Here is a 72,089-nt window from a genome sequence, read left to right on the forward strand (position 1 = left end):
TATCTTCTCAGCAACAGCTTTCTCACTCTGGAGATATCCACACCTCTATGGTCTTCTCTCTCATCTTTCATCAATGAATCTCTGGTCAAGACCACTATTTCATGAGGTGCTCAGATGACCCTTCCTCATCTTTCTTTTAGCTATTGTTGACCAAGAGAATGTCAACACCGAATCTTTGGTGTTGACTAGGAGAATGTCTTCATTTGGAAGCTCTCGATGCAATTGTAATCTCAGGTTGAGTAAAAAACAAAAGAAAACAAAATGTTACTAAGCAAATTGAATAGTCTGGATCATCTGGATTTTCCCACCTCTTCCCAAGTAACCTTGCCTTCTCCCACATAGTTATTCTTCTCCTGCTCTTCTTTCCAGGTGTCTTTCATATGATGTCTTTCTCCATTAGAGTGTTAACACATTCAGGGTAGGGACTGTCTTTTTTATTTGTATTTCTTCCATTTGGTGCCTGACACATAAAAAGAGCTTAATAAATTATCTTTCTTTCTTTCTTTCTTTCTTTCTTTCTTTCTTTCTTTCTTTCTTTCTTTCTTTCTTTCTTTCTTTCTTTCTTTCTGTCTGTCTATCTATCTATCTATCTATCTATCTATCTATCTATCTATCTATCTATCTTTATCCATCTGTTGTGTCTTCTGGCTGACTAGTAAATTTAATCACATTAGAGAGAAGTTTGTGAACTAGGGTTTTGCTTAGATACTTTTTAAAAGAATACTCTTGAACGTGGGTTAGCTTTTCTAGAGGTCATATGCATAAGATAGGGATCCCCCTGGTACTAAAAGTAGGAAAGCAAAATTGTTATTAAGAACATATTTTCTTTAAAAAATGGAACTTTTACTGAACTGTAACAACACAATTAAAATTACATAGCTGAATATATTGAAAAGTCACTCATGCTAGACCTTATCATAATATTTAATTATAATTTATTGTAATAGATAGTGTTTTCCAAAAACAGGAACATTCTTGAACAGCTACAAAATGATGCTGAAGTTATCTAATGCTTACTAGTTCTCTCATCTAAAGACTGACATTACAGTGTCTGGGTTATCTAGACTCTTTGATCTTTGAGATTGCCAACCAAACTTCATTCATCTGCATTTATATTTGTTTTCTTTCTTTTATTTTTATATCATAATTATTTCTCCTTAAACTTGCTTTTCAGCTTCACTCCAATTAAGCCTTTCCTTGTAATAAAGAAAAATAATACTGGCATATGGTGATGTATATACCACACTCCATATCCTTAAAGGGAGGCAAATGTGTTTCCTTATATCATCTTTGGCTAAGATAGTTTATTATACTTTGCCAGAGTATGACAGCTTTCTAGTATTTAAAAAATACATTATTATAGTCATTTAAAATGCTTGTCTTCCTAATTCTACTTATTGATGTCTACATTGCTTTGTATAATCTGACTATATTTCTCTGAATTCGAATATTTGCCATTTCTTCTATGCTTTTTTCCTCACATCTGTGCCCCTTTTAATGAGTAATCTATCATGAATAATCAGAGTCAATGGATTTTAAAATCCATTAAGTCCATTAAAATCATTCAGATTTTAAAGGGATTGGAGACATTATTTAGACTCCTCACACTTTCAGAATTCTCTAGAGGCTTGTCTCTAGGTATTACTTCTTACAGGAAACCTTTCCAGATCTTCCCAATTACTAGTGCTTTCTGCCTCTTTAATTGATATTGCATTTTCTTATCTATGAAAATATAATATACTTCGATAGAGTATAAACTTGTTGAGGGCAATAGCTCCATGTATATGTGTGTGTGTGTTTGAATTCCCAGTACCTATCATAGTGCTGTGCATGTAGAAGGCTCGTGGTAAGTGCTGGTTAAATCTACTCAAACCTCCTCATTTTATAGTTTCAGGAAGCTCAGTCACGTGGAATGATGGAAGCAGCCTTAGGCTTAGGCTGAAAGGATCTAAGTTTGAATCCCATCTCTGCTGCTTACTCTTAGAAATATCTGGATGAATCACTTTATAATTCTGGGATCTAATTTCTTCATCTTTAAAATGAAGTTGGTCTAGGTCACTTCAGACTAATGTCTCTCACAACATCTAACTCTCTGATTCTTTATGTCCCAGAGAGGGTACCCAAGGTCACATGGTAGATTAGAACCCGGCCCTCTTTACTCTCAGCTCATTGATCTCTCTATAATATCCTGTTAACTCTCTTCTAAGCTGAGTTGGTTTTGCTGTAATGGGATGGATTTGTCAGAATCTTTTGTATTTCAACCAGTTCCCGTGGAGACCAGGTACTCACGTAAGGAACTTGAGTGTCCAGGATTAGTGTTTGGTTGCCATGGAGTGGCTTCTTCTCTTTGACAAAGTACTTGGTCAAAAAGCAGATCAAATCCAGGATTTTGTCCTTGGTGACACCAGGCTCTGACAAGGTGATGGACAGGAAATTGAGGATGATCAGGTTGGAATATTAATTAACACCTCCACCATGTGGTGGACAGGAGAATGGAGATCATAAAATTACAGTGCTTCTCAATCTGATGAGACTTTGGAAATCATCTAGAAACTGAGAAACTGAGGCAGAAAAAGGTTAAATGGGGCGTCCCAGGGTTATACAAACAGTAACATAGTCAGGTTTAGAACCTAGGTCTCCTCTGCCTCTCAACCAATCCAGTCTTCCTTCCATTGTATCCTCTTATCTGCTGTGCCAAGTTTCATTAAAAATAGCATTGAATACCACTTCAGACTGCAAAACTTGCTTAGTAATATTCTAAGCATAGGCGTGTTTCCAGTGAAGACACTCTTTATCAACACAAAGCATAGCCTTCTCTGAACCTCATGTTCTTAGAGAATTGCCTGGTAGGACTGGGTTGCCCAGAGATTCGTATTGGGCCACCCAGGCACCTCAAGTCAAAAGCACGACTTGGCCTTTTGTCCTTTTGATGCAGAGGCCAGCTGCTTGTGCAGTATATCAAGAGTATCAAACTCATGGGCCAAGGGTCTCTGCCAAACTCTAAATGGAATTGGAAAATGCTCAACAAGAAATAAAAATATAATCCAACATCAAGTTAATTTGTCATTTCCTAAGACATTATGCAGCCCACAAGGATCTATTTCTATTTGAGTTTGACATGAATGGATTACATCACATTGCCTCTTTTACTATATTTACTACTTGTTTTTTAAGTCATTTCAGTCACGTATGACTCTTCATGACCCCATTTGGAGTTTTCTTGGCAAAGATATAAGAGTTGTTTGCCATTTCCTTCTCCAACTCATTTCACAGATGATGAAACAGAGGTCATCAGGATTAAGTGACTTGTCCAAGGTCACCCAGCTAGTTAACTATCTGAGTCCAGATTTGAACTCATAAAGATACATCAGATTTGGCAGTCTATGCAATGTGCCATGCAGCTATTTACACCTAAGTAAATTAATTTTGATGGATAAACTATTTCAGCACTACTTTAGTTCTGATTTCTACATTTCCACTAGAACTCTATTTGCCTCATATTGTCATAGTCAGTGTGGGCTACGATCTTTTTATTTATTCATTTATCTGTTGTTTTTGTTATGTACTTCATAAAAAATTCCAGATTCTCTTGTTCTCCTCTCTTTTAGAAATTGCTTAGAGGACTGAGGGAAGGGATTTGCAGTTGTAGAGAAAATTGAAACCAATAGCACGATGAAGACAATAATTTCCTCTTTTTTCCCCAAGATCCTCTTTGTAGCCCCTTGATTAACCTGCCCTATTTCCAAACACTAATTTAAAAATACTTTTATCTTCCATCTTATAATCAATACTGGGTATTGGTTCTAAGGTAGAAGAGCAGTAAGGGCTCTGCAATGGGAGTTAAATGATTTGCCAAGGTTCATACATCTAGCAATTGTCTAAGGTCAAATTTGAACCCAGGACCTCCCATCTCTAGGCCTGGTTCTCAATTCACTGAGTCATCCAGCTGCCCCCTCCCCAAACACTATTTTAAAATTATCCATCTAGCTTGATTTTGTCCTTTACATTCAGAGAGGGTCTTCCTTACCATTCTTACAGGAATGGAGAGTTGTCTTTTTTCCTATCCTCTGCTCTCAATAGTTTCTACCCACAGGGCAGGCAAACTAGTGTTGTTTTGAAGCAGCACAACCCTCTGAGGGAGAGACTGGTGGGGACATGTGTCAGGTGAATAAACACACTGTTTACCTGGAATACCACTTCCATCAGATCTTGATGGAGATAGTCTGGGACCCAGAACCTATGAGCCATGGCACCATCAATGTCTCCCAGACACTAACGACTTCTTGTCTTACCCACAGCCATCAATGAGGGAAGGAATCCCTGTGGAGAAGGGGTCCATCTTCCTTGCTACCAACAACACCAACAAATGATGAACTGCCATGGCAGTGGCCACTCCCACCAGACCATCAGTATGCCCCAACCCATCCTTGAAGCCATCATCCAGGCTAGCAACTCCTGTGCAAATGTGGTCTGACAACAACATCTCTGGGTATTGCAGCCAGACCTACTGAATAATTGGAAAAGAAATATATTGCCATCAAAGTCCCTGGCACTGCCAAATGATTCAACATCTGAAAGGATGTGGTGGAAATCATCAGTGGAAATCTCATGAAAGAAAATGCATTAGCACCCGCTTTGTTGCTCTGTCCTAGGGACCATAGGACATTTCTTTCTGCCTTGTAGCTGAAAACTCCTCTTTGAGGTGTCTCTTCCTGTTTGAATTGTGTTCCCCAAGAGCTGTGACTGACTGTGCTTATGTACTTATTTCAAAGGCTTGGCACAGAGCTTTGCACATTGTAAACACTCGATAAATGTTTATTCATTCAATCCAATAAATAGTTGGGTTTTTTGCTGCAAATATGGATGGGGGAGGTTGTTGTGACAAGAATTTCTTTGTTTTTATTTATTTATTTTTAAAATTTTACTTAATGGATTAATTTAGAGCATTTTTCAAGGATTACAAAAATCATGTTCTTTCCCTCCCCTCCCTCAAGCCCCCTCCCATATCCAACACACAATTCCACTGGGTTTTTTTGGTTTTAAAAAAAGAAAAACATCTGAAGGTTCTCCCTGGTTGTTGGGACCATGTTGACTCCTAGTGGGAAGGACTTCACTACCAACTGCTGGCAGTTCTATGGTCCATATCCTGAGCCTCCCCATTCAGTGAAAAGCACCTGTGGCAGCACATGGAAAGAGCAGACATGCTGTAAGTTGGTCCCAGGCGTCTGTGGCGGGAACGATACTTTAGTCAACTCCCACATTCAAAGCAGGAATATGGCTCACTTTGTTCAACTTAATGGGCATTATAAGGGTCTTCTACGCATGTTCTCTGATATAACATGAGCTTCTTGAAGTCAGGGCTCATTTTAGTTTTATTCCTCATCACCCACTGCAATATCGAATGGCTCATAATCACATAATAAATGCGTGTCAATTGTACGATGGCCAACCTTTTCTTTTTTCAAGACTTTCTTCTCATATCAGCCTGGAGGGCAAGGTAAGGGCTTTTTATCCTACTAGTGACTGGTGCAGAAGCTTTGACTTGCTCTCTTCCAACCTTAGCCCGTTCCACTCTCCTTGGGAAAGAGGGTGGCCATCTCCTTCTGGAAGCTCGCCATATTTGTATCAGCCAGAGGGGATCAATTGTAGACCTACTTACTACAGCTCAGAACTGCTCAGCTCAAGGAATCCATGAGCCCCAGCTGCCCAAGTAGTAGGAATTCCAAGGGGGTGCCTTTGGGTCCAGCTGTTTGCCTTTGTACGAGATATCATGCTAGGTTGGAGAGGACCAATAATGAAAAAAAATAAAAGGAAATGTGGTCTCTGTCCTTCAGCATTTACGTTCTGCCTGGGGACACAGTGGTGGGAAAAGAGCTGAAAATACTTTTGAGAAAGGAGAGAGTAGTAACAATCTTCATTAAAAAGCAAGACTTCCTGAAGAAGACGGCTGAGGTTCAGAATTCTCCAAGACAGAGGGGATGATGGAGGCCGTTCTAAGGATAGGTCAGTCTACAAAACCCTCAGGGCCAGACATGGAATACCAAGTGTTGGCAATGTTGCTGAATTCACCCAGAAGGTGAATTCAAAAGGAACAGACTTTGTTTTCTACCTGACCTCCTCAGAACAGATTGCAGGGAACCCACTCTATGGGAGTTGAAACCATGTTTACCTGATGGGGCTCAAGCCTGAAAACCTCATCAGTGGCTCCCAGGCCTACCTGTCTGCCACTTGTGTAACCAAATGGTGAATGACCTATATTGTTATTTTCTGAACTTGTTGTTGTTTTTTAAATCAATGAAGTGGGGCTATAGAGGTACATGTAATATACCCCAGAGATGCTTTCAGGGGCTTCTACTTGCTCTCCATTCAAATATGTGATTATTTGCACATGTTTTGAAGTCAAGGGAAGGAGGAAAAAACAGGTGCAAAGAGGAGAAGCGTAGGTGGAGGAGGAAAAGCCAGAGAAGCAGAGGAGAACGCTTTTGTGCTGGCACTTGTCAGAGGGATGGCTAATTTATAACATCAGAGATATAAATGGCTTTCAATTAGGCCCTGTGTACATGTTGCAACTCCCAAATCCGTTTCTGTTTAATGAGAAAGCTTGCCATGCAAATAACCTCATTTTTATGACTACAGTGTAGATCCATGGCGCCTCGACTCCTAAGCACCTCAAACCACCTCCTAACGCAGCAGAATGGCGATTGTTTGACCTACACAAAGTAAAAAGAGGGCCATGCCAAAGCGTACTTGAACAATCAGTCTGTTCACCTTGAATCATGCTGATGGATGGAGACATTTACAGTGTAGGCTTCTGAGGATGGGGTCACCGCTGGCATAGTAAACCATGCTCAGGTGATGCAAAACATGGCTCTGCTCTGGCTACCTTCTTCTTGTCTTGCCTTCTCAACCCAGTTTGCTAATAAGAAAAACATTGAGATCAAGGAACTGTTTCCAGGTGGGAAATGACCCAGTAGCAGCTGGAAACTGCCCCTGTGGGAGATAAAAGGGATGTTGAGTCACAGGGCTATGTATGCCCCTGTCCTCTGTGACTGCTCTGTGAATAATTGATACTGAAGTGGATGGTGTCTGCTTTGTGACATGGAGCCTAAGCAGATGATGACAGGGAAATATTCAGCTCTGACAACTCCCCACAAAGGAAGGCGTTGAGGAGAGGTGGAGGCCTGCCTTTTTCTACTGGAGCTTTGATGAAGAGGGAACAAAGGGGTCCTTCAGAGAAAGGAGCCAGACCTCCGGCTTCTGCTAACACACTTTTTGTCATTGGGATTGTGGAAGTAGGTGAAGTGAAGCTCTCAGAAAAAGGGAGTAACATGATCTTTACTTTTCCTTTTTGGTAGCCAAATAGCTGAAAACTTTAAACCTTGAGGTCTTGGTATGACAGTAATGTTTGTCAGTGTGGGAAACCCCAAGCATGTGCATGCATTATCAACATGTTACTCTGTGCTCCTTGCCATTAACAAGACAGATGAATTTTCTGGCTTGTTATCAATCACTCTAGAGAAATCATTACCCTTCAATCAAGGCAAGGTCAAAGACAGAGTCCTGTTAAATTACAGCACAGCTTCAATCAATAGTAAGTTGAATAGGGAGCAAGTGGGTGGTTTAGTGGCTTGAGACAAAGAGGTCCTGGGTTCAAATCTGACCTCAGATCCTTCCTATCTGTGTGACGCTGGGCAAGCCACTTCACCCCCATTGCCTGGATCTTACTACTCTTCTGTCTTAGAACCAATACACAGTATTGATTCCAAGAGGGAAGGTCAAAGTTTAAAGAAAATAGGTTGAATATCAAAATGAACATCCTAATGCAGGTCTGATGCAGTCCTCTCTTATTCAATAAATGTCACTGACTCCTTATTGCCTCCAGGATCACACATATGTAAAAAATTGCTATTTGGCTTTTAAAGGACTTTGTAGTTTGGATCCTTCTTATACACCAATGCCCCACTAGCTTCCTTACTTTAGAAATTTCCCCCTAACAATGCACTCCATCTCCTGAATTCACTCATCTTCACTGTCTGTCCTCCATGTTTGGTCTTTCCTCCCTCTTCCTCTCAGGCTCCTGGCCTCCCTGACTTCCATCAACTCTCAGCTTCAGTCTCACCTTTTGTAAGTTTTCCCAATTCTCCTAAATGTTAATGCCTTCCTTCTGAGATAAGCTACAATTTATTTTCTTTCTCCAGCTCTATATTTATATATCCATATATATAAACATATATGTAGTATGTGTATATAGTCATTTACATATTTATCATCTCCTTTTATTAGATTATGAATGCCCCAAGGAAAGGAATATGTTTGTCTATTTGTATTTTCAGTGTTAAGCACAGAGCCTGGAAAATACTAGGAGTTTAATAAATGCCTGGTAATTCTGGTATAGTGGAACAGACTCAGGATTTGCCATCGGTGGAGCCTGATTGAAAACTGATACTCACTACTTATGGGAATTTAATTTCTTATATGCAGAATTAGAAGAATGGATTAGAAATAATATTCTGCTAGATGTAGACATGAATTGGCAAATTAACTGTGAATTTGTTAGTGTAATGAATTCTGGCAACATTGACCAAGAAACATACAAATAAAATGACTGGAATAGGGTTATCCAATCATTGTCAATGGAAAAGAAATTGCATCTTCCTGATTTCAAAGCCAAAACAGTATCTACTGTACCACTCTGACATTTAGGACCTATCAGAGTTTTATATCATAGTGACATGTCAAAGATATGATCCTTTTTGCACAGCAGATGAAAAAAAGCAGAGAATATCATTCCAGGTTGCTGATATACTTTGAAAATACATTTTTGATGTCTTTTAGTGGGTTTAGGTGCTAAAATTAGTTAATTTTATCCTTAGAAATACCCTGGGAAGTAGATGCTACTATTATACTCCTTTTACAGATGGTGAAACTAAGGCAAAAAGAGGTAACATGAATTTCCCAAGATGACATGACTAGTAAGTAGATGAGGCAGGATTTGAAGTCAGGTTTTCCTGATTCTGTATCTTGCACTCTGCCTACTGAATAATCTATCTCCCTCATAAATATAGGGCAATCTACACAATGAGTTAGACTTATCAGAATTGATGATATTCACTAGGGACATTAATATGACATGAAAAACTTGTGAAAGAGAGAGACCAAGGAGGAATGAAGGATAAGAGTCCCTGTAAAAGAAGACAATCATGTTCCAGAATCAAAGAATCTCTGAGTTGGAAGAGACCTCAGGAACCATTAAGTACTAGAATTTCCTCTATGACATCCCACTAAGTAGTCATCCAACCTTTGCTTTCATACTTGTGATGAGAATCCTCTCCTTGCTGGAGTAGTCTATAGACACAGAGTGTTCTATATGGATGATTTTTGAAGAGGCAGAACTAGAGACCAAATTTCCAACAACTGCTGGATTATGGAGAAAGCAAGGGTGTTCCATAAAACCATATACTTCTATTGCATTGATAATCCTAAAGCCTTTGAAGGTAAGGATGAAAATAAAATGTGGCAAGTCCTCAAAGTGAATAGAGTAACAAATCATCTCACTTGTCCACTGAGAAGCCCGTACGAGGAGCAAGAAGCAACAGTTAAAACTAAACATGAAATAGTTGATTGGTTTAAGGTTGAAAAATGAGGATGGCAAATTGTGTATATTATCAGTTTATTTAATTCATTTATACAAAGTTCATGATGCAAAAGGCCAGGTTGGACAAATCGAAAGCTCAGATTAAAGTTGGGAGAAATAGCAACATTCTCAGATATTATAAACTATCTCTCTAATGTCAGAAAATGAAAAAGAATTAAGAAGCCTTCTGATGAGAGTGAAAAAGGAGAGTATAAAAGCTGTCTTGAAGCTTAACAACAACAAAAAATGATCTTGGGAAATTGGTCTCATCATTTCCTAACAAATAGAGACAGAAGAAATAGAAGCAGTGTCAGATTTCATACTCCTGGATTGAAAGATCATTGTGTTCTGAAATTGCAGCCATAAAATTAAAAGATACTTGCTCCTTAGAAGGAAAGCTGTGGCAAATCTGGACAGCATACTAAAAACAAGAGACATTGAATAAGCAAATGAATTTAAATAGTATTATGACTTTATTATGTTGTCTTGCCTTATCTAGAAATGATTATTCTATTTCTAATTATTTAAGTCTTTTAAATTTCTATAAATAACTATTTGTAGTATATAAGATTTTTTTTTGTTCATCTGGGAAGGTAAACTACCAAGTATTTTAAACATTCTATAGAAGTTGTAAATGGAGCTTTTGTTGCTTCTTATTGGAAATTATTTGTATTTTTTAGAAATGCTGATTTGCCCTTCAAGTGGAGAATGGCTGAACAAATTGTGGTATATGTTGGCGATGGAATACTATTGTGATAAAAGGAATAATAAAGTGGAGGAATTCCATGGAGACTGGAACAACCTCCAGGAAGTGATGCAAAGTGAAAGGAGCAGAACCAGGAGAACATTATAAACAGAGACTGATACACTGTGGTACAATTGAAGGTAATGGACTTCTTCATTAGTGTCAATGCAACGTCCCTGAACAATCTGGAGGGATCTAGGAGAAAAACACTATCCACAAGCAGAGGACAAACTGTGGGAGTAAAAACACCGAGGAAAAGCAACTGCTTGACTACAGTGGTTGAGGGGACATGACAGAGGAGAGACTCTAAATGAACACTCTAATGGAAATACCAACAACATGGAAATGGGTTCAAATCAAGAACACATGTGAAACCCAGTGGAATCGTGTGTCGGCTATGGGGGGAGGAAAAGAAAATGATCTTTGTCTCCAATGAATAATGTTTTGAAATGACCAAATAAAATATTGTTTAAAAAAAAAGAAATGCTGATTTGTCTGGATTTATTTTATATTTAGTAAGCTTGGTGACCTTATTGTTTTAACTCATTTAATTTTTTAATTTTTATTTTTAAATATTTTTCCATGTTTATATGATTACTTTCTTTCCCTCCTTTCTTTCCTCCCCCTCTCCCAGAATCATTAAGCAATTCCACTGGGTTGTACAAATTCAACTAATTTTAATTAAGTCTTTAGTTCTCCAAGTATACCATCATATCATTTACAAAATGTGAGTTTTTTTAAAATTCTCTTTTCTTATCTTATTGCTATAGCCAGCATTTCTAGTAGTATTACATCAAATCAAAATGGTGACAATGGACATCCTTGTTTTATCCCAGATTTACTTATCTCTATTACAAATAAAAATAACTTTAGATTTTCAATATGTATTATTGATCAGTTAAAAATAATTGAAGGAATTTAATGAAATTATTAATTGGTTTCCTAATGTATTAAAAATGCAACTTACATTTTGTCAAAAGCTTTTTCTTCATCTAATAACATTTTTCTTGATTTTAAAATTGATCTGAAGTATATATATATACATATACTTTTTCTAATATATTAAAAATCCTGAATTCTCAGTAAAATGTCATATTATATGATCTTTACAATATGTTGTTTCAGTTGCTTTTCTAATATTTTGTTTAAATAACATGCCTCTACATTAATTAAGGTTATTTGTTTATTATTTTCTTTTTCTGTTTTGATTCATCTTGGATTATATATCAAGGATATATTTGTGTCATGGAAGTGTTTTTTAAGGATCCTTTTGCTATTTTTGCAAATAATTAATATAATTTTGAAATTAGTTGTTCTTTTTTGTTTGATAGAATTTGCTTTTGAATCCATCTAGTCCTGTAGTTTCTTTTTGGGAAATACATTCTCCCCTATTACCAATTGAGAATAATTCCATATAGTTAATATTTTGATCCTAGGTTTGAATCTATCTAAATATCTTTTCCCTCAAATGGGGTCACTAGTAGATACACAAAACTGCTGTCAATGTTATCTGTCAGACTGATTTAAATTTCTGAATTGTGAAATGTTGATGTCATCTACCAAGATATTTTTTCTACTATGCTTCCATCTAAATGTTCTCTAATTATCCAGTTCTAACTGAGCTCATTCCTCATTTAATTAAATCATGTACACTCATCATTACAGGGGAATAGTGACATCCCTTTTCAAAGATAGTTCCTGGCTAAAGGGATAGTTCAGCTCAGCTATTTTGTGAGTCAGACCCATAGCCACACACATTCAATGCAAAGAATTTCTCTCTGATAGTCTACCTCATAAAAATTCCTTTGTTTCCTCCTCATCCCTTCAGTATACTGACATGGCAATTCTTTCATTCCACATTGGCATATGGCTTGTAGTAAATAAATTCTATTCAAGTCTCATGGTGCCCTTGGCAGTTATCCTCCAGGTCCATGCAGATTATTCCAGAGCTACCTTTAGGAAGTGCGGATGAGGCAGGGAAAAGGGGAAATTTTTAACCTGATATTTTGTTTCTATATAAATCACTTCTCTCCCTAGCCCTAATTACATGTAAACTTTAAGCAGAAGTAAGATGATTTTCTTCTCAGCAACATATGTTATATTTGGATAACTACTACATTGAGGCTAAATGATGTCAAAACTGCAATGCTGCTAAAGAGTTATTTCTCAATATCATGAAAATATATGCCAGGAGAAAAACCAAATTGATCAATGACTCATTAAAAAATAAATAAGGAAAACAAAAAATACTTCTTTGAGTGAATTCATAATAGTGATTAAGACCCTCTACAATAATATAATATTGAGCTGAAGTTAGAAATTAGGCACAAGGTACTAGAAACTCCTGAGTTATTCCAAATGATTTCCTAATAACTTTTCTTCCACTACAATAGTAAATGTAAAATTGCCAGATATTATTTTGGAACATAGTTAATAATGATTCATCTAAGGCAATTACATTGTCCCCCCCAATCCATCCATCTAAAGTGATAAAAAATAATTAATATGACTTCCTGCACAAATTTCATTCTGAGAGTCTTCATTTTTCTGGAATGTAACAGAACTGGGACATCAACCCAAAGACTGACTCAATTCTAAGCTCATTTTTTTCCCCAGATAAATTAACTTTTCATTTATATCATTATTCATTTTTAAGTAAGTGAACAAAAATAGTCTTTATTTGGAGCAAAGTATTTGTAAGTATGAAATCGAAACTGGGTGATTATTTTTGGTTGTACCTCAGTACAAAGTAGAGTGCTTAATAAATGTATATTGATGTGACTGAAGGGAAAATGTGGACTTAGAAAACATGGGTTCAGAAACCAACTCAACTACTCACTATTTCACCTCTAGATCTGCATCCCTAATATCCTCTTAAGTATCTCAAATCGTATGTTCCATGAACATTCTAAATTTAATATTCTAAAACTGGACTTGTTTTTCTCCCAAAGAACTGGGATTTGAACAAATGTTCCTTACACTCCAAATTCAGGGTTCTTGCTGTAGATAGACTCAATGAGCCCAGCCTAACTTCACTGACTAATCTTTTATTTGTTTCATTGATTTACCTTACCAATTGATTTCCTTACCAGCTTATTCTTTCAAGTTATGCCCCTTCCTTAGTTTCCTCAACTTGCCAACTACTTTCCCCTTGTGTTTTCTCCAAAATTTACTCTTCAGTCCCTTGGTAGTTGAAGACTTTCTTCATCTCAGGTTGTTCATTTTCAGAGGCTTTAAGTTATTCTAAATATGTCCTCCCCAAAATTCCATTTCTGGCCTTTCTCACAAGCCAAAATCCTTCATTTTTTCTCTCCTTATCTAAAGCTAGTCTTTTTTTTTTCCTTTCCTGGTCCTTTCCCACCAATCTTCTCTCACAAAACTCAACTGTACAATCTCAATCTGGATGTTGTTTTCCTATGCTTTTTCTTTGATTTTGCCAAAATTACTCAGGCCCAAATACAATTTCTGATCTTTCTCATGAATCAAGATCTCTTGAAATAAACTTCACAGTTCCTTCTCCTTAATCTTCTCAAGACTTCTCTTGTTTCATCTACACCTTTCTCTCATGAAATCAGGATGTAGAAAGATGAATGTTCATGGATAAGAAAATATAGCAATATATAAAAATGAAGAATTAGGATGGAGAATACACCAGCAATGGGGGAAAGATGTTGGGTTAGGAAAGATATCATCTAGGAGATGAGCTGTATATTGAAGGAAATTGGGGGTGGGTAAGAGCCAGAGGTGATAATGTAAGGAATTTCAAACATGCAAATGTGGGGAGGTAGAAAAGAATATATCAATATTCAGGGGCAGCTGGCTATGCAATTGAACTGGAAGAGACAGCATGACAAAATGCATAATTACATATTTTTCACACATGACCAATGCCACAAGTTGTTATGCTGCACTATGCTTTCAAATCATGATGATTATTCTTTCAATTTTTCTTTTTTAAAATTTGGAGTAAGTGGGAGATGGAAATAACAAATATGTGGGAAAAAATCCAAAAATAAATTGGGTGATTTCCAGACTCTCTTACAGGAAAAAAGACAAATGAATGAGTTCAATTCTCTTGTAAATGACTTTTTTTACTAATCTTTTGCCATGTGAAATCCAGTGAATTTTTATGGTTTTGTTTCCCAATAATCTTTTTGCGGTTTTACATTTTTTGCCCTCTGATCTGAAATATTCCCTTGGAAACACTGTGGGCTCAAATACTGAAATGTCTTGTAAATCATTCTATTCTAATACAATTAGGTCTTATTGGAATCTTTGAGTTTCCTTTTTGCTAGAGGATATCTAAAAATGATTTATAATAATATTACACTGGGAAAACATTGAGTCTGTATGTATTCATAAAAATAAGTCTCATTCAAGTTTAATTTGTGAAAGAAAAAAAGGAAGACTGAAATATGAAGAGCTTAAAAATTGAATTAAAGGCATTTTACACTTAAATTTTTTAAGTAGGACATTTTCAAATAGCCTTTGAAACTTCAGTTAGCCGTGCATTTTAAATGAGTGATAGCTATGGAGATAAGATGACTATATTCTATTTACTTATTTAGATTTTATTAATGTATTTTATAAAATATCCTCTCAGATCTCAAAGTAAGTTGGGTGTTCTGAGGGGTGGTTGCTGCTATTCCCAGAGCTTGTGGGTAACCCTGAAGGTAAGTATCTGAAGCCCACAGAGGTTGAGTGACTTGTTCAAGGTCACAGGGTTATTAGGTTCCAGAACTTAGAGGTTATGAGCTAGCATTTAGGAATGTAACCAACATTTTTTACAATTGTTTTAATAACACTCACAGCTTCAAAATACTCTTCCCAACACCCATTTCCTTTCTAGAGCACCATACTTTGTAACAAAGAATAAAAAATGTGGAGAGAAAATGGTTTAGAAAACTAATCAATTTCTATATGTAATATTCCATATCCATAATCCCCCCAACTATGGAGAAGGGAGAGTGGTCCATTTTCTTATTTCTTCCTCAAGAATGAATCTTAAACATTATTTTATTTTATGGAGTTCCCTTTTACTTTTTCTTTATTTCTTTATATTTGTGTTTTTATAGTCATTGTGCATACCATTTTCTTGGATCTACTTACTTGACATGGCATCAGTTTGTATAATTTTTCCCATTTTATCTTCTTTACATTCATCATTCTTATACCACAGTAATATTCCATTACTTCCTTGTATTGTAATTCCTTAGCTGATGAGAGTTTGTTTACTTTGTTTCTAGTATTTTCTGCCACAAAAAGTCTTGTTATAAATATTTTGATGTATATGCATATGGAGCCTTTCTTTTTTATTTAATCACCTTTGGAATACATCAGGACCCTTATTTATAGCTAGGTCCCAATTAGAAAAGTAATTCCCTGAATTGTTCATTCATTGTATTGTATTTGTATTCACACTATTTGAATTTATACAAAAATAATAATTTGTTCCATTACAATGAAAATATGCAGTGTGAATTTGAATAAGATGACTATTTTGGACAATTTTGTATTTGTACTCTTCAAGACCTTCTGGATCCTGTATTATAAATTAAGACATTATTTCAGTTGAAAATTCCAAGTAATCCATGATTTTATGCAACAGTGGCAATGACATTATATAGAAGTTTAAGCAATGAAAGTCAACTGTCATCATGAGGAAGCCAACAGAGTCTAAAAGCAATCTAAGTCAGAAAACAATAAATTTCTTTGCTAAGAAAAGAAATATAATACTCAAGGGCAATGCTGTTTTTAATAGAAATTCATTTTCATAGTTCCATAAAGAAACACAGTGGAATATGATGACTAATTTCTTCTTATAAAACAAAGAAAAAGGAGTGAAAAGAGTTTGATAAGAGATAGGGTTGAAGGAAGTCATTCTGGAGGCATGAAGGAATGAAACTGGAAGGAGGATAACAAATAGATGAAAAATGTAAAAGATGCATTAAGAGTTTGTAACAAACTTTTTTTTCACTAAAAAGAACACGAGAACTCTAACATTTGGACTCTAACATTATGATCCCAGAAGAGCTTCTGGAGGAATTAGAAACAAAATTGAAGAAAAAAGTCACAGAACAACAACTAGGCTAGAATAAAGAGAAAGGTGGTGTTGGTAATAATAAATTTGAAAGTACTGAAAGATTGATTTTCCAAGTATGATATCTTACAGAGAGAAAGACACCAAGGTATGGAAAAATTCTCAGACTTAATTTTATTCCAGAGGGCAACTGAAAGAATGCCAGTACATACTGACTCATTTCTACTTTCCCATCTACATGTACAAATCAAAACAGTCTGTGTAGTCATTGATAGTTTCTGAAGTGATGAGGGAAATATAAGAAAACAAAAGAAATTTCCCAAGTGATGTTCCATAGTAGGGTGTATCTTTACCATCATATAATTAACTGAAAGCTATAAGGAATTAAATACTACTGCACTTGATATTTAATAAATACTTGTTGCCTGACTGATTGTCAAACAATATAAAGCAATACTATTCCATAAAAAAGGTCTAAATAAAAAGTATCTTCTACAATGTATTTCCCATGGATATGTCAACTCTACAAAAGATTCCTTTAAAGATCAAATAATGGATTATTTTGCTTGGCAATCTGATCTATGATTATTACTATCAATTGAGGCAGAAACAAGGAGAGATATGCTTACCAAAAGTGTTTGCTACTACTATGGAAGAAATATTACTCTAGAGCAGGGGTCCCCAAAGTATGGTCTGTGAGCCACATGTGGCCCCCCAAGGCCATTTATCCAGCCCTCACCACACTTCAAGAGGGGTCAACTCTTTCATTGGTAGTCAGTGAGAGGAGCACTGTATGTGGCAGCACCTCAAAGCGCGGTGTAGCTCACATACAATAGTACTTCTGCTGACATAATACTTTGTGTGACACCTTGTTCTGAGAGTAACTGAATGAGAACGAGGTGCCATGCAAAGGATTATGTGGTTGCACAATGGAAGATGTCAGCATGATGAGCAGTGATCTGGGGGAAGGGTTTCCACTCTGTGTATACTGCTGCCTGGTATAGTGGTAGCAGTGAGGGGTCTGTGCAAGGTGTGACAGGCCCATCACAGCCAGCACAGCAGCCTCTGCTATCCCAGATAGCAGTATACAGATTTGTTCATAGTTTTTCTTTATAGTCTGCCCCTCCAATGATCTGAGGGACAGTGAAGTGACCCCCTGTGTAAAATTTTTGGGGACCCCTGCTCTAGGGGCCTGAGGACAACCTGAACTTGGGTACAGGCTACATAAGTAGAGATAATGTAAGGGTTCAGATAGATACTTTGGAGATAGATTCACAAAGTATCGGAGTAGCTAGAAGTGGGAGGTGAGGGAAATACAATAGTCATGATTCACTATTAGATTTTAGATCTGGGTAACTAGTAGAATAACCATATCTTTGACAAAAAAATAACAAACAGGGAAAGCAGGAGGACAATTTAGAGAGAAACAATGAATTTTGCTTTGGGTTCATTGAGGATAAAATTCCTATGGGATATTGAGGTTAAACTAGACTTGTTAAAAATGCTCCTTCAGTTCAATAAAGAGAGTGATTAGAGGGATCCACTCAGAACTGGATTAATCAGGAAAGAGCTGATGAAGATATACACTAAGGCCCTTATGATAGAAAAGGAGTAGAAGGGGGTGAATAGATTTCACTTAAAACATGAAATCATATCATTCTAGAGACTGCAGGATCCATTGAGGTCATCTAGCCAAACTCTCACCCAGAATGAGACATTTAAAATCATCCCCAAATTCCAAAGAATCTCTATTCTAAGTTTTATAAAAAACCTTTATCTTCTTTCTTAGTAAGAACTCTAAGACAGAAGGGCAAGTGCTAAGCATATGGGATTGAGAATTGTCTAGGGTCATATAGCTAGGAAGGGTATGAGTCCAGATTTGAACCCAGGTCATGGCAACTCCAAGCTGGTGCTTTAGTCACTGTGCAATTTAGGAGTCCCAAATCTATATTCTCATTGATGTGGGCAATCCCTCCCATGATTGGAATTGAAACACAAAAGTTTGGACATGTTATCATATCAAAAGAGTGTTTCATTGGATAGTGAAGTTTCTATGTGGTTAACTTTTTTTTATAAATATCTGTATGCTGACAACTGCCATATGGTTTTTCAATTTTCCAACTGTGTGTGAATGACCACATGGATGCTGGCAGGCTCATTGTGAAATGCTACCAGTGTAGTTCATTTAAACTTGATTCAATTTTAATTCAGTTTACTCTACTGCAATTCAACAAGTACTTCCTCTGTGCCAGACACTGGGGACCCAACTACAAAGCTAAAGAGTCTCTGTCCTTAAAGATCTTACGGTCTACAAGGCAAGACATTGACTAAATATTGGATTAGATAATAATAGCACACAAAATGGCTGAGGGTCCACCCTTCCCTATATCGCCATCAATGTTAGATTAGCATGATGCTTGTGTTGGGATTTTTTCTGTGCCAATGCAAACTACCAGGATTCATTTTCAGGAAACTTTTCTGATTCCTTACTGTGTGCTGAGTTTCAGCCAGGCTTAGATCCACAGCCAATGATGCCATCTTTGAATACAAATCACAGCAATGTGTCATTCTCTGTAGCAAATGACTCCCAAGAATGTTTTCATATGATAATAGTGAGTAGGAGTGAGACAACCTGAGAGAATTATTTTTCTTTCTGATACAACTAAAGATTCAGAAGAGTAAGGAAGCATTTCTTAGACAATGAAAAGTTGTTATGATTTTCTCTTGAACTGACTTTCATTACCGTGGGTTTATTCCAGCACCATGAGATGAGCAGTACCAAAGAGCACCTTGGCACCCTAACAGATAGAGCACTGGACCTGGAATCAGGAAGGCCTGAGTCCAGATCCTGCCTCAGATATTAACCAACTGGATGGTAAGGGCTAGAGCCTGCAGGACAAATAATGAAGTCAGTCTGCTTTACTTTATCTGTAAAATAGGCTGAATAAGAGTAACTGGCTTCCAGGCTTCTTGAAGCCTAAGATCAAATGAAGTACTATTTGTGAAGTGTTTTGCAAACTTTAAAGCAATATATAAATGTTGTTATTATTATTATATGTATATACATTTTGAAAGAATTGAAACATTGTAATTTACCAGATGATTCTGCTAGTACTTTAAAACATATCACAAAGGAACAAATGTCTTCCTTATATCTTCTCCTGAAATTCTGCTAGTGCCGAATCATGGCACAGCAGTGATTCTGAGTTTTTGAAGATTTCTTCAGGGAAGTGGAGGCTCTGACCTTAGTAAGGGTCCATTATCAGACAGCCCAGCAAAATCCATCTGACTCATAGCCAGCCCATTGGTCACAAGGCTACAAAGAGAAGACTTAGAGAGATTTTTCAATGTCCTGGGCCATTTCCATGCCTGTCACATGGAGATGGGATTCTACTTGTTCTATTTGTCCCTAGGGAGGAAATGGGTAGAAGCTGGAAAGAAGCAAATGTAGATTTAAAATCAAGTAAAACTTCTGGGTTTTTCAGTAATTTAAATGACTGAGGTGAAAGAGAATGGTCAAGTGTGGAGTGATTAGGTGTGACATCTCACTACGGCTTTTGCTTTTTTAGTACAAGGGAAGGCAGCATGGCATACTGAAAAATATCTTGCTTTCACCAACTTTTCACTGAACCTTGGAAACATTCCAGTGACTTGTTTTGACAATCCATATAATGAGAATGTGATTATCAACAGAAACAAGTTCTTCACTAATTTGAAGGACATGAAATCTTCTGTAGCTCTGCCTTCATGGGGCAAAGATGCAGTTCTGCTGGGATAATCTCCATGCCCATTAAAGTATAGTTTGGTGAAGAACTCAAACCTTATTTTGGAGGACTGTGGGAGCACACAAATACAGATCCCTGCATGGAAAAAAAAAAACAAAGCAAAGACAAATATTCTGAAAAACTTAGTTTAAAAGCATTTTGAAAAACAAAAGAGATTTTTAAAAATTCCAAATAGAAAGGATAGATGACTTAAAGTATGAGATACCTCCCTAGGTTTACATTCTCAATGTATTTCTGTCTTCATATATTACGGGTATTCTTGCAATGTCAAGAGGATGAGAGAAATAAGAATGTAAAAGGGGTGTTCCATTTCCCTACTTCAGCAATTAAAGAGTCCAAGAGTCTCGATTTAATCAATCAGAGATATAAACTAGGTGTCAACAAGGTACTGATATCACAAACAACTCAATCAAAGGCATGAAATTAATGCCCTCTACATCATGGCTGGGATTTGTATTTTAAACAAAAGATAAGCTAGTTCAAAAGTCATGCATTCATGTGTCTCATCAGCTAATAGGAGGGAGCAGTTCTAGATAACATCCTGAGTATCACTGGAACTGCTAACTGTTTCCTCCTTTCCCCATGGCCAATGAAAGACTTTGTGAACTTCAAAAAGGTCAGGAGATTTGAACTTTTATCATCACCTCAACAGTCTTTCTATGATGTCAATCTGCATTGGTAACCAAAGTCAATTAAAAACACTGAAAAAAGTCAGAACTTTCCAAGGTGCCCAGAAGAATATTACACTATGCCCACAAAAATTTCATAAGGGGCCCCGGAAAGGAAGGAAATATCCCCCACAAAAAATACTTCTAGGAGTTTTTTACCTACCCTTTTCCCACAGGTGCCCTTTAAGCTTGAGACCACTTACCCAGGATTCTGCATATGCCTGTAGAAGAGTGTGCCCTTGGGAATTCTTGTATCACTCGTACTTAGTACCCTCTTAGTAAACTTGCTACCAGAAGCTAATTAATTTTGACTGATTAACTGATAACAACTGATAATTGTTGTTAGGAGCTCATAAACCAAAATTTTCACAACAACAATGTGAGTAAAGCATCTCTTATTATCTTTATTTGAAAGTTAAGGCACTCAAGGCTAAGGAAAACTAAATAATTTATCCAAGGTAACACTGCTGGGATCATAGTAGGTACTGGCCATGATGTCTTTTGTAATTCTTAAAATAAAATTCTGTTGCTAATGAGAAGGATATGAAATTTAGTGGAGCCTACAATGTATCAGAAAATGAACAATGTTCTTTTGAAAATATTTCAGGAAGGAAAGATGTATGAGGAACTTTTAATTGCAAAACTATTCTACTAAGAACATGTTATCGAGGGAATCCTTCAACATCATTCTGTACATAATCATCCTAAATTGTTCTAAGCTGAATTCAGAGAACTTTTACTTGAACAGTGCTGCTTAAATTTCCATGAATATTATACTTGCAAATATCTATTTGAAGCAACAATCTATGAATCTCATGGATGAGAAGTCACTGTCTCATTTAAGATTAACACAGTTTTGCCACTTAACAATGTTATAGTTCCCAATAATGGAAGAAGCAGATGAGTTTCTTTAATTTATCATTTTAGGCTATAATTTTTAGTGTAATTTTACAATGGAAGAGCAAAGAAGTCATTATGCCCATGAATAAGGAAAAAAACAACACATTAGCAACTATCAGAAATAACAAAGTAATAACATATTCCATTCTTCCCACTTCAAGAAAGGATAAGGTGTTAATATATATTTCACTTTTCAAGTCAACCTTTCAGTTAAGAGTTATGGTTAAGTCTTTAGTGGATTAGACTACAGTGACATGTAGATGCTGCTTGTTTCAATGTTCTTTTATTTCAACAAACCATTACAGGAAAGTAAAAATCGTTTTAGATATGCAAATGTTAATCTATATCCTAAAAATGGATGTTTTATATTAAGGTAATAAAAGAATTTAAGAGCTAGTAAATAAGAACAATAATGAAAGAAACAAATGAATGTTATAAGGTTTAGAACAAGGAATTTCCTATAAATAGAATCATAAATATAAGGAAAGACACTTCCACTATTTTGGAAATTGTTCATCTTAATCATAAATGTGAGGTCAAATTAAATCAATTTCTTAAATGGATTTCAATATTACATTTTGATTCAAGTTTCTACTATCTGTAATTTACTTTTAAAAATGGAGGTGATGAATGTAAAGAATATAAGGGGATGGGGGCAGTTAAGTGACTCAGTGGACAGAGAGCTAAGCTAGGAAGACCTGTGTTGAAATCTCTTCTTAGATACATTCTAACTGGGTGACCCTGGGCAAGATATTTAATCCCTATTGTGTAGCCCTCGCCATTCTTCTGGCTTGGAATCCATCCATAGTATTAATTCTAAGATGGAAAGTAAGGGTTTAAGGAAACAATGTAAGGATTATGAACAAGGAAATTTGTATTAAGTGATAATTTGTTTACAACTTATATTATCAGTCTTTTGGGGAGGAGGGAGATGTGGAAGGGATGGGAAAAAAGAAGAAAAAGTATGACATATAGATTTTTGGGCATAACTGTGAATTTTAAAACTACTCCACCCTACTCAGACGATACTTTAGAAGATTTGATTTAGCTATTTCCTGATTTGTAACAATGGAAATAGTTGGTCTAACAGAATCATGTCTTGGGAACTCTACATTGCTCCACCCTACTTAGTTTAACAAGGTCAGGAATGTCTGCACCCATACTCAAGGATTAAGTATCTAAGAAGATGGCCTTCAACAGACATGTGCAAAAACAGCTGACAGACCCCTGGGCTGTCCTAAGTCAAGCTAAGCTAACATTGGTACAGATGAGAAGCAGGAAAGTGACATAAAACTATCTATATAGGGCACTTCACTTCCTCTCTTTGGCCCTTTTCCCTGGAGAGGCGGCTCTGGCTGGCAGTGTGCTAAGTGTTCTGATATCTTGGCATGGTGACAGCTATTTGTCTGGGTTTTGGTGATGAGTTTGCCCTTGAGCTAATTCAGGTTCAGGCATCTTGGCTGAGGCTTCTTGGAGTTTAGACTGATTCCTTCCCCTTTTACTCTCTAAAATCTTACCTTCATAAAGCCTCTAATCATTCCCCTGGCACAAGCCAGGCGGGAGAAATCCTACCACCTTTCCTTCTCCCTTCTTCTTAATTTCTTTTCACTATATTAATTAAATCACCATAAATTTCCATCTGACTTGGGTATTTTTTTTATTTGGGATATCCATGGTGACCAATAATTAATATAATTTAGGTCAAAATGCTAAAATGATCCTTTACATAACTAATATGAGAATTTGTTTCTTTTGGATGAGCATATTTATTATAATTTATTACACATTTTTAAGAAATCATTATATCATTGCTTTATTATATATTATTATTTCCATGTTATGTATATTACTATATGTAAAAATAAAAATAAGTGGTATCAAAAATAAGAGTGAAAAATAATGCAATCTGATCCCTGAAGATTACATTCCAAATACTCAGAGGATTTTGGGACATAAAAGGCTGACCATTTCAACCTAGATGACCCTAAGGAAAGTAAGATGATCATACATTTTTCTTTTAAAAATCTATTATTTAATTAATTAAATGTGTCCAGATTTCATTGAAAAAAATTAACACTTATTTTCACAATTTTGAGTTCAAAATTCTCTCTTATTCCACTCTTCTCCCATCCCTTGAGAAGGTAGGCAATATGATATTGATTATATGTTATCAATAAAATCATGCAAACCTTATTTCAACATTAGTCATGTTGTAAAAGAAAACACATATACACACAAACCCCATCAAGAACAATGAAGTAAAAAAGTATGCTTCAATTTGTACTCAGAATTCATCAGTTTTCTCTCTAAAGGTGGAGATACTCTTTTTTATCATGGATCCTTTGGAATTCTCTTGTATCACTGTCTTGATTGGAGCATCTAAGTCATTCAGAGTTGATTAATGATACATATAGAGAACATCATTTTTTTAGCTAAAGATCTTGGAGGAAAAAGACTTCTAAGAGTTGTGAGTTACTCCTTTTGTCACATGAGATTTATAAGCATAAGCCTACTGTCTCCCTGAAGCATGGAGATAAAATCATTTGTTCTGAGTCACACAGCCAGCACATTCAGAGCCATGATCTGAATACGTCTTCCTGATCCCAAAGCCAGTTCTCTGTCCATGGTTCTACCTAGATGGTAAATAATCTTTTTAATATTAAAGTAGCTCAGACACATTCCTTTCTTCCATTTTCTATTTTATAATACTTGTATAGTGAATACAGCACTGACCTCTTCTACTTCTTTTCCCCAAATCTCTCATATTTTGGCTTCTCTCCACTCACACAGTCAACCATGTTATTTCAGGTCCTCTTCATTTCATGCTTATGACTATTAAAAGAATTCTCTCATTCATCTATCTGCCTCTAATTTCTCTCCACTACATGCATCTTCTACTCAGCTGCCAACATGACTTTTCTAAAGTGTGATTCTAACCAGGCTACCCGATTATTTGATGAATTGCCTTGGCTCCCTATTGCCTCTAGGATCAAAGATATAGATCTTCATTTCGCACTTAAAGTTTTTCTCAACCTGACCCCTCTGCCTTTCCTTTATTCCTCTAAATGCTTCTGATAATTCAGCTACCTGGGCTGATGTGTTGTTCCTTTCACAAAACATAATGTGGAATAGCAGATAAAAAGCTAGATTTGGCATAAAGAAGATGTGAGTTCCAATCTGCTATCTTTTTGTAAGCCCCAAGAACTCTGACTTCAGATTTCGAGATTTAAATCTTCATTTCTGCTATTTGTTAATTCAGGTAGGTCCATTCTTCTTTCTGTGCTTCCATTTTTCTCAGCTAAATGAATCCATTGAATTATAATAACCTATAAGAAATTGCCCCAGTACCTTTCTTGATTTTGAATTTTTTCAGTACCTTGAAATTTCTTATGATTGCTTTGGGAACCACATGCATATGGAATCATAGAGGAATCCAACTGAGCTGGAGATCCAGAAGGAGCAAAAATAAGAAGTCTTATTTAATAAAAGGGCAGTACAATTCCAAGGAGACTCTTTTGAGGGAAAATAAAGAGAAAGAACAGGTGCAAGCAAAGGAAGGAGTAAGAAAATCGCATGGAATTGCCAAGCTGCACTTGGACCTAGAGAAAGGCCTGCACATCCATTGGCCTATAAAAATAACCATGCACACCTAGGAGCTATTACCAGATGGAGATGTGGGAGGAGAGGATGTAACATTGACAGATGGAACTGTGAAGGGGAAGAAGGATAGATGCTTCTCGTACTGTAAGTCATGTGCACTCTCTAGGTACTGAAGGAAGATGGGACCTACCAGAGAGGAAAGTTGCACCTAGAAATTCTGAATTCTTTCTCTTTACTGGGGGGGGGGGTGGCACTCAGATTCTTTAGAAGATAAGAGGCCCATGTGTAGGAATGGAAGTACTTCATATAGTAGCTAATCCAGTCTCCTTCCCCTTGTTTAGGGAGTGCACAAACTATATCCAGGGTAAGACTACAAGTCTGGAGAATTGTATGGTTACTTGGAGACCCCAGCTGAAATGGAAGACCAATTATTTATGCTTATAGGTTTGAATGTAAGCATTTTATATATTTTAAGGTAAAATCTGTCCTATTGCCCATGTTTTGTTCTCTGAAGTGTTTGTATGGGAGTTAAGGACCCTTCATGAGGTCTGAGTTAAATTCTAATATTTCTAAGAGAAATCTCAGAGGTGGAAGAGAGGAGAAGGTATTTAGAGAGATACTCCTAATATAGAATCTGGCCCTAGTAAACCCAGAGGCCCAGTACTCACCTATAGCCTTTTCCCCCTGACCCCCTCACTTTCAGAAGCTTGCTAGCCAACTGATTTCTGACTCCAGGAAAAGATGGGAACACATTTCATTCCAAGTTCTATATCTCTAAGTTGAATAGTGACAAGATCAACAACTGAAAATAATCTAATCTTGGAGAGGGTGTGACTTCTCCCCAAGTGACCTCAGCTGTTTCCTAGCTGCCATCACCTCCATGAGCTGCCATGGCTCAGGTCAGATCACACACACAAGATGCATAGTCAGAAGGGCATATGAGGTCCTGTGATCAGTATCAAAACACCTGAAATATTCCAGGCAGCAGGAAGTTAATTTAGTGGCATGGAAGCACTGATTACTCCATGAGAGATTAGTATCTTGGAAAAAATTGTTTTCCTCCACTTCACAAACAAAAGTTGTTCTTTCAAAGCAGAGCCAACTAATCACACAACGAGACCTAATTATTGCAAAATTATCCAAAATATCTTCCTTAATGTAGCAGGTGCTAGAATCTCTGTCTGCCTCCATCTCCCATCGGATTGATTAAAGAGAATCAGTAGTCTTTCTTTCTGAAAGCTACATAGGGAACATCAGGGCTGACTACTAAATAGTAGAAAGGAGAGTGGGAAAAAACGGTAGCGGCTGGGCTCTTTGGCTCACATCCAGAGAGGGCTTCAGTTTCCCCATCTGTAAATGCAAATAACAATGGCATTTACCTCCCAGGCTTGTTGTAATGATCAAATGAGTTAATAATTATACAGTATTTAGCACAGTGCCTGGCATATAGTAAGCACTAAATCAATGTTAGCTATTATTAATAATGATAATTCATAATGATAATATTTTTATTTTTTAATATGTATGAATATTTCATACAATCTAAAAGCCTTTAGAATGTTTCATTTTTAGTTCCTGAGTCATAGTTTGCAAAATAATTTTCACTTTCTTCCTTCTATTCATCTTTTTATTGGTCAGTTGTTCAGTCATTTTTCAGTTATGTCTGACTTTTCATGACAACATTTGGAATTTTCATGGCAAAAATACTAGAGTGATTTGCCATTTTCTCTTCCAGATCATTTCACAGATGGGGAAATTGAGGCCAACAGGGTTAAGTGACTTGCCCAGGGTCACACAGCTAATAAATGTCTGAGGCCAGATTTGAATTCGGGAAGATGAATCTCCCTGAATCTAGACTCAGTAATTTATCTATTATAACACCTAGATGCTACTGAGTATTAAATTATATTTAAAAACCCTTATGTTCTGTCTTAAAATAATATTATTTATTTGTAGCAAGAAAGTAGAAAAAACTGGTAAGGACTGGGCAATGGAGGTTAAGTGACTTGACCAAGGCTACACAGGTGGAAGTGTCTGAGGCCATACTTGATTCCAGGACCTCTCATCTCTAGGTCTGGCTCTTAATCCACTGAGTCATTTAGCTGTCCCCTATTAATATATATCTTGTCCTTATTTCATTTGGAGTTCTTGTTGGGCTTTTCATAGAGTTTCTATACCATAGACTATCAGGTCAAGGAAACTTAAATTTTTGTGTCCTGGAATTCTTGGAAAATTTTTGTGAAATCTATGGGGCCCCTCTCAGAAACATGCTTTTAAGTGCAAAAAATAAAATGTAGAAGATTACCAAGGAAACTAAGTATAGTGAAATCCATTTATTAGGATACTAAAAATTATAATACTAAAAAAATGTCCTTCAGGCTAAGAACTCCAGATCTAGTCTAAATCATACCTGAATATCTGCTAGAATACCTTATCCCACCAGTGGTCATACCACATTTGCTTGAAGGCTTTCTCATCTCTTTATTTTTAAAACTCTTAACTTCCATCTTGGAGTCAATACTGTGTATTGGCTCCAAGGCAGAAGAGCAGCAAGGGCTAGACAATGGCTATTAAATGACTTGCCCAGGGTCACACAGCTGGGAAGTGTCTGAGGCCAGATTTGAACCTAGGACTTCCCATCTCTCCTCATCATCTCTTGAAAAGACATCAGCTCCTAAACTGATATTATCTTTATAGTAGTCTTCATATACAATATGTTCCTCCTGATCACTGAAATACCAGATAACCAAGTGTCCTATAAAATGATGTTTCTTATAGACAAGAGATGATGTATGATAAAATCAGCTTTGCCAACTCCTTTATTTGCCTCTCCAAGGAGTACCTATGAGTCATCCTGCCATTAAGTTGTAATATGTCAATAACTTCTGACTTCACTTAAAGAGAGAAATATTAATATTCATATGATTCGGTCTCTCCAGGAATATCTCTCATTGGTCATTAGGCAAGGAACTCTCCTGTAAAGTACCAATAGTTTAATTAATGCTTATAGCTGGTCCAAGAATGATGTGATTCCAAAGTCTTGCTAGCCCACACTGTGGCTCAACCCAGTTTTTTATGTATTTCATTAAACAGGACTCCTCATATGAAGTCCATGGGAAATTCCATCTTCTGTCTTCGTACATTTGCATTTTCTTTTACCCATGCTTAGAATGATCTCCCTTCTCACTTCCACCTCTTGGCTTCTCTAGCTCTCTTCAAAGCTTAACTCAGGCACTACTTCTGACATGAGATCTTTCTCCATTTCAACTTGTTAGTGTCCCATCTCTCAAAAGCTTTTGTATTGATTTATTTACAAGTTGTACTACTTTTCTTCCAGTATGAATTAGCACCTTGAAAACTTGAAGTATTTCATTTTTGTCTTTCAATTTAGGGACTCCAAAATACATTGCATTTATTAAGTGATTAATGAATGCTTGTGGAACATAATGAAAATACTTCCATCAGTTAGGTGGTAGAGTAGATAGAATTTTGGACCATCAGGAAGCTTTATCTTCCTGAATTCAAATCTCACCTTAGACACTTACTTGCTATGTGACTCCAGGCAAATCACTTAATCCTGTTTGCATCAGTTTCCTCAGATGTAAAATGAACTGGATAAGGAAATGTTAAACTACCCCAAAATCTGACAAGAAAACCCCAAATAGGGTCATGAAAAGTTGAACATGACTGAAAATGACTGGACAACCACTAAATTCCATAAGAAATAGTTGAAATAAAGTTTCACCATTCAAAGAGTCAACACTTTTACTGTCATTTTCTCCCTTGTTCAGACCACCACAGCTCTTAACCATGTCAACTGTCTGAGGCCATACTGTTCCTTTATAATCATAGCAATTCTTCCTCTTACATTTTTGGAACAAAGTTTCAAATATATGCATATTTTGAAGTGAAAGCTTTTTGTGGGAATTATCTGAAAAGTGCAATTTGTGCTTTGGTTAGAAATTTAAATATCACATTATAATCAAAGAGTAACTAAAGAAGTGGATAGTCATCTGTGCTGAATCATAACTGAAATGTTTGAGAATAGCAAATGATTGTGATGAATCCCAAGGAGTAGTGGTTTCTTCCTCAAGTGCAGCCAATTAGAAATTCATTATTATGACATTCTCATTAGTCATTTTTATTCTTTTGCTCCCTTTGCATTGTTAATCATCTTCAAAGATAGATTTAAAAGTTTACATTGAGAAAATATAATTCAACCTCTTAGTTTTCCATGCAAACTGTTTGATTGGTGATAGTGCCATTGTATTGTGTCTTGATCAGGTCATAAAAGGTAGCCCACTCCATTTTCCATTTGCTATTTTGTCCGGTTTGTTCTATGAAAGAAGATGTCCCTTTCAGGGGACCTTTCACTTCTAAACTCATCACCAGGCCACTAACTCAAACCTGGTTAACATTAACTTCCTTAGCCTCCTATCCTGTCTGACTAGAGGGAATCAAACTCCTCCCAATACCATCCTTTATAGAAGAGAGAAATGGAATTCTTTCAGCTTTCATCTCACTGCACTTTGCACCTGCTACTCTGCCTGGTTTCCAATCCTTGAAACTTTGGCATCCCATTTCACAACACTCTTTCCTGCCTCTTTTAGTGTGTTGACACTATCTTTGGAAGCTCTTTGAGGGAAGGGCTCATTTTTTCTTTTAATCAATTGTATCTCCCTAGTACTTATCACATTGCCTGGTACATCATAGACACTTAACAAATATTGATTGGATTGGATTGATATGGTTTTTAAATCTGTGCTTTTGGAAATACAAGATAAGCAGGAGGGTATCTAAAAGAAGTCATTCAGGATGATGTCAAAGGGCAGAACTAGGAAAAATGAGTGGAACTTATAGAGGCAAAGGCAAGCTTATTGTCAAGACAAGACAAAACAACTTCCTTGATAATGAAGAGTGTGGAAGATTTGTAAATTCCCTCCAATTCAGTGATTTGTAGCACTTGAAGCTAAAACCATCCTCAGTAAATCTCTTCTCCCATCCCCATTCACCTGAAGTTGGGTAAAATTTTGTCAAAATTCAGGCTTCTTGCCAAAGTACCATCCTAATTCAGTTAAATTCTCTGTTTGTTTCATTCAATTCTTTATTTGTTTCATTTGCTATATTTCATGATTTTCCAACTCATTGTCCTTAACAAGGTATTTTTTTCTTTACCTTTTCTGATTTCTGGTGATCAACTACTTTCTACTTAAGTCTTTCTATTCTATAATTCACTCCTCTATCTTTTCCTATCTTTAAAATAAAACTTTCTACTTCATCTCAAGTATTCAGGTGATCCTCAAGTTTTCCTAAATATTTACTTCCCCAAATCCAAATTCTTAACTTTGTCAAAGTCCATATTCTTCAAAATCAGCTTCAAAATTTCTTCTTTCTCCTTATTCATGTCTAATGCTTGTTTCTTTTCTGGCTCCTTTTCCCTGCAGTATCCTCTCACCAAACCCAAGAAGGTGATTTGGATCTGGAGATTGTTTGCTTTCAAAATTTCCTCAACTTCTCCCAAATTTTCTTTGTCTGAATATGATCTCAGGACTTTGTCAGAAGCCCAAGTCCCCATCCCAGTTTCCTCCACATTCTGCTTGACATCTTTTTTTTTCTGCTTCCTCTTCCACAACCTTATCCAAAAATATATCTAGGTAAAAAAGTCTATTATGTTCATGGATGAATGCAAAGGTCAGTCACCTGGACTACCAGAGCCTATTCCTCTCCACAGCTCATATTCTAATGGCTATCACTGACTCTTTATGTGACACACAGAGCTCTTGTTCCTCAGAGCTGTCTCCTATCTGGACCGTTCCCTAAAGAATATGCTTTGTTTTTAAAGGGCCACCAGTCATTCATCCATTGGTTAATACTCTAATTCTATGTCACTTGCTTGAAGAACTCCATAGCTGAGAAAGGGCTAAATACATGTAGATACTTTTTTATATTGTAACACCCTCTTATCTCCACTCTTACCTTCTCTTCTTTCAATAGTTGGGCTAGGAAGAAATCAGTTAGTCATGAGTATTTTGCCCTGTTCCATATTATGCAAAATTTTTACTTCATTTACTGATTTTTATTTAAAAATCATGCACTACGAGGGCAGCTTAGATTATACCAATGAATTATATTCTCCTCGGTATGAGGACTTTCTACAATACCATAAATCATAACCCCTCCCTGCCTTTGCAGACAGTCAATTATGCTTAGTTGAAGCAAATGAATGCCTTGCCTATTCTGAAACAACATCTGACTACATTCAATCCTACTTAATGAGCAACAGAGGACAGAGATCCCCATTCTGCTCATTATGAACAATTTGAGCTGAAAGCATCTTGTCCACTAATATTCTTTGTAAATTACATAATTTGAGTAAATGGGAAATAATAGCTCAGAAACTAATAAGCTTAAATAAAAATAAGTATATTTTGCACCAGACAGAGTTAGGTTCTGAATTATTCATCCTCGCTTTCCATAGAAATACACTTCAAAAAATAATTTTTAGGAAGTTGAAGAATACTTCCACTATTAAAATGAAATATAAAATTATTTATTATTGAATGGATTTATGAGCATTATTAATACTTTACTTCAGAAAGCAATATTCCTTTGTAATCACCACCAGAGTACCAAATTTCAGAGTTTAGGCATACATAGTAGGTATAATTTGCCACTGAAAGAATCACTCTGATGATCTTGATAGCAATTCTCAGGTTCCAACAACTGAAAAAACTTCAGAAAGGCCACTGCATTTTCCCTAAAATTATGTTCTTTAACTGTTTCTGTTTTTTTTTCTCATCAGACATAAAATTACATTAGGTACCAAGCAAAAGCTTGGCTTTCATAATGCTTGGTACAATTTTCAGTGGAAGGCTGTTAGTTATGTTGAAATGAGAAGGGTATAATAGATGCTATAACATTCCGGAAAGTGTGTAGCATAAGGACTTGGAAAACCTGAGTTCAAATCTTGCCCAGACATTTTCTAGCTTTATGACCAAGGGCAAGTCATAGACCTGAAATACTTCAATTTCTCTTATAGTAACTGCAAATTTCATTTTTTTCCCCTTTGATATGGGTAGAGTAAGATTTTCCTTGCAACTGCTTTAGGTAGTTAGGTGGTATAGTGACTACAGCATTGGACTTTCAGTTAGGATAGATCTGAATTCAAATCCTGCCTTTGACACATTAACTGAATAACCCTTGCCAAGTCACATAACCTCTGAAAAATCTCAATTTCTTCATCTATAAAATGGGAATAGCAATTCCCAGCACTAATCAACTGACATAACATGTAAAGCAATATGCAAACATTAAATTGTTATGGAAATACAAGTCACTACTAGTAAAAACTTGTGGAAAATTATCTGCATACCAGAAGACTACAAATAAATGTGAATTATTATTATCAATATATAATTAAAATCATATACTCCTAAAAGGGAAGTCTTCCTCATACCTTGCATTGAGAAGCACTTTGATAGAGTAGAAAACACTAATTTTTGGAGTACTAGAACTTCTAGAATCAAATCTTGACTTTTACTCATTGCCTGTGTGACCTTGGCCAAGTCATATAAGCTCTACAGTCTCAGTTTTTTAACTGTAGAATGGAAAAGTTGAGTAGGCCAGGATCTCTTCTATCTCTAAACCTTTGATTTTTTGCCTTTCCCAGTGTTAGAGGAATTGAAAAATTCCCTGTTGCAGAAATTTGCAATTGTTGATACTTGGCCTGAAAAGCAGACAAGTGACGAAGTCAGTTGCTCTGGGAGGTAGATGGAAACCAAAGTTAATGGCACATGGATACAGAGGAGGGTACATCCCACTGAGTTTCACGGTGAGTGATTTTATGTAATATTAAGGTTGTTTCCCTCAACTCTTTCCCCAACCCACTTTCAAGGTTGAGATGGATTTGTCAAGTCTTGTGATTGCTTGAACTGTCCATTCCTCTTGGGAGGGTATTAGACTCCAAGTTTGAGAAGAATAAGAAGGAAGAACCAATCAGTTCATTGCTAAGAAGTTAGGTGCAGGTAAGAAAGGGCATAACCATCCAGGGATTCAGTGGAACAATCACACAACTCACTAGCATATATTAAGCACCTGTTGTGTTTGGGGTGCTAAAGATATAGGTGCAAGGAATCTAAGAACAAAGGTATAGAAGTCATTGCCTTAAAGGAGTTTACATTTCTTAGACTCTGAGTCCAAATAGTATTAATGATGTCTGCTATTTATTCAGCATACCTTCAGGGACTTCTCTAACTCCAGTGTGCACTTGTGGGTTGGGTTCCTTGATGTAAACTTTGAACTGGTACAAATCAGCAAAAGAATATATGAACCTTTGGGTCAGTCCCTTGAGATGACACAGTCTGGGGAAATTCATAAGGCACAGTTAACTCATTAGGGGACCACATAAAGGGGATGTAGCTGAGGATAAAACTAACACCTCCAATGCTACAGGACCCTTGCTATCTTTTTAAAAATTGTTTTATTTTTTAATTTATTTGTTCAGATACAGGTAGAGGCCATTTTTGAGAATTATTTTCTGATATTATTCAGATTTTCTTCTTCCTTCCCTTTCCACTACCCAAGGTGGTAAATAGTCTAATATAACCTATATCATATATATCATATATAACCTACATATATCTATATAACCTATGTATAACCGAGTACTTTCATGCAATAGATATTCCATATTGCTCATGTCATGATAGAAGATACACATCTCACATACAATAGGAATCTCATGAAAGAAATCTAATGGAAGATGGAAAACTTTGATCTGCCTCAGACTCCAACAGTTTCTTCTTTGCCTGAGAAAAGCATTTTCATTATTGTTCCCTTGTGGTTATCTTAGAGACTTGTTTTACTGATAATGATAAAAGTTGTGTGGTTTTTTTTAATAGTTGATCATTATATAATTATAGATCATTATATAATATTTCTGTTATTGTATATATTGTTTCCCTAGTTTTGCTTGCTTTACTTTGCATCAATTCATAGAATTCTTTCCAGGTTTTTCTGAACTCATTCTGTTCATCATTTCTTATGGTGTAATATTAATCTATTACAATTGTAAACCACTTGTTCATTCATTCCCCAAGTGATAGATGAGTCCTCAGTTTCCAAATCTGTGTCACTATGAAAAATGCTAAAACATTTTGGGACAGACAGGTCCTTTCCCCCATCTCTAATCTCTTTGAGATACAAAACCTGTAATGGTTTTGCTGGGTCAAAGGCTATGTATCACTTTATGGCCCTTTGAGCCTGGTTCCATATTGTTCTCCAGAATGGTTGTATCAGGCCCTTAATATCTTCAGATGATGTTTTGAGCCCCACAGAGCCAAATTCAAATTGAAGTGGACCCCTGTGGCAATAAAAACATCAAAACAACAACAAAATGAGTTATAAATTAATATTATTTGTTTCAATATCCCAATTATAGTTTAATCTGGTTCTAGTCACACCTGGGAGTTTGGATCACATTTTCCCCCAGGGGTCCAAGGTTAACAACTCTGCTCTAAACTATCTCTCAATGGGTATGTTTTGTCTTCCAGAGCTCACTGGACCTTTATCTCTAGGGATATATCATTTCTGCTGGACATTGCCAGGATTTTGCAGGGATAATTTAAGCCAAATGGAAAAGTTCATTGTCACTGTTGACGTTTACATATGCAAATGATGCCACTTAAAATCTGAAAAAAAACCCAACAACTTTCTTTTTCCTTATCCTTCACCATGGTAAACTGAAAATTCAGTCACTCAGAGCCTCAAGGAGTGAAGAAGGTCACTCTTGTATCTCATCTTTGTTATCCTTCTCTTACATCCTAAAAGTGGAAAGCCAAAGGCTGAAATAAACTCACCCTCCTCCTACTGTTCATTGCTGAAAGGTACTCTGGGAAAATCTCTTGCCCTTACCACTACTCTACTGTTCTATGCAAGGCACTGAGGCTATTTCATCAGCAGGGGGCAATTTTTAGATTATAGACATTGCTTCTGTCATTATTGCCCACTGACTGAAAACATATCAACTCACAACCAATCAACCAATCATTCAGATTCTATAATTCATTCAGATTCTATAATCAACAGCCACAAATACTGGGATTGGTGTTGAAAGTAAGAATTTTGCTGTTGCCATTGTTCAGTTTCATTTTGGTTTGTATTTAATTCTTCATGATCATATGTGGAGTTTTCTTGGCAAAATACTGTTGTAGTTTGCCATTTTTTCTCTAGATTATTTTTACAGATGAGGAAACAGGGGCCAGTAGGGTTAAAGTGACTTGCCCAGGGTCTCAGTGTCTAGTAAGTGTCTGAAGCCAGATTTGAACTTGGGAAGATGAGTCTTCCTGATTCCAGGCCTTGTATTATATCCCATGAACCACCTAGCTGCCCCTAAAACTGAGGCTGCCTCTTTTATTTTATTTTGTAAATGTGTTTTATTTTGCTAGTTAAGTGTAATAACAATTTTCCACATAGGTTTTCTGGAGATATATGATATAAATTGTCTACCTCTCTCTTTTTTCTTGCCCTTCCCAGAGATGGTAAGTCATTTCATCTGGATTATACATGTATTATCATGCAAAATATATTTCAATTTTGTTCATTTTTGTAAGACAATAATATAAAACAAAACTCCAAAATAAAAACCAAAATAAAATAAAGTGAAAAAAAATGCTTTCATCTGTATTTTGACTCTGACAGTTCTTTCTCTGGAAATGGAAAGCATTTTTTGTCATAAGTCCTTCAGAATTGTCCTGTATGTTTGTATTGCTAAAAAGTAGCTGTCTTTCAAATTTGAACATTCCATATTATTACTGTTACTGTGTACAATATTTCCTGGATCTGCTTGTTTCACTCTGCATCAGTTCTTTCTGAAATCATCCTATTCCAACTCTTTTTGAAATCATCCTATTCAACATCTCTTATGGCACAATAGTATTCCATCACCATCACATATCATAATTTTTTCAGCCATTTCCCAACTAATGGGCATTCTCTTAATTTCCAATGCTTTGTTACCACAAAAGGAACAGGTATAAATATTTTTGTGCAAGTAGATCCTTTCTTCCATTTAAAAAAAATCTCTTTGGGATACAGACATATTAGTGGATCAAAGGGTATGCACTATGTTATAGCCCTTTGGGAATCATTCTAAATTTCCTCTCAGAATGATTAGATCAATTCACAACTCCACTAACAATGTATTAGTGTCCTAACTTTGCTACATCCCCTCCAACATTTATCACTTTTTTTTACTATCATATTGACCACTCTGTTAGGTGTGAGGTGGTTCTCAGAGTTGTTTTAATTTTTCATTTCTTTAATCAAGAAAGATTTAGAACATTTTTTCCATATGGAAATTGATTTCTTCATCTGAAAACTGTTTGCTCATATCCTTTTACCATCTGTCAGTTGGGGAATGGCTTGAATTCTTACAAATTTGACTTAATTATCTATTAATATATATTAATTATCTATATATTTAAGAAATGATAACTTCATCATAGAAATTTGTTATATAAATTTCCCCCAATTTGTTGTTTTTCTTCTAATGTTGATCACATTTTTATTTTTACAAAACTTTTTAAATTTAAGTCAAAATTATTCATTTTACTTGTAATGTTTTCTGTCTCTTGTTTGGTCATAAATTCTTCGAGTCTCCATAGATTTGGAACTATTGAACTATTATATGTTCCCCAATTTTTTGTAATCAATTTTTATGTTTGAATCATATACCCATTTTGACTTTATCTTTGTATAGGGTGTAAGTTATTGCTTTATATCTATTTTCTGCCATTCTGTTTTCCATTTCCCCTGCAGTTTATTGTCAAATAGTGAGTTCTCATCCACAAATCTGGTGTTTTTAGATTTATCAAACACTAGATTGTTAATATCATTTATCCATAATCTTTTCCATTGATCCACCATTCTATTTCTTATTCTTATTATTTTGGTGTTTGGCCAGATTATTTTGGTGTTTACTGCTTTGTAGTACAGTTTGGAATCTGGCATTGCTAAGCCACCATGCTGCATATTTTTTCCTGAATACTTCCTTGATATTCTGGATCTTTCATTCTTCCAGATGAATTTTTATCATTTTTTGGCTTTATAAAATAATTATTTTGGTAGTTTTATTGGTATGGAACTAAAGAAGTTAATTAATTTAGGTAGAATTGTCATTTTTATTATAATAACTCATCCTATCCATGAACAACTAATGTTTTGCCAATTATTTAGATCTGATTTTATTTACATGGGAAGTGTTTTGTAATTGTGATCATATAATTTCTGTGTTTGTCTTGCCAAATAGATTCCCAAGTTTTTTATATTGTCTCAAGTTATTTTAAATAGAATTCCTCTTTTTAACTCTGCTGGACTTTGTTGGAAATATGTAGAAATGCTGATGATTTATGTTGGTTTATTTTGTATCCTGTGACTTTAATAAAGTTATTATTTCAACTTTTAAGTTGATTCTTTAGGATTCTCTAAGTGTCCCATCATATGAGAGAGAACAATAGCTTAGTTTCTTTATTGTCTACTTTAACTCCTTCAATTTCTTTTTCAACTCTTACTGCTAAAGATAGCATTTCTAGTATAATAGTAAATAATAGTAGAGAGAATAGGCATCCTTGCTTCATTCATGACCTTATAGGGAAGGCTTCTAACTTTTCCCTAATACAGATGATACTTGCTGATGCCTTTAGATAGATATTACTTATCATTTTAAGAAAAGGCCCATCTATTCCTATGCTTCCTAGTGTTTCTTTTTTTAATAGAAATAAGTGCTGAATTTTGTTGAAGACATTCTTCTTTGTCTATTGACATAATAATGTGGTCTCTGTTAGTTTTGCTATTGATATGGTCAACTTTGGTGATAGTTTTCCTAATATTAAACCAGTCTTTCCTTCCTGGTATATCTCCCACCTGGTCATAGTGAGTGATTCTTCTGATATATTGCAGTAGTCTCTTTGCAAGTATTTAATTTAGGATTTTTGCCTCAATATTCATTAAGGAAATTGGTCTGTAATTTTCTTTCTCTGCTTTTTGTCTTTCTGGCTTCAGTATCAATATCATCATATTTGTTTCATAAAAAAGTGGCAGGACTTCTTATTTGAGGCTCTCTATTTCAAATGTGACTTTGTTGATATCAACAATTTTGCCTTTTTTTATTTTGAAGCTTGATCTGTGACTTCATTGCTATAAGGAGTTGCAGGTAAAGAATTTGCTCCATCCATGCAGATTATCACCAGGTCTACAGTTTGTCATCCTTAAGAATGAACATGTTATGGTGAAGAGAATTCAGACTGTGGAGACAGGGATACTTTGGTAGAGTATTTGCATCTGACACATTTGACATGTGACCCTGGGTGAGTCACTTAACCTGTCAGTGTCCTAGGCAAACCTTACCAGGAATTTCAAAAAGGGAAATGAAGGAAAAGTTGTGGAGAAAGTTTGGTAGTAAACAGAGCACTGGTTTGGGAGTTCAGGTTGCATTTCTGTCACTAATTAGCTGTGGGAAGGTTGTGGTTCTCTATTTCTCTAGGACTCAACTTTTTCTTTTAAAAAATAAGTGAGTAGGATAAAATAATCTTCAAGGCTCTCTATTTAGGATTTCAGGACAAGTAAAATCTTTTCTGTTAGAACAAAATGCTCCTAAGATATAAGTAAAAGTGTGAGCCTCTCTTTTTTACCTTCTGACTTTCCTTCTATTTCTGTGATCTGGTCCCAGTTTATTGTTAATCTTTGTTGTTCAGAAAATAAAGAGAACTAGAGTTAATTTCTGTATGAGAATATGGACTTGAAAAAAAAGTCGTCATCAGTGATAAACTGATGACCCAATTGAACAATATTTTGAAGGTATGCTAAACTTAGAATCTTCCTGATTAGAATCAAATGTGAATTGTCTTGTTCTTGAAATCAATTCTAAATTCAAAATGGGGTTGAGTTGATAAATGAGCATATTAAAATACTCATTAGCAACACAAATCAGTCAGCACTTGATGAAAAAAAAAACAAAATTGTACTATTGCAGGACCATGGATTAACAAAGTCAGAGCTGGAAGGGACCTTAAGGATTATTGATGAATAATAGGTATTCACATTAATTTAGTGCTTTAAAAGTTCAAATGATTTCTTCATAACAATCCTATGAAGTTAGAAGTTCAAGTATTATTTCCACTTTACAGAAAGAAGAAGTAAGGCTCTTCATAGTTTTGACTTGCCCAAGATAAAGTTTCCCATTTTTTCCCATAACCAAAGTGCAAGGAAGCTACTGGAACTTCTAGGGCAGGGGAATGATTATGTCTAATGTTCATTTTTAGTATATGAATTTGGCAGCTATTTGGAGGACAAATCAGAGATGTAAGAGGATGAATACAGGAAGACCAATTTGGAAAATATTACAATAGATCAAAATCTAAACAGAGGTGCTGTTGGCATTATTGAAAAAAGGGACAGATGCTGAAGATGCTGTAAAGGAGGAGGCCAAATTGTTGCTGTCTCCATGGAATCAGCTGGCCAATATTTTTGATCATACTTTTGCAACATCTTTCAACTCACTTCTAAGTATTTCCATGTTTGCAGCACTATACTTTGATTATACCTAAAGATCAACTATAGGTAGGCTGTTGTGTTCCATATCTCATAAGCACACACAACTGGCCTAGTCAATCAGTCAATAAACACTAATTAAGCATCTACTATGATCTAGGCACTGGGCTATGCAGTAGTGATGCAAGGAAAAGCAAAAATTGGTCTGCTTAAGGAGTTCATAGTCTAATGGGAGAGACAACATACAAACATCCAAGTATAAATGAGCTATAAACAGGATTAATTAGAAATAATACACAGAGGAAAGGCATTAGAATCAACAAGAATCAAAGTTAGAATTAGAGAATTAGGAATATCATCAGATAGAAATGAAATTAAGAAAATTAATATTTCAAAGATATACTAAGTGTCAAAAAGAAGCTTGAATTAATAAAAATCTTGTATTTTTCCAAAACAATTTATGCTACTCTCCTTTGCATGCTCAATTATACAATTACACATCTAGGATTTGTATGTTGCACATATAAACTTTCTCTCTATACAAATGTACTAGATTCATAATGAATTCATAATGCATATACATTACATATGTAACATATACATTGTATGTGTTTATTCACACACCCTCGACCATGGGAATGTTTTATAGTTATTACAATACAAGCTGTGTTGGCAAAGATGTAGTTTATTTTTTATAATAATCTGAAAACAAATCTGTCTTGCATTCCAATGTCTTTAGCAAAGATGACTTCCATGTTTGTTAAGTTGATTGTCATAAGAATTTTATGTCTACAAGAAAATAAGTACATAGATTATTAACATATGCTAGTTACGGATATTTTCAGCCATCTTTTTGATATTATGAAGGTCCCAGATCTTGTCCATGCTTTTGAAACTTTCCCTTCCTTCAGATACTTTGAGAATCAATGCCTTCATCTCCTCAAAATGGTGTTACCTTTAGCTTAAATTTCCTCTGAATGTACTAAGTTTAGTCTGGCTGCTTTTCATAGTTTCCTTTAGTATCATTTCTACTTCCTCAAGAAGCTTATGCAGGTCTATGGTGTCAGAATTCAAATATGGTCCTTCCCCTGTTCCTGATGATAAAAATACCTTGTAAGAAGAATCTTTGAAGATCTTTCCTTTTGTTGGATTGCTTCCTTCCTTCCAGGCTCACCCTTAAATGACCTCCAAACAACTGCTTTGTTTCAGCTCTCACTAATACTCTTTTAGAATCATTTTCCCCTCTATTGCTTCTCTCTACTTTATGAAATAATATTGCTTGTCATCTTACTCCATCCTTCTTCACAAGATCCATAAACTAGCTTTTATTTTAGCATTATCTTTCACTACTCTGTCTCTCCGCTTGTCAAATGATTCTAAGTTGTGTTGACTAAGGTGGATTTCATTGGCTCTTTTGGTCTTTTTATATTGTCAACTAGGCTATTTTGGTTAAAAATCTTTATGGAATTCTTATAATTTGTGTCAATACCTTTTGTTCTATTTCTCATTTTATGAGGTTAGTAGGAATTAGTAACTCTACTCATGATTTCACAGGTATAGAGGATTCCTACATAGGGAATCTCTGTATACCAAGGAAGGTCAATCTTTTACCATAACTTGCACAGTTCCTTTGGCCATTGAGCCATTAAGTTACTCATCCAGCATATACTGTAGGTGTCTGTACAATAAGGAACAGAATATTTGATGTACTTGCTTATTTAAAGAGATCATGGTGAAGCTTAAAAAATTTAGCATGATATCTCTTTCTCAATGTGATTCATTTTTCTAGTTTCACATTAATTTTCATTTGTGCTGTCTTAATTGCATGATCTGATGGTACACAGACAGGCAATTCAGGAATGATACCCTATCAGTAGTATGTTATTTGTTTGCCTTGTGAAATATAGTAAATTTTCTGCTAAATGTAGGTGTTTGGACATTTTCTAGATAACTACTGTGGGGGTAAAAAGAAGAGTGATTTTATGTTAAGGTAATGTAAGAAGAGGGGTGTATGGGGTGCTACTTTGGTATGGAGGGCTTGTCATGCCCTCCTAGGGCAGCTCTCCAGCCTCTGACCCTCACCTGATACCCAGCTCTCACTTGTGGCTCCCAGTAGCTGCTAGCATGCGGCAGCGGCCACACCCCAAGCAATGGCTTCGACAGGCTGGCTAAGCCTTGTGAGGGTAGCCATCGGGTCGTCGACCCCTGGTGAACCAGGGCTTTGCTCACCCAGCATGTGAAGACTGCTAAGGCTGAACAGACGGAAGAAACCAACAAGAAGGTTCAACAGCTGAGATGGCGATACAGCAAGGCACTGTGGAGTGCTCAGGGCGTGATGGAGCACAAAGGACAACACGGCCATCCAAAGCAGCTGAGGAAGTCTCCAGGTGTAACGACTTTTCGTGCCACTGGACCAGGCTTCCAACGCCGAGAGAGTGGGACTGTCTCTGTGCAATGACTTTTCCACTTAAATCTTCATGCACAAGTGTCTTTGTGCATAAAAACGCACAAAGACAATTGTCATCCTCGGTTACGGAGAGACTACTACTACTACTAATGTAAGAAGATGACTTTGGTGCTAGACTAGAGCCAAGAAAATTTGTTTTCAGATCCTGCTTCAGAGGCTTATAAGCTGCATCCCTTTAAGCAAGTCACTAAAGTTTTTCATGTCTCAACTTTCCTTATCTGCCAAATGCGGATAATAATAGAACCTACTCCAAAGAGTTATCTTGATAATCTGCGAAGTATATAAAGTGCTTTACAAACTTTAAAGACTTTTGTAAATATGAGCTATTGTCATTCAGGTTAAGCAAGACAAACTTTAAGGTTCCTACAAATTCTACAGTTCTGTGACTTTATATTTATTTATATTCAATTTTACCTTATTAAATGAAAAGACTTGATGTTTCCAGGTGTGTTAAAGACTCCCTGCTAGGTAAGTGACACATCACATCTGCTACTGATCCCTTGGAAATATGAACATAACAGGCTCAAGATCACCTTCATTTCTACCTCTCCTCTGCAAGGCCTGAAGTATCACATGTCTAGGTGCTCTGAAACTACAGGGAATACTAACCAGACAAGTAATGAAAAAAAATGGCTTAAGCACAGTGCCCTCAACTCTTTATTCATGCTCTTTTGGGGGGAACTGGAGGACCTAAATAGCTGTTATATTGCCTGTTTTTATTTTAATTTAATTTTATATATATATTTCCAGATTACATGTAGATACAATGAAAAGAATAATTTTCTGACATTTTGTGATCCATGTTCTCTTCTTTCCTCCCACCTATATTATCTGTTTAGAGGAGTGCTTTGTATTATACCTTCTGGATAAAGCCTTTTGTAAAACAGTTTATTTAATTTATAATGTCAGATGTGGAGGAAATGTTAGACTAATCAAACATTTATCTAAAAATTACAGAAAAAGAAAGATCATTTTCTTCATTCACACAGAAGTTATCTACCTCTCTGACCACTACTTTCAGTCTCATAGACCAATTATCTCCTAAATATGGGTGTCTTTGGGGTCTTTCTTTTAGACTCTCTTCTCTCTAAACCTCATTAATTCTTATGAATTTAATCATTAGTTCTTTGAAAATTACTCTGAAGTAGAGTGGAAATAACTATGGCTTCAGATTTCATAGACTTGGGTTTTAATTTTCCCTTTGACATTTACTTCTTATGTAACATTGGGGAAGTATTTCCATCTCCATTGAATTTTACTTGCTTCACTTTTCCCACTGGTGTCTCAGATTTCAACTTGTGCTAAAACAAGTCTTCTTATCTTTCACTCAAAATCCAACCCCTCTAATTTCTGTATTTGTGGCAAGAATAGTACCATACTTTCACTTACCTGAGTTTTCCCTTCTCAAGATGATTGTTTGGTCTTGTCATTTCTCTTCTGTGGCTTCTTTAACAACTGTCCCTTTCTTCCCTCTTATCCTAGTTTACACCCTATAGTTTCTCATCTGGACTAATTGAATAGTCTTCTAATTGCTGTCCTCCTTAATGATTTCTCTCTTCTTCAGTCCATCTTCCACCTAGCTGACAAAATAGAAGAGTACTTTCTCCCACCTTTGCACAGGTTGACATAGTACTTAATCTTTTTATTCTCATGCAATCTCCTTCCAAACCCCAATTAAGTTTCTCTAGATTACTTCAAGACTCACTTGAGGTATAATCACTTACATAAAAATAATGTTTTTCATCCTATTGATGGTTAATGCTCCCCCACCCTCCATCTCGTTATTGTATGTTAACTTGCTGAGTATTTTATCTGCATTTATTTGCTCACATATTGTCTACCCCAAATCAAGTGTAAACTCATTGAGGGAAGGGTATATTCAATTTTTGTTTTTATTTTTCATTCTTAGCACAGTGTCTTGCTCCTAGTGGATGCTTAATAAATTTCTTTTTACTTGAATTTATTTCATCTGATACTATTCCTGTTGTCTAAAATATAAGTCAGCAATTTATTTTTTTTCAGTATTCCCAGTGTCATAGTTTAAACAAATATAAACTGCTTTGAAAACTTGAAAGTATTTCATCAATAGGAGCTGATAGCTTCAGGTTAGATTAGATGATATCTGCAGTGCCCACTAATCTTGAGGTCTGAGTTCTTTTTTTTTTCCTATTCACCTTATTCAATGAAAAGACAGAATTATTAGAGTACTCTTTTTTGTTTCTTTTTGGATTTATCAAATATCCACCAAAAACAATTTCCATGTACAAGGTAGAACAGAAAGAGGGGATTCTATGTGAAACCATAATTCTCTTTCCTGTGGATCTAATTTTTAATTTAGTTTTTTAATGACTAAAATATATATCTTCTTTCCCTCCTACTTCTTTCTATTCCCACCAAAAGAGTAAGAAAAAACAAACTCCTAAAGCCCATAAGCATAGTGAACCCAGCAAATTCCTTTTTGACTACATCCAAAAATATATTTTAATCTGCACTCCAAGTCTCTGTCAGGATGTAGAAGTCTATTTCATCATAAGGTCCCTGAAACTGTGATTGGTCATTGCATTGATCAAAGTCCAATTTTTTGGGCAGTATATTAAAAAATCCAACATATTAATGTTTGGGGGTTCCAAGGTGAACCCCTGGCGTTTGGAAAGGATACCTTTTGTAAGAATGTAAGACTATGGAATTTGGCTTAAAAGTAAAGAGAAATTTATTAATTTGGAAAGTATTGTTGAATCTGATTAGAAGGCAGCATAGGTAGAAGCCTGCCTCCTAGGTGGACCTGCATGGGTGGAAAAACTGCTCTTTAGGAGGACAGCAAAACAGCAGGAGTGGAGCAACCTGGAGGGTTGCTCCCAGAATGCCTCAATTCTGGGGTTTTCATGTTTTTTTTTACAGCAGGGAGGACATGACTCTGGATCAAGGGGTTAGGGAGGAGGTTTGCCCAAAGGCATGGGGGTGGTTCTTGTGATTTGGAGGACAGATGGATGAGATATGTCTTTCTCCATCTCAAATCAATGGGACAATCAAAGGAGGATAATCCTCTCAGGGTCAGATGTTTTGGGTTGGGAGTCAAAGGATGTAAGGGAGTAAAGGAATTTCCCAGATAATAGTTTGCCTGAGTTTTTAGGGGTACAATGCCCATGCCATTACTTTCAAGTTTATTCCATATTTATATTTCCCTCTAAATTTCTTTCTAGTTTCTTCAGTGCCTTTTAAAAGATGGTTCACTCATAATATTTAATTTGTTTCTTCTTTTTAGTTTAACAACACTATAAGTACCCTTATCCCATCCCCAAATAAAAAAGGGAGAAACCCCCATATTCTTTGTAATAAATAAAGATATTTAAGCAAAACAACTTGACATATGTGTCATGTTCAAAAATGTGTATCTCATTCTGCATTTTGGATCCATCATTCCTTTGCCAAAAGATGGGTAGTATGGTTCATCATTAGTCTTTTGAAATCTTAATTATTACTTTTTTTCTTTTCAATATTTGTATAGTATCAATTGTTTTCCTGATTCCACTCATTGCTTCCCTTTATTTCATTTTGCATCAGTTTATAAAAATCTTCTCAGGTTTCTTTAGAATTGTCTTTTGACATTGTAACACAAGAAACAATTCATTAAATATTTTATCCTATAATTTGTTTAGCTGTTCCCCAGTTGATGGGCAAATCTGTTTCTAGTTATTTGCTACACCTCCAAAACAACTTCTATAAATATTTTCATACATATGGGTCTTTTCTTCCTTTCTTCCATCTCTTTCATACATAGGTCTAGTACTTCATTGAGAACTTTTACCTCTATTTCATTAGTGATATTGCTTTATAGTTTCTTTCTCAGATTTGTCTCTCTCATTTAGATATGAAGAACATATCTGCATTAGGGAACAAATCTGGCAAGATACAGTCTTTTCTTATTTTTACAGATAGTTTTTTAATATAAAAATTGATCACACTGATTCTTGGATTTTTTTTCTTCCTTTTAAGTTCCTATATGGCTTGTTCATATAAACAAGAGTGATAAATTCAGAGTACTGTGTCCAGGCTGTAAATGATGACATATCTACCCTGGGCACTCTCCTTAAATGGAGGATCTCCATAGTCCATCCACTACCCTTTCCCATAAGATGGAGGGAGGGGCCAGTGATATAATTTTTACTGTATTTTTCTTCCTATAAATTAACAAGCTTTTACTTTTAAGTATTTATGATATGATATTGTGCTTTATTGGTATTAATTCATAGCATATGGTATTTTTCAGTATAATGTACTTTTCCTTTTATCTCTTTTTAGATCAATTCTTTTTTGCTCTTACTTTGTGTGAGATCATACTTACTACTTCTGGTTTTTAGAGTTCATTCAAATCATGAGATTTTTCTCCAGGCTGTTACTTTAATTCTATTTGAACATTTATATTTCAAGTATTCTTGCAGCCTATTTTTTATTATGTTTTCTGAAACATCCTATTCTACTTTCCTCCCTCAATGATAACTCTACAGGTCATCTTTCATTCTTTTATCTTCTATTGCACTCATTTAATCATCTTCCAATAGTAGTACCCTAAGAGGATTTATTGCTTCACCATGCCAAGTTATGTTTAATCAATGGTGTCAGGAGAGCCTTCTGATACTCTTTTATTATGCAGAGGGATAATTAATGACTACAGGAATTGTGCAAGTGATCCCTGCTCTATGAATAGTTGCCTAATTTTCCATGGGATTCTCAAATATAACAGCAATGAGACCCCTATATTAATATACAAATAATGCAGTACTAAAGAACAAAGTAGACACTTAAGAAGATGAAGTTGTAAAGAGTAGTCAGACTTAATTGGGGATTGATTGTCAAGCTCTCACAAACAAGTGAGGATTCAAAACAATAGGAAATATATGGTATTATTACAAAAAACAAAATAAGCAAATATATACAGTGACCAAGAAGACACCATAAAATACCAACTTATGTGTCTTATTTCTCATCATTTTGAAATCCTTGTGGCAATAGTTTATATCTACCAAAGGCATCCTTGATGAAAACAAGAAAAGGGAACTGTCAGGATTTTGCAGATATATTATTTTTTTAACAGCTGATCATATCTTCTCAAACATAAAACTGAGAGCTATAGAAAACAGAAAATCCTGCGGTATCTATCTGCTGATAAAAAAAAATGACAGTAGAACAAAATGTAGTCTTAAAGGCTTTCTTCTGCCAATTTATCTCATGCATATGGGGGAGATATGAGATTGTATGAGAGATGGAGCTTCAATAGTAACTTCATTCAACAATTCACAGGACTTCAATATGAAGGTCAGAATAAAAGAGGAACACATTGGTATTGTGAAAGACATCTCACTTTATTAATCCTGGAAAATGTAGAATCTTGTGAAATTTTTTGTCTATTCCTATTCCTAACTGTGACAAATATGTATCAAGCCTTTAATATGTTCTAGGCACTATGCTAGATTGTGTGTGTGTGTGTGTGTGTGTGGGCAGAGCAATACTAAGGCATCTAGGGATTCATCACTGCCTCCCAGGAATCATAGACACACATCTGCATAACACAAAATAGAGCATAAGTACACATAAAGATACATAAAAGATGGAGTCAATTGCCAAAACTTTATTACATGATGGATGCTTTGCTAGGCACTAGGAAGAGAGTCAATTTTTTGGGGGGGAACTTCAGAGTCCTGCCACTACATAGAACCCACATAGAGTCTTGAATTTGCCTGCAAATCCAATTGTCAAGTCTATGTCCTGATGGCAAATATGGACTTGCAAAGGACACTTTGCCATTCTTAGAGTTTGTGGATGGTAATTCACACTGCCAACATGTTAGATAGTGTTGCAAGTGGCAAATGAGGACTAGTTTTGGACACATCATCCAGGTCCAACTAGGACACAGAATAAAAATGACTTAGAGTCTCCAGGAAAAAGCCAGGCTAATTACCTTTTAGATCCTTTGGCTATTTTAGAGTTTCTCAGTCTAAAACAAAGTAATGATTTTGGATGGTGAAAGCAGTAGCCCAAAATAGCCTTTCTTTCCTTTTTTTAATGATCTCTCTTTGTGTGATGGATACATGTGGGAAGGGGAGTAAATTTTAAGCTTTTATAAAGGAAACTAGGGATGGGCTGGGGATGGGGGGGGGGTGCCGGTAGTGGTGGAGTAAGGTGAAAAGACCCTTTAAAGCATGGAGTTGTGAATCAGTCACAAAAGGCAAATAAGAGGCCACTCAGGTCAGACAGTAAGAAACTGAGCTAGCCCACAATGAGTTACAGACTTTAGTGGATTGCTTGAAAGCCTGTTCTTAGCCTTCTAATAAATCCTTGCCATTCCTGATACATTATGTTTCAGAATTTTAAAAGAGTAACAACTCATATAAGACAGCAGACAGGAAGCTGGAAACCACTAGAATTTGGCCTGTGAGCTCCTCTAGCAAAGGGATTGTTTTTTCTCCCTTTTTGATATCCTATAACTTTTTTAAGTACTTAGGATATAGGAAACATTTAATTAAATACTTGCTGATCCACTGATTCTCTGAATCTGTTACTACATCTCTAAAATGGGTATATTAATACTTCTATCTACCTCAGGGAGTTATTGTGAATGAGAACTTTACAGTGTCATAGAAATATTAATTATTAATATTAGGAAGACCAATTGAGTCTCCACTGGAGATATTAGCCCACAACAAATTGTCATTCCATGGCATGTCAGGCTACCAAGGGAATTGAGTATCATACACATCTTCAGAAGTCCTTTCAGGACACTAAGGAACTGACCATTTAGGAAATCACTACATCATTGTACAAAAATGTCATCATTTTGGCCTATGAGAGCTGAAGCAACTCTTAAAGGGATCCAATTTCCTTCCAGAGAATAGCACACATACTGGGCAGGATGACTCATGATCCTGTCTCAAGAAAACTCACACTCCATAAGACTCATTCTCACTGCTATACTTTCTGCCTCACAAGTCATTCTTATACTAGAAATCCATCCAATTTGCCACTGTGGCCTAATCATAACGCCACAGGAAAGAAACCTAGAAGAACCCTTAAGAGTCAGCCAGTCAAACCCCCTCATTTTACAGACAAGAATATTAAGGCTTAGAGAACAAAAGGAACTCATCCATGACTAACAATTTCAGTGCACAGAGTAAACTTTAAAAAAGAAAAACATTCCTAAGCAAAGCAACATGAGAAGGCAACTCAACTAAATGCCTTAAAATGTTATTTAACTTTTTTTTAGTTGACAAAAATTTATTCTCTCTCTGCTCTCCCTCCAAATCAGCTGAAAAGAAAGGGAAAAAAAAAAAAACCTTTGCAAGAAATCTGTATAGTCAAGACAAAAGAAATTCTTGCATTGTCTCTGTCCAAAAAAGGTGTCGATCTGCATGATAAATCTATTACTTTTCAGAGGGTGGGTGACATGTTTCATCATCACTCCTCTGGAATCCTGATTGGTCACTTTACTGACCAAGTTCTTAAGTCTTTCAAAGTTGTTTGTCTTCACAATAGTATTGTAAGACTATAACCTGTTTCCCTGATTCTCCTTATTGCACTCTACATCAGTTCATAACAGTCTTTCCAGGCTTTTCTGAAACCATTTCCTTTCTCATTTCTTTAAAAACAAACAAACAAAAAACTCTGACCTTCCATCTTAGAATCAATACTGTATTTTGGTTCCAAGGCAGAAAAGCAGCAAGGACTAGGCAATGGGGATTAAGTGGCTTGCCCAGAGTCACACAGCTAAGAAGTGTCTGAGATCAGATTTGAACTTAAGACTTCCTGTCTGTTGGCCTGGCTCTCACTGAGTCGCTTAGCTGCCCTGTCCTTCATTTCTGAAATTCAATAGTATTCATTTTCTGAATATACCAAAATCTCTTTAACCACTCAACAAATGATAAATGCCTTTTAATTTCTACCTCCAAAAGAACTACCCTAAATATTATTGCACATTTTGGTCCTTTTTTTCTTTCTTTGATTTCTTTGGGGGAATAAGATTTTTACTTAATGAAACTTTTTGAGAGAAATTTAATTGATTGGGACACAAGGCCCTATGCTGATACTAAAGGTCTTATACCTGTATGGTGTCCAGAGTTATAAGACTTACCTTGGAATGGCTCCTCCCCAGAGAAAGGAAGTTAGACATCTAATAGCTTCCAATTTAAATATTAAGTATTAAAAATAAATTTAAATTTTATAAAGTTTTAAAATCTGATTATTTCCATATCATTGTAATAAAGACGCTTCTAGTATCTACCACATTTCATTGCCTTAAGACAAAGTACTGGGGAACCCCCCCCCCCAGTTCCAGATGCAGAGTTCAGTTCAATATCCTTCATTTTAACTAACGTTTTATTAAGTACCCATTGTATACCAGGAACTGTGTCTGGGGATTCAAAGAATAAAAATTGTCCCTCTGCTCAAACTACTGATAATATATTAGTAGGAAATTACCTAGACAAGATCACACAGCAAAAAAATCATCAAATCCAGTATCCTTTATTAAATTTGACTGACATTTCCACCATATTGCATTGCTTTTTTTAAAGAAAAATTTCCATACTATTATGTCTTATTAAAATATAAAGTATATCTATATGGTTGTTGTCATAAGACCTAAAGACTTTTGAGTGCTTTTAACAAATTAGACATGAAATTTGTCATCATGGAAACTCAGTAAATATGATGATGATTGCTATGAAGCTCACAGTCTTTCTCTTTCCATATTTATCAAGATCGTCACACTGGAATATTCTCATGTCTTCTAACTTTCTCTTGTGTCTGTTAACTTACTCTTTCAGAAGCACAGTGCTAATTTAAAAATAGATCCTCCAGTATGTATCAAGCCTCCTGGGTCCAATAAACAAAGTCCCTTCCAATCATTCCTGACTATGACGTCTACCATTTTAGGTGAAATATCAAATAGAAGTATATTTAGAGAAAGGGAAATAAAATGAACCATTGACAGGAAGTTAAAAACAAACAAACAAAACTTAAACAGAAAAAATAAACATGTTATGTTTTATTGACCCCTTTCTCTTTAAAAAACAGATGATGGCAGAGATAAGGTGCTACTGGACTCCCTTATTCCTAAGGTCTCTTTCTGTTCTGACATTTTTAATCCATAGGTGAGATGATGATGGACTCCAATTTCCCCAAATAGAAGCTTTGATATGTGGAGTAGAGTCATGCCAGAGATCCAACTGATTTTTCCTATATCCCAAATTCTCTCCTGATTGGAAGAGGTTCTCTATAGCAATCAATAGTCAAAGCTTCTTTCTTAAATTCTGGCTTGGCTTCTAACTACCTAAGGGACCTGGGACAACTTAGTCACTGTCTCTCTGGTCCTAGGTTTCCTTATATGTCAAATGAGGGAATTGGACTATTATACTTGGTTATTCCTAAATTCATTTTCTGCTTAAAATCTATGGTTGCATGATAGGAAACTTCACTACCATTGCAGGACTTTCAGGAAAGTCAGAGGGAAAATTATGTGTGTCTTCTAGAGAATGAAATGAACCTGATGAAGATGGTCATTGGAACCTTCATAAAGGCTACAGGGAACTCTTTGACTAACCACTTTCATGGTCACTTCTACTGTTCAATGTGTCAAGGTATCTCTTACAAATTTTCTCTGGAATTGGATCCATTCATTGATTATTATATCTTCAAATCACCATTATATAACCCATTTTGGGAGTTTTCCAGTGAAAGAAATGTTTGTATTAATTGAAATACATCATATTTTCTTTAGCTGGTGGTTCAAGGTTAGCTGTTTCTTTTAAGTGTGTTATAATCTTTTGTAACTTTTCTGCTTGTTAATAATAATTTCAACATTATTAATATTTTGTGCCATTTGTGCCTTTTCTGACTTTTCTAAGAATTTCACCTATAGAAGAATCACACTGAGATAATAACCTTCTTTAAGGACAACCTTAGACAATAAGAAGCCATAACATCTAGGCCACCCACCTTGAGATAACGCCCACCTACCCAGCTATGTCCAAAGGGATGTATGATGTGTATAGACAGCTCCCAAAGATCAAGTATGGAATTCCATTACCCACCTTCTTGCCTGTTGTTTACCTCCAAGATCTAATAGGAGTAGAGATCAAAATGGAGCCTTCGCTTATTATGCCTCTGGAAAGTTTTTAAAGAATAAATAGCAGAAGAGATGAGCCCAAAGTTTTTTCTGCCTGTCATTCTTAGATATAGGGATTAAGTTTTGGTCTGCATTTCTAAGTCACTACCACAGGTCAGGGCAGAATATGCATAGTGTCCATATCCCACAATGTTTTTTCCACCCTTGGGAAAAGTTCAAAATGTTCATATCTTCCTATGAATCTCATTGGTACATTTCAAGTGCGATTTTTCTTGGAGGACCTTATTAATCATGTTTAACCCCTACCCAAAATGCAAAGGGCATGAGCCTGATCACCTCTCTAATTTTGGGTATTTGACCCCCCCGCCTCTAATATATTTCAAATCGTTGTATATTTGTGGATTGACCCATTTTCAAACATCTCCAAATCCTTTCAGACTGGCCAGTAACTAAAGCCATTCCATGCTATTCATACATCATCAGTGAAGCCACAGAACTTCTGGGAGAAAGCCATGGAAGGTGGTCAACTTTGCTAGACCTTTGGATTTAGGCAGTTGCCTTTATGCTTTTGCATGTTGGGATCCATTGCCCTTTGTCTATAGTACTATCCAATTGCTTTCCATCTTTTTAAGCTTATTCCCTCTGCCATGCATTTTCTGGAGCTATCAAGTAATATTTTAAAAGCCTAGATCTGACCATGGCATTACTCTGCTCTGTAAGCTCCTGTGGTTCTCTATTGTTCCAGGATAAAAGATCAACCCACTGTTTCACACTTTAATCCCTTTAAAACCTGACTCCAGACTCCCTTTTTCTAGTCTTGTTCCTTGTTATTCCCTTTCTTGCACTCTGTGATCAGTCAAACGGACATTCTCACATATAGCATTCCTTGCCTAGAAAGTTCCTCCAAACTTATAGTACATTCCTCACACTTGTTTGTGAGAATTCCTAGAAGCCTTTATTGCTCAGCTCAAGTGGTTACTAATACATGAAAGAGACCACTCTGGATGATCCCCTGTCCCCATGAGGGTTACTCTCATCTTTATTTTGAACTTATTTTGCATATACTTTTTACATATACCATGTTATTTCTTTATATAAAATCTAAGATCTTCAATGTTAGGGACTGTTTTCTTTTACTTTGTCCATCCTTAGAGCTGGTACACAATAGATTTTTAATAAATGCTTTTTGCTTGATTGAGTGAAAAACAAAGATTAAGACTTAATGTTCGTTTACTTGGAAATTCTCCCACTTTTCAGAAGTTTTTCCCCAAAGGTCTTTATATAATAATGGCAGGACAGAGAATTGTCCAACTAATTCTAACTGATAACTGAGCACCATAACATATTTATATTGGTTTGTCTTCTGAATATTTACCTTACCATGTCAATTCTGGTTTATCTGGGGATTGGGGCAGAATCTGCTATAGTTCCTCTATGGGAGCATATACTTTCCCATGATGGTAAGCCTGGGTTGGATTCAATCCCTCAAACAGGAGCTGACTACTGACAACAGGATCTACTGAAGGGCACAGACCCTGAAAGATCTATGTGTCCCTTGGTAGTAAAACCCTTATTCCCTTCATGCTTGAGTTTTGGGGTTTCTGCTGCTGCTAACAGTCTTATAGGGGCCATAGAAGATACTTGCTGAGGAAAAAGCAAAAGATTGGGCATCAAGAACCCTACGTTCTAGTTTGGACACTACCATTGACTACTTAGGGCAGCTAGATGGCACAGTGGTGGTAGAGTAGAGTAGAATGCTGGGCTTGTAGTCAAGAAGACTCATCTTTTTCAGTTCAACTATGGCCTTAGACTTTTCTTAACTGTGTGACTCTGGGCAAGTCACTTAATGCTATTTGTCTCAGTTTCCTCATCTGTAAAATGAGTTGGAGAAATAAATTACAAACCACTCTGATATAAGCAGAGATAAAAAAGACTGAACAACAATAAAAATGAATTACTTACATGATATTAAGAAAAATATTTACTTTTCCACTTCATAACTCTCATGTGTAAAATGGAAACAATTATACTAGGTCAAGTGGAGATATCTCTGGCATTGGAATCATAGAATCTAGATTCCAAACTTGTACTTCCTGGGTGATCTTGGACAAATCACTTTTTATCCTTTCATTGACTATAAAATGAGGGGTCTGGACTGGCTTGATGTTCTAAGTCAATGAGCCTGCAAATGTAGCACATCTTCCTAGGGATTATTTTGAGGAAGAAATGAAAAAATATAGATGTGAAAATTCTCTGAAATGTAAAGACTCTTTATTACATGAAGTGTAATTCAATTATAGGATTTGAGTCTGGGAAGATCCTTAGAGGTCATCTAGTTTAAGTTAGATAGATGATAAAATCAAGGCCCAGGCTTTCACTGATTTAACCATATTGTTATGTTCATAGCCACATTAAGAGGCACAATTATTTCCAGCTGGTCTCCTGTGGGGCCGTCACCCTTTCTTTACCCCAAGGGCATCTGGGTTGCCCTTCTCCTCCACATTTGGAGAATTTATAATTATTTCTTGAATAAACCTTGATTAAGTGATTTTTTTAATGACTAAATCAAGAATGGGAACAAGAGGTGACATTTCTGAATTATTCAGAAACTTATAGACTTTGAAATTAAAATAATGATAGCTTAGTTCTCAAGAAAATCCTGAGAGAACAAGCTCTGGTTCTTCCTACTAACTAGAAAGAGACTTCAAGTACAGGCCTAGTGGTCAATGATATTCTCTAAAGACCAACTTAAGTAAGTTTAGAGAGTCAGTTTGTCAATAGGTATCTATTAAATGGAGTGTATGAGGTGTTAAGATATTTAGGTATATAAAGGTATATAAAAGGTATATAAAAATCATTTTAAGACTGCTTTCCTCTTTTGGTATCCACCTGCAATTCAGCTCTTATGTGTGGTTCTAAGAAGCTGTAGCAGGCAAAACATCCATGCCTCAGTAAATCATCTCAGTAGATATGCTAAATGATGTTGAAGGTAACCCAAAGGCTTCAAACCCATTGGTGATTTGGGGTGGTGGAATTTATCCCCAGAGGTGCAAAGATTTCTCCTTGCAGAAGGGGTAGATGAGAGCAATCTGTTCCAATGGCCATGAAGAGAGCAGAATCAGTCCCTGTGGAGTCCTTAGAGCTTGGTTAGACATTGAAAAAGACAATATCATTTACTAAATCATGAGCCATCACAAGCTATCTTGACTTTTGTCTTTTCTCTGGACTTTGATGACATTGGAATTCTTGACAGTAAAGAAAATGTCTTTGTGCAACTCTGTCTTACTCAAATCCAATTCATGTGTGAGTCAAGATGTCTCCTGTGGTTTCATTGGTTCTCTTAAAAAACAAAGGATGAAGAATCACAATAATTCTGTGTCAATCATTGTGCTAAACACTGAGGAAACAAATTAAAACAAAGGACAGTCCTTGCTCTCAAAGAACTCACGTCCTAATGGGGAGGCAACATGCAAGTAATTACATATACAAATAAAATATAGAAAGCAAGTGGGAAATAATCTCAGGGGGGAAAGGGTGGAAATGGAGGAGGCAAACCTTTAGCAGAAGACGTGATTTGATCTGACACATTTGAAGGAACCAGGAAAATCAGGAGGTAGAGGAGATGGAAGGAAAACATTACAGGCACAGGGAATAATAAATGGAATATATAATAATGAAAAGGCATAGAGAAGAGGAGAGGTACAATGTCCTTTTGGGGGCACAATAAGAAGTCAAAAGCAACTGAATCATAAATATGTGGAGAAGAGGAAGGTATAAGAAGAGCTAGAAAGGTAGGGAAGAGAAGTTATGAAGTACTTAAAAAGCCAAGGAAAGGATTTAAAATATTGATTCTGGGGGCAATAATGGAAACTTGAGCAGGGAAATGATTCTTCAACTTGGACATCAGAATGATCACTGAAATCTCAGTAGAGAATGGATGGGTTTAGAGACAGGCTTGAACCAAAGAGACAAACTAGCAGGCTACTGTAGTTATCTAGGGATCAAGTGATGAGGATGGTCACTATATGAATGGAGGGATGTATAGTGTATAATTGAAAATCTGTTACCCTAAAAAAGAACTACATTTCCCAAGAGCCCAGTGGCTTCTCATCATTACGTACTTCCTGTAGACAGGGGATATTAGGCAGGGACGTGGAGGGTCCTGGCCTCTTTGGCTTGATGACAGAGAGCATGGTGGTAGTAAGCTTGAGGCTGATTAGCCATGGGCACATGGTTTTTATTTTGTATCCTTTCATTCCTTTTACTTCTAATGATCTTTAATAAATCTCCTAAAATATACCATTTTTATTATTGATTTTTATTATTAATTATTATTAATTTTAATGTTTACAATCCTAGAGATGTTGTGAAGATAGAAATGACCAAACTTGGAAAACAGATTGGAGTCTAGCTGACTGGGAGTATGGTGGGACCCTTGACAGTAATAGGGAAGTTGGGAAGGGGGGAGAGTTGGAGGGGAGGAATAAGTTCCTTTTTTGTATATGTTGAGATAAGCTGTTGGTGATTCAAGACTAGATGTCAAGAGAATGATTAGAGCTGGCTATTTAGATCTGACAATCATCAGTAGAGAGATTATAATTAAAATGATGGAAAATAAGAAGTCTACAAAATGAGATGGTATAAAGGTAGAGGAGAATAAGGTTGATGACAGATGTTAGGGGAATGCAACCTGACTAGTTGTATGAAAATTCAGTGAAGGAGATTGCAAAGGTGAGACAAATAGAAGGAATACCAAGATCATGAATACTTTGAGAAAAGAGAATGTTTAGGAGAAGAGGGTAAATCAAAGACTTTTGGAGAAGTGAAGAAGGATAATTGAGAAAAGCTTCTTAGAATGGATAATTATAAAAATTGCTATCTTTGAAGAGGACAGTTTCAGTCAAGTGAGAAAGAAGGGAGGAATATAGAAGATGATATTGAGAGGACAGGAAGATTGTTCACCCCATCATTTTTTGGGGGATGTGGAGGAATGTTTAGGTGAAGCAATTTATGAAGATAATCTGAGGCCTAATAGACTTTCCTCCCTTATGTCTCTCCTCTTTCCAATTTGAATTACCTCTTTTTCTTTTGAATTTACCAAATATATGTGCATATATGTATGTATGTGTGTGAGCATTGTTTCCTTTACTCACACACATACATACATATATGTAAAATACAATGATAAAATACAAGCTCTGTTTGATTAGGGACAGCTTCACATTTTTTCTTTTGTACCTTGGGGCCTAGCCCTTTGTCCTAGACATAGTAGAAGCTTAATACAGGCTTACAAAATTAACTGATATTTTATGAAATATGAGTGTAGCTTGTGATCTATTTTGATTGAGGGAGTATCCACAGAAATGAACCACTGATCTTTGAAAGTAGCTTTTTCTTTCTCCAATTCATCTTCTACATGTATGCCACAATCATCACAATGGATGGAAGAAATGACAGGATAACAAATATTATGATTCCAGAACTTAAAATCAATACAAACTAATAATTACAACACAAAGACAAAAAGGGCCAGGAAAATGTCTTGGTCAGCAAACAGCTGAGTTACTTACCAAATGGAGAGATAGGTCTATAGGAAGAAATAGTGAGTTAGAATATAAATTCTTCTGTCAGTTTATGAAGATTTACCATTTGCCAAGATAAAGTCAAAATGGATATATGACCTAGACTTAAAACAAAAGTCAGAAGTAAATTAGAAGAACATCAAGTGTATTACCTATCAGATGTACGGATAAGGGAAGAATTGATGGATGAATAAGAAATAGAGATTCCAATGGGACTGAAATGCCTAAATAACTTCAAAAAGCACTTAACAAATATATTATCATCTCAATAAAGTTCAGAGATAAGTGCTCTTATTATGTCCACTTTACATTTGAAGAAAATTGAACTGTAAGAGAAATGAGGTGATTTTTCCAGGGTCATACGGTTAGTAAGAGTTTATGGAAGATTTTGCCCTTAAGTCTTCCTGACTTGTGGCCCAGCATCCTGTGAACTATGGCCCCTCCCACCAGTCATGGTTTTAGTCAAAATAAGGACCTCTTGGAAAAACCCCAAATTTATCATTGCAACGATAAGTTCATCTTTTCAATATAAATACTTTACTGCTGTTGCTCTATGGCAGTAGTTCCTCTTGGGGGAACTAAAGATGAGAGTCATCCAGAGGGCAATGGAAAGTTGCAAACATGGTGAAGTTAGTTAGCTGATTATGTCTGAAAGAAATATTTTATTTTGAGAACAGAACTATTGATGAGGTCTCCATAATTCTCTTCTTTCCTTTTTGTTAAAAATCAGATGAAAACAGTTTCAGGTCATATTTAAGTTGGATAGGTAGAGTGATTTACTCATTAGAATAGGACTTTTTTAAGGGTCAGACTAATGGTGAAGAGTCCTCAAGACATTATGTATTAATCCTTCCCAAAGCACAAGCCATTACAGCACACAGTAACTGTATAGTAGCCTATTCATTAACTTGGAATTTAAAAAGCTTGGGCACTTTGGGGATTTCTTGAGAATCACTTGGCTTTTAATCCCAGTTTTCACATGCACTAGTAGCTATATGGCCTTAACTAAGTTATTTCATCTTTATAGACCTCTATTTCCTTATCTACAAAATGAAGGCAATAAACAAGGTAATCCCCAAGTCCTTTCGAATTTAAATATTTGATAAATCCATTATCTGAGCCTTCTCAGGCAATCAGAATTTGCTATGGTAACCTATAATTATGGCACTCTAGCAGTGACTTCTGCTTAAAATGTTAATGTTCTATTTTCCTAACTCGAACTCCAATACTTTATCCACGGTACCACCTCACTGTCTGGATGCACCAGCCTATCTTAAGACACTAATTTATCTTTTTCCTCCAAACACTTGGATGTTTTTTGAACTTATGACCTTTGACAGTTCCTATTATTACTATACAAGTTTTCTCCAGGTATTCATCTAGTTATCTTCTCTTCAAGACAAACTCATAAAACTACAGAATTATAGAATATTAGTGTTGGAAGATGCCTTGGAAACCACACATTCTGGTCCTAAGCTGAGCAAAAATACCTCCTATCACACATCCAACAGGAAGTCATATATGGATTCTACTAGAATGCTTCTAATGGACCCAAGCGTCAGATTCTGTGATTCAGTAAATTTATCATCTCTGCCCACTTTGGATATATCTGGAGAGATAGATGGTTTCACTTATGAAGTTTTCTTTTACATCAAACTAAATGAGCATCTTTGAAATTTCTCACTATTGCTCTTAGGTATGTTTACTAACATAAAATGTTTAATTTCCCTTCCATTATTCTATATTGGAGTTCATTTTAGGGTTCAGGATGAGTTTAAGCTAATCAGAAGCGACTCGATAACATAGTGAATAGAGTTCTGGACTGGAGTCTGGAAAATCTAAGTTCAATTCCAACCTCAGACATATACCCACTAGTTATGTTACCCTTTGCAAGCCATTTAAACCCTACCACATGTGAATAATAAATGCTCCTACCTCACAAGGTTGTTGTGAGAATCAAATGAAAACTATTTGTAAAACAATGCTTGACACATACCAGATGCTATATAAACAATTATTCTGTTGTCCTCCCCCATTAAGCAATAAGGCCACCTTGAAGATAAATCCAGTTCTATATTTTTTTCATAGTTCCTACATTCCAAGAAAAATAATTTCTTAATACCAGTGTTTCTTTTTAACCCTTTTAAAAGACAAAGATAAGAGGTCAGCTTCATCCAGGAATTATACCTTTAGCATCCTATATTTCAGAGAAAAAAGAGAATATCCTACATTCTAGATGAAGAAATTCCTAGAAACTGACAGAATCATCTGAATCAAGTCAACAGATATTCAAAGTTAGTTGGTAATTATTGGAAAAGTTGATGAAAAATCATACATTGATGACAAAATAAAAATATTTTTGATGAATAAAAGCAAACTTCAAGAAGAATGATGAAAAAAGATGGTTTGGCAGGGGCAGCTGGGTAGCACAGTGGATTGAGAGTCAGGCCTAGAGATGGGAGGTTCAAATCTGGCCTCAGTCACTTCCCAGCTGTGTGACCCTGGGCAAGTCACTTGACCCCCATTGCCTAGCCATTACCACTCTTCTGCCTTGGAGCCAATACACAGTATTAATTCCAAGACAGAAGGGTTTTATTTAAAAAAAAAAAGATGGTTTGGAACAAGAAATGAAAGAAGCCAAGGGCTTGTTTCACATGCAGAAACCATATCTCTGTACACCTGTGTATACATAAATACACTCAGAAGGGTGCATGTGTGTGTATATACATATATGCATATGCATGCATATGTGTATTCATAATATGGGAGCACTAGGCATGATGAGTACTGAAGGGTACAAAAAATTGCTTTCAGCTGAATAAATAACAAACATGATTATAGACACAGGTGCGATTTCAGAATCAGCTTCCTATGTGAATTTAGAACATTGCCTAGTGACAAGAAAAGAGCAACAAATCTTCAGAAAGCATAAGGATGAGAAAACAGCATTCAATTTTAACAACTAGCCCATTTTATTTAAATACACTTGACTATGAAAAAGTAGAAATGGAGATAAGTAAAGATATTGACTCTGACTAGAACTACAACTAGAATGGGGAAAAAATAGTTTTGCCTCAGGATGATTTTACAAATATTTAACCCATAGAGTTTCTGATTTTTTTAAATGCTTCATAACATGTTTTACGTTTTGTATCAAAAATCATTTCTCCAGGAAGTATTGTAGTTACTTCCATTGTAAAAAAATAAAATAAACAAAGTAAAACAATGATTAATCTAATACTTCTCTATATAATGGAAGGAAGAATAACATAACACAATCACTTTCTCAATTGAGCTTCATACTGAGTTAGCAAAAGTAATTAGTTAAACTAGGAAGCTACCAGATGCTCCACTGCTGATAGAACCCTTCTGTAATTGACTCTACCTAATTTTCCCTTATGTCCTATTTAATTTTTTAAAACATGAACTTCATGTATTTAAAGGGGTAAAGGCTTTTAAAAATATTTTGAGTTTTACATATATGAAAACTTAACAAAAATGTTAGGATTTCCTCCAACATATTCATGAAATTAGTTGGCACAGAGTATAAGTAAGGAAGTGAAATGAAAGAAAAAATTAAATTAAAAGTTTCTAAGAATATAAACAGCTAGCAAATTTGGGGCAAACAGACCACCTTAAAAAACAGATTACTTCCAATTTTTTCAGCAAAGATGAACATTGAAATTAAGGTTTAAATTTTGATTAAACTAATGTCATTGCTACTTTGAATGGCTAAATTCAAACCATAATACTATCCTGAGTGAACCAACAGTGTTATCAGAGAGTAAGTCAAAACATACCAAAGACAGTCTTTTATGTGAACATGATCTGTTCCTGGTATATGTACAGATTCTCAAAGTAATGGCATTACATTCAAAGATGGTCTGTTAGATTAAAGACAAGCAAAGAGTACCAAAGAAAGCCTCCTATATTATCTGTACTTGGTACATGCACAGTTTCTTAAAGTAATGGTTTTACATTCAAAAAGTATGTATTATATTATATATTAAGGACTAACAAAAACACCTCAGCTTTCTGTAAAGTATTCTGCACTTCCCTGCTGGTCTGAAATGAGAGCTAGCAAAGAACTTATGTTGCTTGCTCATGGATCCTATCACAGTAATGAATCCAATTTTACCAGATCCATCTCATGAAGTGAGCAAATACACTTTCTGCTTCCTGGCTTTGAATACACTAACAGTGAAATTGTTGATGGTAAATGACTCATCTATTCTTGGAAATTCAGTTCATTGTTCAGCTTTCCTTGTATACTATTTTTAGAAAAGTCTTTGGTGCTATGTTCAATATTAAATAACAAATATAAAAGTTTTGATGACTCCAAACATCTGAGCTAGCTAGTTGACTATAAACATGTAGCTCACCATTAAGACAAATTTAAGAAATGGGGAATTTAAAAAGGAAAAATATCATACATTAATTGATGACAAAATAATAAGGATTTTTTAAATTTGAGGAACAAAAGTGACAATGCATTTTGAAAAGTCATAGAAATGTTTTGTTTTGTACAAAAAATACTTCCTTAAAGTGGAACTGAAAGAACCATTAATAATCTCCAAACTGGAAATTTCCCAAATTTAGTAAAATTACTGAGATTATCTGATAGTAAGTTAAAATAATATGCAGAAACATTGAAAAAGAATTGTGAATTACTATCCTTTCCTAATCAGAGCAAATCTCTCCACTTATGGGGGGGCATAATGGGATAATCCATAGAATTGTGGAAGTGAAATATGTTTCTCTATTGCTCAGTTGTTTCATAGATGATATAAAATCCTTCTGTTTATTATTGACTACAAAAATCAATGGGACAAATTAATATCTTAATGGATCTTTATATTAAAATTATTTTAGTTTAATCTTTAAAGATTTCTTGAAATGTATAACTTAAATAATCATGTTTAACATGTCTGTGATCATAAATAGCAGAGGAACCAAAAACATGGAGGAGAATGTTTCTCAAACAAATCAACTAATGTAGTAGAAGTGATACGGTATGGCATCCTATTTGAAGAGGGATTACCCAGAGTTGATGATGTCCTCCAGATGCTCTGGTGTGCAGTAGACATTGTGCTGGATGAATCAATCCTTGAAATGTTGAAAAATCTATTACATTTTTTCATTAATATGAGACATATGTATATACATAAATAAATGTATGTATGACAGTAAAGATAGACAAGTTGAGCCTAGCATTGAAAAGGAGGTTAATAGTAATAAACGGGTTTGCCTTTGCAATGGCAAATCTCTTTCACTCATCCCATGCTTCCCCGAAAACAAAGGCTCATCTCTTTTACTACTAATATTTTCCTGCTGTTACTATATAGCAATGATATATAGAATATCTCTAAAGAAATAGAAATTATTACCATGCAGAAATCAATGGAGAGATGCATGTGGGTGCAAATAGGCTGAAATTTGTAACCAGTAAGGACTCCAACAAGATAAAAAAATAGAAGTAAATGTTGTCATCAAGGAATTTTATGATGGAAAAAAGACAATGAAGTATACTGAAAGTCTGAAAGATTACAAATGGAAACAAAGAATGGTCAACTGGTACTCTTATAACAGCAGGGAGAATTATAAGAGACCTCAGGAACACTGGGTAAACTTCCAGAGCTGAAATTGTGGTAGGATATGGACAAGAGTTTCACTGATGAGTTAGGATGGATGGATTACAAACTGCATTCCTGAAAAGAAATTCTAGACCAATGATATCTCCTACCCATTTGGGCATTTGAGTATTCCTTAATTGTACTTGATAACCTATGCCAAGAGCAAATAAGTTAAATTACAAGATATCCTTATTCATACTGGAAACATTTACAGGAGAAATTTACTGACTTTCAAATTTAAAAAAATACATAATCCCATCCTGGAGTCTCTCTTCCCACTCCAGTCTATCCTCTATTCAATTTTCAAAGTAAACATTTGAAAGCACAGAACCTCCCACTCCCAATTCCCATTCAGTATATCACCATGGTTCTTTTTTGCCTCCACCATCATTGTAAAATCTTGTTTTGATTGTCTATCAATAACAAGTTATTGTTCATAACGTGACCTTTTCTTACCATTCCAGTCTTCTTGTACTTAACTTCTCTTTACATACTCTTTGATTTAGTGACATTGGTCTCCTTGTTTTTCTCAAACAACTCTCAGTTTCTCTACTTTAGGTAGCTTCACTAGCTTTGCTTCATTTCTGGATCTCTAACTCTCTCATCGCTACTTCCTAGCTTCCTTGACTTCTTTTACGTCTCAACTCAAATCCTACCTTCTGCATGATACCTTTCCATTTTCCCTTAATTTAGTACCTTCCCTCTGAGATTATCTCCAGTTTAACCTATCAATCAATATCTTGTTTTTACACAGTCATTTGCATGTAGTCTTTACCTCCGTCCTATTACACTGTGAATTCTTTGAGAGCATGAGTTATTTTTTTCTTTCTTATATTCCAAACATTTAGCATAGTGCTTAGCACATAATAGGTGCTTCATAAATAATTATTGACTTTACAGATAGTTATAATAAACAAAATTATGATTGAATTAAAACTATATTTTAATCCTATAAAATATTCCTCATGTGTGGGCTAGCTATGGGGGCATATCAACTGTGTCTGTAATTTATAATCAAATACTAGAGGTTATAGTAAAAGAAATCAAGTTGGCCAAATTTGTTCCCAATCATATATAAATTATGCATTTAATGCAGATTCATTTGGTTGTAAATACAACTATTATGGTCTCTTTGGAGATAGTGAAAATATATCTACATTTTATGTTGGCTGCCCTTTCTACTTTGCATAGCATATTGAAGTCTGACTTGAAAACAATGTTCAAAAGGTACAGTGATACATGTTGAACTTCATAACATAATAATAATAATTGTGTATTTCTTTAATATTTTAAAAGTACTTTACTTATATCATTAAATTTACAAAGAATTCTATGAGGTAGTTGCATTATTGCACACATTTTACAGATGAGGAAACTGACTGAGTAAAGTGAGTTGCCCAGCATCATGTAGCTAGTAAGTTTCTGGAGCAGAACTTGAGATGCTTAAATAGGTGAATTAAAGAAGTTTATCGAATACTGAGTAGTTTAATATCAAATGCTATGATGTAGAACCAAGAAATTTTTTATTGTTACTGTGAAAATTTATATTAGTCAAATCAAGCATGATATTTTATGACAAATGGAGTGAGGGTGTTAAAATCTAGCTGGCATTCTGGTATTTAGAATTCTCTCTCAACCCTGAGAGATATTTGGGACTCCGGGAATGTTAAATCAGAATGAGGACACCTGTCGTCCTCCAAAATTCTTAAAGGAAGACATATAATTTTAAAGAAAGAAATGGAAATGAGAAGGGACTGTAAGAGCTGAGCAGAAACAATATCAGGAGGATACTGAGGAGACAACTAAGCACAGGATTTGACAACTTGAGTTAGAAAGAACTTATAGCACAGGTAAAAATGGAAAGAAATAGTTTCAAAAGAAAATAAACCCCCAAAAAGCTAATAAAGAAATGAAGGGAAGTATAGCAGAGTTAGAACAAAGAATGGAGTTGAGGTGAGAGATCAGCTTCTACAAGTAAGCTTCAAAAAGAGAACTGAAAATGAAGTTCACAGATGTACTTACTTTTTGTTTTTTGAAAAACTTATTTAATTAATTTAGAATATTTTCCCGTGGCTACAAGATTCATGTTATTCCCCTGCCTTCCCCTAATCCCCTTCTATAGCCAATTTCTATACCATTAATATAGATATCATTAATATAGGGTTGGGGATATAGATGCTAAATGTACTCAATTTTGATTGAGTATATTTTCCAACTTTTTTTCCCTGTGAGTGTTCAGTAGGACACTGAAAAATGTTTCCCTCTACTCCTGAAGTTATTTCCTACATTCTGTTTTTGCCTCAGCCATAAAGAAGAGAGGGCTTAAGATATAAGTAAAATTTTAAATTATAACAGAGAGCCAATCTCTGGCTGAATCTGGAAGAAATCTAACTGGGGGCTCTGAACTCTTATGTTCATGCTAACTTTTCCCCCACCTGATATTAGTACCATAAACCACAAAACAAGGAACCATGTAAAATTCTATTGCTTCTAGACTGAAAATTAATTAGTTTTTTAATAGCATGTGGTTAATGAAATCTCTAGTTTTCTATCTGAGAAAAAGAAATGGGACAGATTGGGAGCTAACAAGTTTTAGAAGAGATATTCCAAGTGTTGGTGAGATTCATCTCCATCCATTCTCTGAGGAAAAAGGGACCATAAAGGATGGAGTAACTTATGAAGCTCTATGTTCTGACACCTATATGGAATAACATTCTTAGCCATATCAACAAAATAACACAAACCTCACAATTTAAATATATCAACAAAGAAGTAGAATGATTTATGAATTAAAAATGCTTTAGATGTATGAGAAAAACCAAATAGAATCACATTGCAAAAAGGCTAAGAAAATAACTAGAAGCATATTGATATGTCAGGGATGGACTGAATTATATACAGGTATTGAAACAACTAATTTCTACGATCCCTAAGATGAAATATATAATATTTTTACAATAATTGTTCAATGAGGAAGCTTTTTCAAAGTTACCAAATAAAAATATACTTGAATGAAATTTAACAACTTAAATGAAATATTCCCTAGTCTTTATAGAAGTGAACTATTTTCCAATAAATGAAACAGATTTCCTGACTCTACAACTAGACAAAAAATTAAAAAGCAGTGTAACTCCTCCTGTCAAAAGAAATGAAAAAGCAGTGACAGATACTGTAGAAATTTGGTTAGAAATAGAAAGCTTTAAACATGAAGCACAACCAATCTCCCGAGTTATGAAGCCCGAAACAAAAAATAATAATATCAGAATATGGACTTATTTAGAAAAAAATTTCTATATATATAATAATATACATGTGTATGTTTTACATGTATACATACACATACAATATATGTATACATATATAAAATATACAGACAGACATAATATATGTATATATACTTGTGTATGTATATGATAGATATAGACATATCTGTTTACAAATACATATATACACATATGTGTATATATATGTATGTCTTATTTTTATTGAAACCTTTTGTTTCACACTTTCCTTTTCAAATTCAAATTTCCCCTACCCAGTAAGCCATTCCTATATATAAAATGAAATAAATCTCTTCAGGAAAACCTATCAACACATTATTTCTGTCTGATAATATATTTAGTATATATTTCCTCCTCTTCAAAGAAGAGAAAAAGGTCCATTTTCTCAAATCTTTCAGGGAAAAAAACTTAGTTATTATAACTAAACAGCCTTCAGTTAATGGGGACATTTTCAACCTTATGTTTAAATATAGCATAATGAGGGAAATCATTAGCATCTTCTCTCCAGAAAAGTTATCTATTATGGCCATACTCCAAGTTGAAACCTAAATTTAAAAATGAAATTTTAAATCAGGTCATAGACAGTTTTACTACAAGGAAAATTTGAAGAGTTCATTTGTGAGAAAAGAGTGATGACTTTGATTTTTCTTTTCATTTTCAAAATGTTGAATGTTTCTTATAATGTGAGATATTTTCAAATAAAAGTAGAGCAACATATGAAGAAAAGAAGCATTTTACTTGAACATAATTCAATGATATCAAAATGGGGAAATAAATTATTGAACTCCCTGTATTACTTTTTTGTTATTCTTTTTTGGTTCCTACATAATGTACTAAAATTGTATTTTGATGGGTACCAGCTCTTATAACTAGTTGGTTCATGTATAAATGGCCATTATGTTCATTTTATGCATTGAATTTGATTTTGTATGTATATAAGACAAAATTTAACATCATATAGACAAATTCATAGATATATTAAGTGAATGAGAGAAATGTGTATGAAAGATAGATAATAGGCAGATAGATGGGTAGATAGAAGGTAATTTCAACATTTGCTATAAGCACTATAAATAAAAGCAAATAACACAGTCTCTGTTTTAGGAATTTACATTCTATTTGGATTAGTAATATATGCTACATATTACTATATGTAATTATAGATGTTGTGTGTGTGTGTGTGCATGTGTGCATGCCTCGTTCTATTGGAAACAGCATGGAAGCCAGCCATTAGTAGTTGACAAAGCAGTCATAGAGGAGTTGGTTGAAAGAAGAGAGTGAGATCCCAATCAGTATCCTTGGGAACATTATGTATGCATGCATGTATGTATGCATGTATCTATCTGCTACTCATTGCCAGAAGGTGAATGGATAAAATCACAAAATACCCCAATTTCTGTGTAGTGAGACAGTAAGCAGACTTGGCCAAGAATCAGAATTTTGTTATATTGACAAAGACATTCGTTGTGTTATTCTTTTTTAATTATTTATGACTTGTTTATATGTGTATATGATTTGGGATTTTGGTTTTATAAGATTATTTTCTTACAAAAATGAATAACATGGAAATATGTTTTGAGTGATAATACCCATATAACCCAGTGGAATTGCTTGTCAACTCTGAGAGTGGTGAGGGGAGAAGGGAGAGAAACAACATGAATCATGTAACCATGGAAAGTTTTGAAGAAAAATTAGGACAACAAGTCCCCTTCAAGGAAATGCAGCTTTCCAAAAGGTGACATTAATTTTCAGTGTCAGGTTAGCAAGTTTGCAGGATTGTGAGTCTAGACAGATAAAATTCTCTTGTTCTCCTGCATCTGGGGCATTTTTCCAGAAGATTTCAGGAGCCCAAGCAAAGCATAAGTTTGGCTAAAGTAGTATCATGGCAGACCTAAAACATAGTTCTTCAGTGCCAATCTGTACATGAGCATCTTTAGCATACATCTACAAGATTTCTTCATTAATGTAGCACATGGCCATGCCTAGCTCCTCTTCACTGGAAAAGGCAATCAGGTCCCCATCCTCATCATGGTAGCATGCCTGGAAGCCCCTGGGACACAGCAAGGGGAACACTTAAGCCATGTGTCTGGAGAAGCTGCTGGCACCTTCCCAGGCCATCAAGTGGACCCAGGATGAAGTAGAGGATCTTATGGACCATCTCTTCCTTGATCATCGGATTAACTTTTATCTTTAGGGGCTCCATGGTCAGTGCTGGTGATAAAGGAGGAACTCAAACAAATGGATGGATGTTCACTTGAACTCTGAACTCAAACAGGGTGAGGCAGAGAAAGAAAATGGACACAAAAATCAGAAGCGAGAGTCAAATAGCTCTCTTGTGTTATTCTTAATGTATGGTTTTGTCCAGTGACCAACTGATTGAAATACTAATGGTGGAATTGAACTCTACTCATGCTGGCAGTCTTGCAATAATTAAAACCAGGAGATATAAAGAAATTATCATTAAATGTAAAGATAATTTTCAGGCAACTTGGACTTAAAGTCAGGAAAAACTTCCTTTCAGGTTCTGATATATTGACTTTTCTATTGGTATTTTCTTGGGCAAGTCACTTTACCTCTCTATCTTTGTTTCCTCAAATGTAAAGTAAGGGAATTGGATTCCATGACCTCTATAACTTCTAGCTCAAAGTTAGGGACTGATTCTTCTTAGAAAAGGTGATGAAGAAATTTTTGTAGATTTTTTTTCATGGGACCAATGGCAAAGCAAACATTTCATGGATTCATGTGGCTCTCTTACTTTGGAATGGCTGCTGTCCTTGTACTTTAAGATCACCATCAGGCTACTGTGATAATTTAGGCATGAGGTGATGAGGTCCTGCACCAGGGTAAGGGAAGCATCAGAGGAGATGACAGGCTCTGTTTGAGAAAAGTTGCAAAGGTGAACTATGGAGGCATTTCTGACAGCCTGGAAATAGGGGCAGGGGTGAGGGGGAGATCTAGTGGGGAATCCAAGATGACTCCTAAGGTTCAAGGCTGAGGGGCTGAAAGGATGTCAAGGGAAAATTAGACAGTCCTGTGACTGGAGTGTCAGGTTTCAAACTGGCTCTCTCCTATCCAAGACCCACAGAGCAAGCTTAATTATCTTAAAATAAAAACAGTTTTCAAAATGTGAGTGTCTGATTTCATTTATGCAGTTTATACCTTAGATTCAGTAAAGCTTTCCAGGAATTGTTCGTATCTCATTTACACATTTGAAAGAGAATGATTCAGTAACTCAATCAAAGAAATGTTCTCACCTGATGAAATTATTGGGTCCTAGAACATCTTTAATTATTTTAAATGATATTTGGGTATGGACACCCATCTTTAATTTATTTTCATTTTTATCATCTTATTTAAGTCATTGGTGCTTTAGTTGAAAACTCAGGTATATGATTGTGCATTTCTCTTTTTAGTAATACTAATACTTTTTAAAAAATATAGTTAGTGTTAGTTTTGAAAGTGTTTGTCTTTGGAAAACTAAATATTTCTATCTTTTAATTAATTATGTATTGGGGAGTGAAACTGAGTCTTTTTTATTTGTGTTGGAGCAAAGGGGAAATAATAATAGTAATAATTACCTTTACATTTCTGAAATGTTATTATAAAGAGCATCAATTTCTTACCTGAACAGACCTAAAGAAAGTGAATTCAAGATGTAGAAAGAAATATTTGTTATAGTGGGGGAAAAAGTAGTGGTCATTGATACTGGGATATGACAATCCACTAATTAATTAATTGGGTGCCACCTATGTAATTAATAAGTACTGTGGGGGGTCCTGTTCATTCAGAGAGAAAAGTGAAATAGTTCCTACCTTCAAGACCATTACACTCTAAATGGGGAGATGACATCACAAAATTGTTTTAGACAGAGTGGATATAACTTGATGAGGTTGGGAGACACAGGGAGCTGGGTATATCAGGACACATTTCATGCAGAAGAGAGTACTTGAGCAAAGTTTAAAAACACTAAGGATTCCAAGAAATGGGAATGAGAAAAAAGAGCATACCAAGCACTCAAATGGCTAGTATAGAAGAGAGATGAAATGTCATGTATGAAGTCTCTGCTTATAAGTTTATTTGAGGAGTTTTTCATTTATTATTCTGGGCTTGTTATTAAATCAATCAATATAGTGCTTGGTTATTTTAAACAATTTCCTTTATATTTGTATGCACAGGCAGCCTGTCTATACAAACCTCTGAAGGCTTTTCTGTCAGACAACCCCTTTTGAATGTAAAAAGAAAACAAAGAGCTGGTCAAATTCATGTTTTATTTAAAAAGCAGAGCTTTCTCCCCCGTAGCTGTTTTATGATATGGTTGGCCACCATGAATGCTCTTTTTCTGGGTATTGAGATACTGAGTATACCCCACAAGCAGCAGTGATGGATCATGTCCCCTGAATCCTCCTAGCAAATGAGACCTTTTATATATTATGGAGCTGATTAATGATACCTTCTATCACTGTTTCCCTGGCATGTTTTATACTTTATTATGTCTGGCCTTTTAAGTATTAGATATATTGAACCAACTCTCCAAGTTCCTAAAATAATATGAAATTGGACACTTGAGGAAGTTTCCTTAACTCCTTCTGGACTCAGAGTTTTACATTTCTCTAGTCATCACACCTACTATCTCCTAAGTTTTCTTGGACATGTCAGTCAACTTCCTTATTTTCTTGGACATGTCAGTCAGAGTAGCAATTCAGGAAGAAAGACCAATAAACTCTTGGATGAGGAAAGGAAGGTAGTGATATAGGAATGAATAAGGCAAGGAAAGGTATAAACAATTTGGGTCTCCAAGTCTTTTTATATAAATGAGATAAGGGTAGTGCTATTCCATATCCATTTTTATAGCACCAGTAAATGAATTCTATGAGCATTTTAAGTCCTTTCTTTAAATCAGATACTGTGGCAGTAGTGGAAGATACAAAGAAAATAAGAAAAACAACCCTTGCTCCAAAGAAGCATCTATTTCTCACTTCAAGGAAATATCAAATGTACTAGTAGGACCTTGAAAAAGTAATGACTTGCTTAAGTCAAATGGCTAGTTGGGGAATCATCCACTCACATATTTAAGTCTATAAGTGTCTTCA

The sequence above is a fragment of the Monodelphis domestica genome, chromosome 8, assembly GCF_027887165.1.
Source record: "Monodelphis domestica isolate mMonDom1 chromosome 8, mMonDom1.pri, whole genome shotgun sequence".
Taxonomy (NCBI): Eukaryota; Metazoa; Chordata; class Mammalia; order Didelphimorphia; family Didelphidae; genus Monodelphis; species Monodelphis domestica.